Below are 66096 nucleotides of genomic sequence, written 5' to 3'. Positions count from 1 at the left end.
CTTTCCAATTAGCTGTTTACGACTTGGCACCAACACATCAGTATTTTCTCCCTTTCTGTCCATCAATTCAGATAGAAATGTGGATATGATCCTAGAACCCTTGAGTGGGGAAGCCTCTGAATTAGTGGGTATATATAGTGGACAAAATTTTGGCTAACTTTGGAAATTAAACTCATTTTATGATTTCAATTACACTCATTTTGTACATCCTGTGCAAAGGCAGATTCTCTGAGGTGGCTGAATTGACAAAGATGACTTCTACCACCTAATGCCATTCCCTGGAGGGACTGTCTGTCTTTCATCTTCTGGCTTGGACAGCTCATGTATTCAGTCAGTACTCAGGTCAGGTAGAAGAATAGGATTGTAATCTAGAAAAAAAGACTGCATCTATTTGCATGCAGTTTTTTTTAGGTAAAGAAAATAACTTTTTTCAGAATTTTGCAATAACTATTTGATTATATTAGTAAACATTTTATTTCTTGGCCACTAATAAAGGTAAGCTTGATTGAGGAATGTTGATTTCTTTTTTTTTTCCAATTCAAAACATTTTAATAAGATGTCAAATATGCAGTTATTAGGATTATCTAAATATCACTTTTAAAAATTGGTATATCACATTAAATGATTTTATAAAGTAAAAACGCAAATCACATTGACAATAACCCCTGCAGTCCAAGAACACCCTGTATCAATAGTGTAGTTTACAAATACATAAAGGAAAAAAAGATATGAAGACATTTAAGCCAAACTGTGATTACACTAAAAATACATTCATTCATCAGGTAAAATTAATTTAGCATTGCTGCTAATGGTCACTAAGAACACAATTTTAGGTGCAATTTCACATGCTTTCATAAATCGTCCAGTACAGTTCGCATAGTAAAGTGTCTCTGTGCACACCCTTTTCATCTATATGCAAGTGTATCACATATCATACTGAAGACTATTTCACTGTGTAATTAAATTGTTTATATATTGCAAGTGAATGCCAGGCCAAATTTAACTCTAATAATAACAAAAAGATCAAAGAAAAAGCAATCTTTGTCAAACTACATTCCAATTTGTTTAATTGCAGAAATTATCAAAAGAACCAGTAGGAGATTAAATATGAACCTGGACAAAGAGAAAGGCTATGGTTACAGCCTCCCTAAAACATTAACAGTGATTTTAAGTAAAAATTCAATTCTTAGTCAGAAAGTAGCTTCATATTCAGTGCCAAATTTAAAGCACCAGTGATAAAGACAAGTTTGAAATCTAATGTATTTCTACTGAATTGTTACATACAAAAAATAAAAACTGAAGCCCATTTGTCTGTGACTACATAATGGAATGTTTTTCACAGTAACATTATGCTCAACACTACTCTAAATGGACAGTCCAATTAAACCTACCTTTACCAGCAAGTGAAGTAAAAAATTAAGGCTTTCATTATATGATATATAAATACCGCCCAGATTCAAAAGCCAAAAAGAAGTCACAATGCTGTACAACATACTTTCTAACCTCTCTAATATATTGTTAGTTCATCTCAACTTGAGCCTTATCCTTTATTTCTACACAAGCTAAAGTGCTAATTTTCTTTCAATGGCTATTTCTTTACATCTCTAGGTCTCCATCCCACTCTGTTCAGACACAGTGCTGGAAGAGGTACTGTGGTGGGCCAAATAATGCTTCCCACTGAGTTTATAGCCAACAGATATTTTTGAATGAACTAATGAAGAATGCTGACCTCTGAAGGCAATCCTGTCTCTCCAAAGTCTTAACAAATAACTGTTACACCTTTCAATGACAACATCAATAATTAAAACCAAAAAAACTTTTTAGATGACTTTAAGGTTATGAAAACACAGCATGTTATAACAGAAAGGATAGGCAAGGTGACAAATGTTATCAAATCAAGGTTAAAGGCACTGGGTAAGATATTCACATAGCATTGTAAATAATTTTTTTAAAGCAAAGTAAGTTTCAAAGTATAAAAAGCCAAACTGATAACAGGGAACTACTAAAATAGGGGACATAATTCTTCAATTTCACAAACATTTTCTTTCAGCCTATGTCTTTTCCAATACTTTGAATCTTAAAAAAAAAGTTTTCATCTGCATACAGCAAAAAACCCTTGCAAATGAAATATATCTGGAAACTGTTTTCTTAAGTAACATTATACATTTGATAATTAGACTTTAGCTCTGATATAAACAAAGCGGCAGGTAAATCACAAAGTATTAAAATTATATCCAAACTCCTTATTCAACGGAACACAGTCTAGAGCCCCTCGATATCAAACCTGTAGTGTAAAGAGGCATTCTAAGTATAATTCCAGATACATCGAAGATTCAGGAATACAGAGTTCAAACACCACAATCTCCATGATACAGTCATTTAATATACATTTTCATAACTGTTTCTTGAAAAACTATTTAGATAAAATATTAGGATTTATCATTGATTTTAACTTGATCTATGCAATTTTCCTCAATATTAAAATATCAATCAATGTAAATATTTTATTATAAAACTATTGTAAAATTTAACTTTTAATTAGAGAAATGTTTTATTCACAGACACAATTTCTTTTTTTTTTTTTAATTTATTGCGTTGCATTATGTGGTACAGCTTTTTTGGTACTGGAATTTCCCCCTCTCCCCCCAATCCTCCCCTCATGGTGGATTTCTCTACCCCGTTGCATGTCCGTGGTTTGAGTTCAGTTGAGATTCCTTCCCTGTGAGCCTTTACCTAGCATAGAGTGCATCCTCTCGACAGACACCATTTCTTTAAAAATTCTTTTTATGAATGCATTCAAAGAAATACACTAAAATCACTATATTTCCTAGGGTGAAAAAGCTGTAACAATCCCATGACACCAAATGTTACTCTTACTTCACTTCTTAAATGTCTACACATTCAAAATGCACATGTTGAACAGCAATCATTCATCCCCACAGTGGTAAATCTCAGCATAATCAAATGACAAGGACAGTAAAATAGTCACATATAGATTACATAAACTGATACTGTTACATGTAAGCTTACTTAACATAAAATCAGCATTGGATAACAGTGATAAAAAATGTGAACAGGATTAGATGTTAATCCCTTCCCAGAAAAACAAAAGATAAAAATGTTCTTTTTTAAAAAAAACAAAACATGATCTATTGTATAAAAAATGTTAACACGCAGATTTAATAAAACCACATTTCCAAATGCAGATAAATGAAAATTTGGAGCTAAAATGTGCAAAAATATTGATAATACTTAAATTTATTAAATTCATTGTACGTAGACTGACACCATTCCATACAAAAAAGACTCTTGTCATGTTAAGATTGAGGATAGTGTTTATTACTTATGCTTAAGGTTTCCTGAACAATTATCCAAATATCATCAACAACAGAAGTCCATATTGTAATGGAAAAAATAGAACTAAAAATCTTGAAATTCAATCCCACAAAAATCTCTAATCAGTACTCATATGGGCAGCAGAGAAAAAGGTATGAAGTCCACATGAAAAATATTTACATTGATTCTAATAAAAAATGAAAAGACATCAAATTTTACTGTTACAAAATGTATACAAATTTTCAATTAATCTTGGTTTAATAGACTTACTAAGCGTAAAATTTGCAGAGCACTTGGTACTTTTAAAAGCACTCTCAAGACAGACTTGGGAAGGTAAGAAATGTAAAGTTTTGATACTTTCCTCCATAACTTAACATACAAAAATGGTGCTTAGATTTAAATGTAAATTTGTAAAGTTGGGGGGGGGATGGGAGAAAGTAATAACGTACAAGCTCAAGACATATTCCAAGAATATATAAGCAAAACTTTTAACTGTTTAGATTAGTTGGTAGGAAATCAAAGTAAGGGATGACAGAACTGACATCAAATATACCTGCAGGTTGAAAATTTAGATTCTTTGGTGGCAAACACCTAGTGACTTTTTGGGAGGCAGTGGGTGTGAGACAAAGCTGCCTCTCTGTTTCCAGGGAAAGCAGTTTTGCCCTTGACCTCCAGGGAATTAGTTATTTTGTTGAATGCGACATAAAATTGTTTTGAAAGACAAAAATATGGATTGCAATATGCACCAAACTTCATATGATCTGCTAATTTATACATGATCTTTCTCTAACAACTTAAGACTGGATGTTGCCTTTCATTCATCACTTAACACAAATTCTAGGAAACACTACTTGTGGCAACATAAATTCTGTTTTTTTTTAAAGATTTATTTTTATTATTTTTTTCATTGCAAATGCAGTTATACAGAGAGGAGAGACAGAGAGGAAGATCTTCCATCCAATGATTCACCCCAAGTAAGTGCAAGAACCAATGCTATGCCAATTCGAAGCCAGGAGCCTCTTCCGGGTCTCCCACGCGGGTGCAGGGTTCCAAGGCTTTGGGTCGTCCTCGACTGCTTTCCTGGGCCACAGGCAGGGAGCTGGAAGGGAAGTGGGGCTGCCGGAATAGAACTGGCACCCATATGGGATCCCAGGCGTGCAAGGCAAGGACCTTAACCACTGTGCCACCGCGCCGGGCCCGGCAACATAAATTCTTACCATGAACAAGTTAATGCAGCCATGTATGAAGTTTAAAAGTCTGCAAATGTTATTTAAAGGAGAAATAAAGCAAAGTTTTAATCATTCACCTTTTTGGCACTGCAAATACAGAAAAGTAACACGCTGCTTACTACACTTTTCCTCACTGCCATATCATAATTTCATAATGTAATAAATGTATATTCTCATTTTCCCATAAATGAAACATGTATTAAGAAAGTTTCATTTCTTGCAAACAACCTCTCTCCTCCTAATTCCAGTCAGAATATTTAGCACGCTCAATGTCAAGATTTTTATGGTCGTTGTGCATTTCAATTATCTTCTTTAAAGTATTATATTTTAAAATATATCTACAAATGGAAATTAAAGGAAAAATCTGCTTTTGGAATGCAACAATTTTAAGTAATTGCACAAAGAAGCACCTTTTGATATGCTGCTTTGACTTTTAATGTAAAACTGAAACAATGAATGTCCTCAAGCAGAAATTTCTCCAGTTTTAGTCACTCCTTACACAGCAGTCCTAAGGATATCAACCTGTGCTCTCCAGATTTCATAGGTGTCGTAATAGCATAGTAGTTTAGATATGGCTCACTGTCAAAGGTGGGTGGACAGAGACTTCATGATAAATTGGCTACAGAATGTGAAAAAAGCTCTTGATGACTTAAGAATGGTTTCCATGTTGCTTGAGCCAAATAGGTGTTTATGCCGTGTACCACCACATTCCCTGCTTAACGTTCCTAAGTTTCTTTTTCTTCATGGTTTTCTAACAAATTAGTTTTCCTGAGTATGATTGTAAAAATGTTAAGCTTTCTACTAAAGTATAAAGACAAATAGAACGTTGATGCACAATACAAACTCTTCACACAGCATCAGCGGGCAGAAGGAGTGATTACTGCTCTTGTGATCGACCACCCCTCAAAAAGACTGAAGCAAAGGAGTCAATTATCTAACACACTCTGAAGTACATTGATTAGATGCTTGAGCCCTTAAGCGTATCCCTCATCTATGCTGTTGCTAGGAAACACATGAGGAAAATCTATCATTCGCACTTCCACTTCTGAAATCTCTTGACAACCAGTAAGCAGATGGTAGAAAACTTTTTCCAGTTGGGAAAGTACATTTCCATTTCAATGCTCCTGTGATAAGCTCTTCCACCCATTGTCTTGCTCTCTACTTTCAACTTTCAGTGAAGTCTGACTGTGATGCTTTTTTGAATACATTTTTCTGTGCCGAGCATACATCTTGGATCAGCTTTTGCCTATTGAGGACTCTATTTTTCCATTTCCTGGGGAATTTGACAGATGGAAGTTATTGTTGAACTCCAGTACTTCCGTATTTGACAGGGGTCCTTTGGACAAAAACTTTTCTGCCAGAGTTCTGTCATTGGACTTTGTAGTGGCTATCTGAGATGAACCTTCATAAACAAACAGTAATGAACTTGCATAAAAGTTAGGCTGATTCTGGCTTACAAAACCAATGAAGAATTTTCTCAATCTTCTGAATACTGGCAGAAACAGCATCTTTTCTTAATCATAATCCATTATGAAAAGACTTGGAGACTTCATCCTTAATAGTTTCTTTTGTTAAGCTTCTTCCATGGTGCTGGTTCTGTGTCTCATACCTATCAGAATGAACATGATACACCTTCATGCCAAGCACCAGTAACCCAATCTCTTCCATTAGTGGGTACTTGCTGACCTGCTGCTGAATCTTCTCGGACTATGGAAAAGGATCACAGCTTTTTCGTCCAATCTTTACATCCATTGTACAAGGCTTATTAAATTTGTGGGTCACATCTTCCAGTTTCAGATATAAATCATTTGGTGCAGTGGGAGGTGACAAAATGCCAAAATAATTCGGCAAATATTTTCGTAGCTCTAGAAGAACACTGTCATTACAATCAGCAGCATACACCATATTATAGAATTCCAGCTCTCTTGGGCCCCTGGGAAGAGGCTGTAACTGTTTCAAAATTGTGCCATCTGGATGCTGTAGTATGCTCACTTTGTCCTTCCCATACATGTGCCAGGCCACCTGATGCAAGGGGAGCATGCAGCCCTTGAGGAAGCATAGCCTCCCGCCCGCCGGCGGCTGTGGGGTGTCTTTGGGGGCGGCCTTGCTGGCCCCTGGGGTCCGCATTTCTGGGGGGCCGGGCGCCTTGAGCCTAAGGTGGGATGGCGGTTCCATTGCCATATTGGAGCATACAAGCAGCAGCAACAGCCAGAGCAGGGGAAAAAAAAAATGGGGCTGAGGGAGGGGGCGCCAGAGAACCGGGGATCGCTCAGGCTCTGCAAGGAGGCCCGGGGTTCCCGCGGCTGGTGCCTGCTGAGGCCCAGGGAGAGGGTCCATGACGCTATGGAGGCGCCCAGCGCGCCCCTGCCCAACTCCGTGGTCCCTGGACACGGAACCGAGCAGCGCAGCGGCGTCAGGAATGCTGATTTCTACTGGTTCATATTTCTTTCCAAAGAATACCTAATTAGGCAGCTGCATGTCTGAATGGAAAAGTACTTGACTCATGACCCTGGCCTCCATGAGATTTGTTACTGTGGAAGAAGGACAGAAAAAAAAAAAAAAAAAGAAATTTTTTTAAAAACACTGCTTAGTGTACTTTATTTTGCTTTTTTTTTTAAGATTTATTTATTTTTATTACAAAGTCAGATATACAGAGAGGAGGAGAGACAGAGAGAAAGATCTTCCGTCCGATGGTTCACTCCCCAAGTGAGCGCATTGGCAAGTACTGCGCCACTCTGAAGCCAAGAAACAGGAACCTCTTCTGGGTCTCCCACGTGGATGCAGGGTCCCAAAGCTTGGGGTCGTCCTTCCCTGTTTTCCCAGGTCAAAAGCAGGGAGCTGGATTGGAAGTGGGGCTGCTAGGATTAGAAGTGGTGCTCATATGGGATCCTGGCACGGCGCGTTCAAGGCAAGGACTTTAACCACTAGGCCATGCCACCGGGACCAAAAAAAAAGAATAAAAGCATGTGATCCTAAAACACAGAAACCTGTCTCCAGGAGTGTCAGTATCTGAGATTTCTATCTATCTATCTATCTATCTATCTATCTATCTATCTATCTATCTATCTTTTTATCTGTGTCTCTAGCTTGCTAGCTAGCTATCATCTATCTTTCCCCTATCTGTCTATCTATCTTTACAAAGTGAAAGGCTTTACAGTATAAATCTCTACTGCAACAGAAAGTTACAATACACAGCCACAAATCATAAACTTTTCATTGTCATCAAAACTAATTGTGAGGTCAAAATTTGAAATTGTCATCAGAAAATTTGATATCATAATCAATTGGTATGTGATATCCCACCATTCTGATATAATAAACCTAATGGTGTGATTTCAGAGTCATGCAAGAAAACTGGATCTGATCAACCTGTAACTGTCTGATGGCATAACCAATTGCTTTGTCAAAAGCAAGAATTTTGCAGTTATAATGAATTTGAATTTGAATGTCATAAAACACCAATCTATGAATATCAAAACAAGTGAAATCATAATCAATTGGCAAGAGAAAGCCATATTCTGATATCAACCTAACAGTATGATATGATCAACTAGGAAGTCAGAAAATGATAATTGCACAATTATCATTATCATAGAGGCCATAAACCATCCATTAATAAAAAGCATTGCAAAATCTTAATCAATTTGTGTATGATCCTTCACCGTTCTGATGCAATAAAGCTCACCTAGTACTGATATAATCAGTTGTAAGTCATATAACTCTCATGACCATAATGAATTTTGACGTGAAAGCAACCATTGTATTATAATAATAATTTTATATCATAAATCACCATTCTGCTTTCATAAACCAGTTATTGCACCCTCAAAACCAATGTGATGTGTATAAATCAAGAGAGTCTTTTATTCCACAGACATTGAATATGCCTTTTTTATTCATCTACACATGAAACCTTCTCCAGCACTGATCACATTATAGGTCACAAAAGAACTCTCAGTAAACTTTTTCAAATATCAGAATCATCCCATGCATGTTTTTGATTGTATGTCTAATAATCTTACACATATCTTTTTGTCTATTTGTTCTTCAGAGATTATCTGTGTGATATATACACACATTATCCCACTTGTTTTATGTTTTTTTTTTTTCAAAAAAGAATGTGGCTGAAAATACTTTCTACCCATGTTTTTAATGTCATTTGGGAAGTGAATAGTAGCAGGGCATTTTCTGTATCAGCTAAGAAGCCACTTGATATGCATGTATCCTGTCTCAGAGAGCCTGGGATGGAGTTCTAGCTCCACTACCGACTAAAGCTTCCCACTAACATGGTTGGAAATTGAAGTGGCTCAGATAAGAACGTCTCCTGTTCAACTCATATTACAATCTTGCATTTCATTTAAGTCTGGCATTGACCTGGATATATCAGATATTTAGGGAATGAAATAATCATTGATAAATCATTTTCTCTCTATTGAATTAAACAAGCAAGATAATATTTGAAAAAAATTAGTGAGAAAATTATCAGTTTTGAACACATGATTTGAAAGTTACTCAAACTATCCAATTGAAATTTATATATATATGTGTAATAAATACATATGTAGGGATTTATTTTTATGTTAAAGGCAGACTGTGCAGAAGAGAAAAAGAGATAGAAAGAAGACATTCTATTTCCTGGTGCATTCCCCAGGTGAGTTGTAGAAGCCTCTCCTGGGTCTCCCATATGGGTGCAGGGTCCCAAGGACTGGGGCCATCCCCTGCTGCTTTCCCAGGCCACAAGCAGAGAACCAGATTGGAATGGAGCATCCAGCACAGGAACTGTCACCCAGATGGCATAGATGCAAGTGCCACAGGTTGCATGCAGGTCTGCTGAGCCATCAGGTCAGCTTCCAAATATATTTTTAATGTTGTCAGTAATATTCAAACGCATAAATTATACCATAAATGGGATTTGTGTACTTAGTGTCTTCACTTAATGGACTTATACATTGTTGCATGTGAAAACACTTTGGCATGTCAGACACAGCTAATGCTGTGAGCAATCCAAGAGAGTTCCTAACATCGCAGAATTTACCAAGTGTAGTGCAGGATAACCCTCTGTAGGAAAATCCTAAGGCCATGTTCAATGAATCAGGATGACATCCTACAGGACTACACAATTTTGCTTTCTGACTTCCACATAAGAAAAGAAAGCATGCCCAGTTACACATGAAAAACAAGATAGCCAGGTCATCTAAGCCAACAGAAGATTTTGAATATTTCACCAGAAGATGGATAGATGGACAGGGTGAAAAACACTCCTGGACAGGCTTTGCAGCAAGCACCTAGGTCTGTGGACACACATAGGCAGACAAGGACAGCCCATAGACCCAGGAAAGAACTTTCCAACTCCAGTATGAGGAAACCAACAACTTTTCAGGGTAATCAAACCCATTCAAATAACACCCTTGGAATATTGTGTCCATTGGTATATTTTAGAGGAAATATAGGTAACACCAAATGACTAAATCTTTTCCTTAGGATTGATGCAGACTTTCAGCAAGGAGTGGCGCACTCCTTCTGCCCTTCACCATCAGACACAGGAGAAACTGCTGAACCATTTGTCTCACCCAAATTTACCAGTCCGCAGTATTGAGTCACTCCGCATAAATCAGAGGCCCTCAGAGGTCTGCAATCCCCTCATCCATGTAATAAAGATAAAAATAAAACTTTTAAAAGACCAAAAAAATAACCAAAAACATCGACAAAGTAATTTTGTAAAAGATACATTTATTTTCAATGGAAAGGCAGATTCACAGAGAGATGGAGAGACAGAGATCTTCCGTCTGCTATTTGTCTCCCTAAATTGCTGTGATGGCTAAAGCTGAGCAGATGCCAAGACAGGAGCCTGGAGACAAGAGGCTCTTGCAGGTCTCCAACAAGGGTGTAGGGTCCTAAGGCTTTGGGACATTCTCCTCTGCTTTCTCAATATACATCCTCGGAGCTGAATTACAATGGAGCAGCCAGGACATGAACGGAGACCAATGTGGAACCCCTGTGTTGTTGTTGTTGTTGGATTAGCCTGTTGAGTCCATGTCCCAGCCCTTAAAATAAATAAATAACAAAAATGAATGTTTGGAGTACACTTATAATTGAGAAATGCTTCATCCTTGCAACGTTGGCCATGTGTAAATAGTTGCTATGTATGAAAAGCTGAATGAAAAGTTATATTTTACATTATGAATTGTGCTCAGTATTTGGAATTCATGCACAATGGTTAACTGAAGAGTGTTTGAATAATAAAATGAGACAGCATTTTGGGAAGCATCACAATATTTGTGAGAGGTAGGACATGACCCTTCAGAGAGCAGATTGTGAAGACCCTCACCAAATGTGAGAAATAGGATATATCACCTGATGTTGAAGTATAGTGAGTACAGTCTCACAGCCATGATGCCACTTGGAATCCTTGCTGTTCCACTTCTGACCTAGCTCGCTGGCAATGCACAGGGGAAAGCAGCAGAGGGTGGACCAAATGCTTGAGCCCCTGCACACACCCAGGAGATATGGAAGAGACACCTGTCTCCTAGTGTCAGACATGCTCAGCTCAGTTCCTGTGGTTATCTGGGAAAGGAGTAAAAGAGGTTTGAACATCTGCTCTGTCTTTCTATCTCTTTGCCTCTCATTTAAAACATATAAGTTTTGAAAAAACACGTTCTTTAAAAGGAGAGAAAAATGGTAATTTTTCCTCATGAATCGTGAACAACAAATGCTGATTAATTCTTCAGAGTTGCAGTTGATTACCTTCAGAGACACAGTATCTAAAATCACCATGATGCGATTTCACTGCAGCTGTCCATTTCCCATGGAAACCCTGAAGGACCCACAGGAATGAGGGACTGAGGAGTAAGGAGATTGAACCTTTTGAAGAGTTTTCTCTGGACAAGGTTTTTAGCATCAAGCCAGGTATGAATCTCTCCCAGATTGTGTCTACAGACAACCAATCTCCATTCGTTTTTGAAAACAAGATAAACGCTCAGAAAGGAGGTCCAACCATCAGTCCTGCCCACTGGGCCTTTGTGCGCATGCCTCATGACTGGCTGGGGAGAGGCGTGAAGTGCGCATGCGTCTCATGGCGTTGCTTGGCAACACTCATTGTGACTTGAGGTGGGGAATCTGTCAGGGGCCAGACCTGGGGCTCACCTGCAGGGCTGACCTTGTGTTCCCCAGGCTGGGAAAACCGCCAGTAGCACTGTCTGTAAAGGTTCTGCCTCCTATTGAAGACAGACAAGTGTCTACTGAACTCCACCAGGCATGACGATGACAAATGGGATAAACTCCGGGACTGCCTGCTAGACGAAGATCCTGACAAACTCCTCACAGAAGCCATAGAAGGAAGGAAAGTGAAGAACAGCAGCTCCTGCTGCTCAGGACAGAAGGTAGGAACCCCGGGGACCAGACCAGGTAAATGGGGTTGCGGACCACCTTGGGTGCTGGGAAGGTGGCAGAAAGGGCGCCTCCTGAATCAGGCACACGTTCTTGTGACTGGGGACTCCAGGTCTCAGCCCTGGCAGGTTCACCGCACTAGTTACACTTCATATTACTAGGAAAAAGATAAACTGTAGTGGGAAGTTGTGTTGACTAGGTAGGCTTTGGGTCATAAAACTAATGGCTGAATGAGTAACAGTAAAACTTTGGTTCAGCAGTTGTGTTGTAGTGGTTAAAACTGTTGCCTGTGATGCCAGAACCAAATGTTGGCACCACATCATGACCTGTCCACTTCCAGTCCAGCTCCCAGCTAATGATGTGCTTAGTTAGGAAAACCAAACTAAAGTGCTCAAGTGTCTGTGCCCCAGTGACCCAAGTGAGAGATTTGGTTGGAGCGCCTATCAGTTTTTTTTTTTCTCCCTTTCTCATCCTTCTCTTGCTCGTTCTCTGCCAGTCTCTCTTAAATCTTTCAAATAAATAATTAGATCTCTGAAAAATTTAAAACTTTAAAATATACAGTGTAGCAAACGTACTAGCAGAAAACACAAATTTCTATGAATTCTACAGTGGAAATGAAATTACTAAATGCCTGAAGATCACATAATTCTAAATGCTGATTTCTTAAAAATAAAATTAAATCCACCCTGGTGTTGGGTGTCTGGTAGAGCACTTTGTGCACTCTTTGGAATGCCCATAAACCACACAGGATGCTGGGCATGAGTCCTGAGCCCCCTTCCTCCTGTTGCTTTCTAGTCTTGTAGGGAGACTCAGATGGAGTTCTAGGCTCCTGCCTATGACCTGGACCAGCCCTTGCAGTTGTAGTGGAATGATGTAGTGGATGGGATCTCTCTTTTTCCCCACTCTCAAATAAAACACATCTCCTCTGGAAAGCTGCATGGTGAAATGCCATTTGAGGCTCTGGTTTGTTTGTAAGAAGAAATTAATTTTCTTTCTCCTCTGATATTGTATGTTGACCAGAGGTTCCCTCTGTATTTCAGCCAGCTCATTTTCTTGAATTGTGGAATGTTCCCTCTCACTCTTCCCTAGAGAAGGCACCATAATGTGGTTTACCACTCAGGTGAGCTGTTTTCTGCAAAGCATTCTTCCAGGCTCTATGCAATCACTTCCTCAAGATCAACATATTTTCAAATTTTATCAAGCAGAGATATAAACAACCCAGGATGTGTTAGTCTGTGTAGTCTGAGCTGGACACCACATTATGTCCTTAACATTTGTAATTTCTTGTAGTTATCACAACAGTTTTTGAGAAGAATATGTTATTGCAAGTATTATTTACACCTCGGCAGCTGTGATTCAGAAAGGTGTATTAGTTTTTCCTAATTCCGCAGTTAACCAGTATCTGACCCATGATTTGGTGCTCCCCCTGCCTGGCAATCTAAATCCCAATTCTGTTCCTTAGCCTAGATTTATCATGATAGAAACACTGGTATCAGACACCAACTCCATATAACTTCTGAAACTCAGGGCTGGGTTAACTGTGCACTTGTACCATCATCTGCCACCTTCCCAGGCCATCAGCAGGGAGCTAGAATAGCTGGAACTCAAGCCAGTGGTCGTTTGGGCCAGCACTCAAATGGAAGCTTCACAGGCTATGCCACAATGCCAAGCCACCTTTTAATTCAATCCTGATAAATATATGTAGTCAAGGATTTGTTCATTTCAGATTTTCCAATTTGGTGGTGTATAGAATTGTTCAAAGTAGTTTATTATGATGTATTCCTTTTCATCTCTAATTTTACTTGATTTTTTTTGTATAGAGAAATTCTTATTTTGCTCATATTCTTTAAAAATGGCTAGCATTGTTGCAATGTTATTTGTTTTTGTTCCAATTCCATTCATTTTTGCTGTTTTTTAAATCATTTATTGATTCCTGCTAACTTTTGCTTTTGAAAAAAGTCCTTGAAATCATTTACTTGAGATATTTCTATTTTTTGTGCTTATTGTTATAAATGATCCTCTCCATAATGTTTTTGCTGTATTTCAATGGATGTTGAAATTTTGTATTTTAATTTCCTGTCTTCCAAAATGTTTTGTCAATTTTTTCAGAGACACATATGAAATACAGTTGCATAATTTTCTTCAAGAAGGTTTTTTATTTTGCTTTCAATTTCTTCAGTGTCACATTATTCATTCAGTGGCATGTTTAATTTCATTTAGCTTTAGATTTTCCAGTTTTGTTCCTACTGTTTATTTTGTTTTTGGATTTTTCTTAACTGATATTCTTAATTGAGATTAATTTATACGTTGATATATGGTCTCTCTTAAAATGTGCACATGTGGTGATGAGTAAATTGAATAACTTTTACTTCTTTGGTGAAATATTCTGTGAAAATCTGTGTGATTGGTTCTTCTCTGATGTTCTCTGTCAATTTTTCTGTGTGGGTCTTCTGTTGTTTGATGATAGTAAGATGTTAAATTCCCAAACTAGTTTCATATTGGAGTCCATCTTTCACTTTAGGTTGTAGTAAAATCTTTGGCATTTGTCTCTGTAGTTTTCTTTTATAAGGTTTTTCTTTAAAGATTTGTTTTTAATTATCTGAGAGGCAGAGATGGAGAGAAAGAGGGAAGCAAAGAGAGGAGAAGAGAGAGAAACATTTTATCTGTTAGTTACTCTCCGAATATTTGCAGTTGTTAAGGTTGTGATAACTGAAGCCAGGAACAATAGGTTCTTCTTCCAGGTCATTTCCATGTGTACAGGGCACAAGCACGTGGACCATCCTCTACTGCTTTTCTCACACACGAAGCAGATAGCTGGATTGGAAGTGGAATAGCAGGTGTTGCGATCACTTCCCATATGAAATGCCAGTGTTGTAAGCAAGGGATTTATCCTTTACCCCAGATTGGAAACCCCCTTGTTCTTGGGTTAGGTCAGTATTTATTTATGATTATCACATATGCTTTGTAAAATTGATCATTTTATACATATAATGTCCTTCTTTGTCTCTTTTTACAGGTTTGGATTTAAGTTTTTTTTTTTTTTAGTATAATGATCCTCATTTCTTGTTTCTGTTTGCTTGTAGTATCCATTTCCATAGTTTCATTTTCTTTATCTACTAAGTGAGTTCTTGTAGGGAGAATATGGTTGTTCCTTTTTCAAAACCCAGTGAGCAAAGACACAGCTTTTGACTAGGGAATAAAATGCACTGCATTTAACTTTGGTCAATGAGAATTAACTGCTAACATTTTGTTAACTTGTTAATGATTGTGTGTGTTCTCTTAGTGAATATGATACTGTTATGCTTTCGGTAAGGTTACTTCCGGTGTATGACCCACTTCAAATTTTCATAAGGTTGGTCTGGTGGGAAATTCTCTGTCCAGAGAATACTTACTTTCTTCTTCATTCTGAAGGATAGTTTCACTGGATATAATCTTGTTTGAAAATGTCCTTCTCTTTAGACATTGAATACATCATCTCACTATTTCCTAGCCTGTGAGGATTCACTTGAGAATAATTTGGTAATCCATTTTATTTCCATTTACAGGTAAGGTGACATATGTTGATTAGAATATTTATTTCTCTGTCCTAATTATTAACATTTTGGGTCAGGTTTTAAATAAAAATGCAGCTTCTTTGTCTCTTGGCTTTGCTGTAACCTTCCCCAAGACCCTCCACACTACTGATTTACCCACTAGTATTGTAATGGGTAGTCCTACATAAACAGTCATAAGTTTGTCATTCTGCTATTGAAGTGTTTCCCAACATTGTAGGCAAGGAACATGTCAGAGAGTTCAGCATCCTACTGTCAGCATATATTCAACAGTTTCACCAGGAATCCATGTTTGGTCTGGATGCAGTGATGTATGCTGCACTATGTCTCTATATTGTGCCAGCAACACCTGCGTCATTATGTATCCCTACCAGAGCAGAGGCGATAGGGTTGAAAGGAAGACAACACACACTGGGTCATTCATGTAAGTAAAATGCCCTTTATTGAACCTTCCAGGCTGCCAGTGCTTAGTTCCTCTCAGTGTTTTTCCAATGATCAAGCAGCTCCTAAGATCTAAGAGGTGAAAGTGAAATGGTTCCAACTTTGTGCTCTTTATGTGAGTCATGACACTGTTGGCACAGGCAAGAGTGAAGATTCTAAGTTTTTGTTGCCTCACCATATTTAGAAGTTTCATTGGGAGTCTGCCTTCATTTATTAGTAGAGATGCATTCTGTTGATTTTCCTTGATTTCTGGTACTCTGGTCTCCATTACATCCTTCATGTTAGGAGTTCCACATGTGTATTTATTCACCTTCATATATGTTTTTTGTTTACTTTGTGTTTTTAATGGAAGTTATATTAGAGCAAACATATGAAATCTATCCTTTTGGGATTAGTTCATTTCACTTAGCATAATGATCTCTCATTGGGCCAATTTTGAGGCAAACAATAAAATTTCATTCTTTTTTAATAACTGGCTAGTATTATGTAGAGCAGATGTATCAGTTTCTTTAAGCAGTCCTCTTGCATTGGGTATCTAGATTGTTCCCATGATTTTGTGATTGTTGATTGTGCTGTAGTGAATACAGAGGTCCAAGTGTCTTTCTCATGTGTATGTATCAGGTCTTTTGGATATATCCCCAGGAGTGGTATTGCTGGGTCATATGGTGTGTGAGTTGTCAGTTGCCTGATTATTCTCCATACCAACTTCCATAGAGGCTGCACCAGCTTGCAATCCCACCAACAATGGAGGAGGAATCCTTTCCCCCACATCCTCACTAGCAAGTGTTCTTGGTAGTTTTCTGTATGTGGGCCATTCTCACTGGAGTTAAGTGGAACCTCAGTGTTGTTTTTATTTTCATTTCCCTTATTACTAGAGAGCTTGAGCATTTTTTGTATGTCTTATCCATTTGCATGTGTTCCTTTTACAAGTGTCTGCTGATTTCCTTCACCCATCTCTTTTATTTTTCTTTTTAAGAAATTAATTTATTTTTATTGCAAGTTGGACATAGAAAGGAGGAGAAACAGAGAGGAAGATCTTCCATCCAATGATTCACTCCCAAAGTGACCGCAATGGCTGGAGCTGAGGAGATCCAAAGCCAGGAGCTCTTCCAGTTCTCCCAGTGGGTGCAGAGTCCTAAGACTTTGGGCCATCCTCAACTGTTTTCCCAGTCCACAAACATGAAGCAGGATGGGAAGTGGGGCAGCAGAGATTAGAACCCGTGGCCATATGGGATCCCAGGCATTCAAGGCAAGGTCTTTGTCCACTACGCTATTGTGCCGGGCCCCCTTTACCGATTTCTTAGCAGGTTTGTTTGTTGATAGGTTTTTTGTTTGTTTTGGAAACTTTGTATATTCTGGATGTTAGCCCCTTCTATTTAGTGTATAAAGGTTTTCTCTCCCACTCTGCTGTTCACTTTTTTACTTTGTTGATTGTTTTGTGTGCTGTGCAGAAGCTTCTCAGTTTATGCATTCCGATTTGTTCATTTTGTTCTGACTGCCTATGATTTTCATGATTTTTCTACGAAGTCTGCTATGTCTCCATCTTGTAGAGTATTTCCTGCATTTTCTTCTAATAGTTTGATTGTGTCTGAGTGTAAGTTTATCTCCTTTATCTATTTAGATTTGATCTTTCTGTATAGTGAAATATGAGGGTCTTGTTTCTTGCCTCTGTCGGCTGCTATCCAGTTGTCCCCACAGATTTTTTTGAAAAGAACTTTTTTCTTCCCTGGATTGTTTCCTGTTCTCTTGTTGAAGACTAGATGGCTGTGCACATGTGTATTCTTTCCTGATGTTTCTACTCAACTCCATTGAACTTCTCTGTTCCTCTACCAGTACCAGGCTGTTTTGATGAAAACCACCTTATAGTATGTCATGAGATCTGGGATTGTACCCTCCAGCTAAGTTCTTATTCTTTAGGATAATTTTGGATATTCATAGTCTCATGTGTTTTCTGATGAACTTTTGTATCATTTTCTTTGAATTTTTGTATCATTTTCTCCAGTGCTGTGAAGAATGTTCTTAGTATTTTTTGATTGGAATCATGATGAATTTTTATATTGCTTTTTGCATGGGAACATTTTGATTATATTGACTCTGAACATCCAGGAACATGGTTTATTTCTCCACTTTTTAAAGTCTTGTTATTTTTCCTTTTCTAATGTTTTGCAATTTTCCTCATAGAGGACATCGATATGTTTAATTGTGTTTATTCCAATGTGCTTCAGCATCTACTCTGTTCTTTTAAACGATACCAAGTGGATTAGTTCTTTTTCAGCCTTGGAATTGTTTGCATACACTAGGGTCATTGACTTTTATTTGTTCACTTTGTACCTTGCCGCCTTACCATGCCAACTTTCTTCTAAAACCTAGCAGTCTCTTCATTGAGTCTTTTCATTCTCATATGTATAGAATCATGTCATCTGAACACAGAGATAGTTGTCGTCATAGATTATGATTAATTTTCCCTTTTCTGACTTCAGCATGTTTTGGAGTAGCATTCACAGTACTTAGTGTTGGCATATTTCTCTAATTCCTTTTTTTTTTTTTTTTTTAGTTTGGATATATTTTATTTCATTTTCAAACAAAAATAACAGCTTTGCAGGATATGTTATTTGGAGTTGATAGTTTTATGGATTTCAAGGATTTATTTCATGTTATTTTATTATTGTTTTGATAGAAAAGTCAGATATACAAAGAAAAGGAGAGACAGAAAGATCTTCCATTTGATGATTCACTCTACACACAGCTGCAATTGCCGGAGCTGCATTGATCTGAAGCCAGGATCCAGGATCTTCTTCCAAGTCTCTCATGTGGGTGCACGGTCCAAAAGTCCTGAGCTGTCCTAGATGGTTTTCACAGGCCACACGCAGGGAGCTGGATGGGAAGTGGGGCTGTCAGGATTAGGACTGACACGTGTATGGGATCCTGTGCAAGGTGAGAACTCCAGTTGCTAGTTGGACACACTGGTCCAGGGAAGTACTTTTTTATAATTTTATCAGATACACCCTACAATTCTGTTTCTCATTTCACAACTTCAGGAATTCTTGTAATTCTGGTAATTGAGTTTTTTGAATGATGTCATTCTTTTCTAGGTTAGATTTCTCAGTTTTATTCAGATTTTCTTACATGTCTCTGATGTGTGTATGCAAATTGGTTATTTTCCAATTTTGATATTTTTCTGGAGAATTCATTTTATTGTTCAGGCTTTCTGTTGTTTCTTTAGATTAAGTATTTTAGTTCAGACCTATTTCATAGTATCTATCTATGTGGGAAATGTTGTATAATTTCTAACTCTGTTGTGATATATTGTTTATATTTCTTGAACTCTTGACATCATTTCTCAATGTCTCTGAAGATTTATTTATTTATTTTTTGTTATTGTTATATTTCATCAGACAGTTCCAACGGCCCTGGGATGTGCCTTAACTCCTCCTCAAATCTCCTCCACCACACACTGATTTCCCCTAAATTAATACAGTAGCATAATTCTTCATAAATAGTGATAATTTCATCATTTTGTACATGGACAATCGCTGATTGTCCAGCATCCTGTTGTCAACAGATATTTTATAGTTTCATTGCAGTTCAACTTTGAACTGGAAGTATTGAGGCATACTGCTTTGTATCCTCACTTCTGGATATGATAGTTTCCATGCACAGTTACTATACATCCCCTTAACTGAAAAGACAAAAAACAAAATTCACAGCAGGAAGAAAAATAGAAATTTACAATGCCATGAAGCGAAATAGCATGCTGAATGACTGAATGTGTTGCCGAAGAAATGACTAATGTGTTGCTGAAGAAATGAAAAAGAAAATCACGAAGCTTCTTAAAGAACATGAGGCTACTGTATGACTTATGAGTCAGTAAAGAATTTAATGAGGAGCCAGGCGCAGTGGCCTAGCAGCTAAAGTCCTCGTCTTGAATGAGCCGGGATCCCATATGGGCTCCAGTTCTAATCCCGGCAGGTCCACTTCCCATCCAGCTTTTTGCTTTTGTGGCCTGCGAAGGCAATCAAGGACAGCCCAAAACCTTGGGACCTTACACCCACATGGGAGACCCAGAGGAAGTTTCTGGCTCCTGGGTTTGGTTCAGCACAGAGCCCACATTGTGGTCACTTGTGGAGTGAATCATCACATAGAAGATCATCCTCACTGTCCCTCCTCCTGTCTGTATATATGACGTCGCAATAAAAATGAATCATTTTTAAAAAAGAATTTAATGAGAAAAAAAAAAAAAAAACAATGTTGAACTGATTAGACTAAAACCAAAAAGTACCAAAATCCATGAGATATAGTTTCCACCAATCTTTGATGGTGAGATGTGTCTAGTGTAGGCAACAAATAGATGGGCTTAGTTTTAAATCTAATCTACGATTCCATGACATTTGATGGATCGGTTTAAGCCATTTACATTCAGGTTTAATATGAACATTTGGTAATTTTGTCCTGTCATTGTAACCATGGGTGATTCATTGATTTAGTCTACTGTTATTTTACTGGGATGCTCTTCAAATTTGCCTTTAGTTTTGGTGGGCGCTATTCCTCTTCTCTGTCAAGAGAATATCTTTAAATATCATTTGTAGGGCAGGTTTGGAAGAGGCATATTCTTGGAACTTTTCTTTACTATGGAAGAGTTTTTTTTCAGTTTTCCATTTTTAAAATTAATTACATTGCATCATGTGACACAGTTTTATATGTACTGGGAGAACTCAAATAATCCTGTCATATGACCAAGCTGTCCCACTCCTAGGAATATATTCAAAGGAAAAGAAATTTTGTATGAGAAGAGGATATGTAATCTGATATTTACAGCAGCAGAATATACAATCCCTTGGATTTTGATATTTTTGTTTTTATTTTCATTTCTTCCAAATAGTTTATTTTCTCTTTTTAATTCATCACTGGCACATGGATTGCACAGTGGCATTATTTTACCCAAAAGGCTCTTGTGTCTTCTTTCTTGTTTCCTCATTCCTGCTTTGTGCATTCAGTGGCATGGTTTTTGACTCTATGGTGCTGTAAATGTTTTGCTTTAGCTTCATTTCTGTTGTTTGCTTTGTTTTGTGGCTTCTCATCTAAGGCTATGTTTAATGACGATGTAGTAGAGACTACCATATCCAGGTGTGAAGATACAATGCAGTATGCGTCCCTACTTCCAAATCAAAGATGGACTCCCAGTGAAATCATTGGACATATCTGGTCTTTCTGCCGTTTTCTGTCCCTACAATATCAGGACACACTTCAATAACAGACTGATGGACTCATGGCTACTTATGAAGAACTGTACTATGGTAATAATATGGGAAAATCAGTCAAGGAATGGAAATTTGGTAAGATGGTAAAGGAAATTACAGACCCTATGGGGTTGTGCCATAAAATTAAAATCGTTTTATGAAAGAGTATACTGCATGAGTGAAAATAGTTTCAGGGGAAAATGAGGAGGGAAGAATGGGGGAGATCGAAGAAGCCCTATAACTACATAACAGTTATGAGATCAATACTTATATAAATTTAGAATGGAAGAATAAGTAATATTCAATTTAGACATATATTTTCATAACATAAATGTGTTAGATGAAATACTAGTATGAATAAGCTATGATATGACAGCATTGATTAAAGTATGCATGCAATATACCCCTGGGAGGAATGTGTTTAGCTCTGAGATTTGAAAGGAGGTAAATCCAAATTTTAAAATGTCTCATGTTACATTTAAAACAATAAATTTTTCATGTTATTAAACCTATGAACTTCAGTTTTGATCATTTGGAATTAGAATATTAGTCTATAAATATAAAATTTATTTTGAAGTTTAAATAAGATGTGTAAATGCTCACAAGATTGTCTTCAATGCAGCCTTAATATTTTTTCCTAATATGTACTACTGGATTGGAGGAGAGAGTTAGTGTGACTTATTATAATAAGTAATTATAATTTATATAGATAATTTATTTAATTTATACATTCTAAGTGATAGAAAGATAGCAAAAAAGGACAGCATATAGAACAATATGAAATTCTGGATTCTTCGCTTGATCTTAGCCAAAAATTTGAGAAGCGATAAAATGCAGGAGTCTTAGTACATAATTCTACATTTAGCAAACAAATTTTTGCAGCAGCATTTGTTGAAGAGACTGTCCTTTCATTCTGGGTTGATTTTACATTCCTTGCCAAAAGAAGTTGAATGTAAATTGTGTGGAGTTAATTTCTATATTTTCTCTAGTTTTCTGATCAGCTCCTTTTCTCTTGCTATGCCAGTACCAAATGGAACTGATTATAAACTACTCTACTGTAAGTCTTGAGGTCTGGTATTATGATGAACCAGTATTGATTTTGTGCTTTAAGATTGCTTTGATTCTTCTGGTCTCTTGTGTTTCTATATGAATTCTAGCATCATTTATTTCTAGGCATGAGAAGAGTATCATCGGTATTTTGATGGGTATCACATTGCATCTAGGTTACTTTCAGCAGTATAAACAATCCAATATTATTCCTATCAATACATGATTTTTTTGTCCATTTTGTGTTCTACTTTGTTTCTCTAATGTTGTCTTTACAAATCTCTACTAATTAGCCATAGTATTACAGATCATGACTACAAAATTTAAGCCCCTTGGATTAAGCTGAGATAAGCTATGGCAGCCATGGGTGTGCAAGACAGGCTGTGGGCTGGGTTGGCCCATGCCACAGCAGTGCTGGAATGCTGAAAAACCAGAGTTGGGAGCAATTCATGATTTGTAGTATTGGGGGCTCACACCAACTAGGCCATGGTATGAGTAAGGACTAATTCTGACCTGAGCTGTAGCACCTGTCAGGTTACAAGAGATGTGGGAATGAGGTAGAACTGACCAGGCTGCTGCATCCTCTGACATGTGTGCTGGCTGGTGCATGTGATAGACTGAACCTGGCCCTAAAGTGACTGACACACATGAGACAAGTCTAAGTCATCCTAGGCAAAACTTCTAGGGAGACTTCGAACCAGATCACCGGATTCATGAACCTGCAACAGGGAATATCACAAGTTTGGTGGTTGGACCTTGGAGTGCATGTGTGAACCTGCTCAGTCACTGTTGTCTGTGCAGTGGATAGCATGCCCAGAGGAACATGAGGGATACGATGTTCAGCTCCTCTACACCAGCTTCAGAATTTAGATGCTGATCAGAGATGGAAAGTAGAACAGGTAGAATAATTCTGCTGGCAAAGCTTTGCGGCTTGTTCCTGGATCTGTGCATGCACAGAGGCTGACTCTGTCAACCAATAAACCTTGGAATGATTTTCTCACTCATGAACAAAGAAAGCAAAACTTCCCAGAACTTTCAAAACTACTCAAGAAACACCACTGGAATAATCTTCCCCAAATCAGCATCTGTAAGATATCATCAAATGACTTGCCAATCACCAGGTGCTGATATAGTATGACAATAAGGAGCATACTCCTACTCCCTTCTTCACCTGAAGACACAGGTTGGAGGAAAAAAAAAAAAGAAGAAGAACCAACCTTAAAACATTTGCCCCAACCCATTCCTTCCAAAGCTGACCATCCTCATGTTAATCAGATGCACATGGGTTAGCATGCCTTTCAAAATTCAAACAATGTTAAAAACAAAAACAGTGGACTGTGCATGTTTTGAGCTGTGAGCAAATTCACTGAGTTCAGCGCATTGCACTAGTACCTCAGGGAAAGTAATACCGACTTTTGCATCATACCGGTCAAAACAGGTCTGTGTGGTCCTCAGACCTATGGCCAACAGGTTCCACCAACAACCTATAAGTCACCTGGTGTAGGGCCCAGCGGCATGGCCTAGCAGCCAAAGTCCTCGCATTGAATGGGCTGGGATCTCATATGGGAGCTAGTTCTAATCCAGGCAGCTCAACTTCCCACCCAGTGCCCTGCTTGTGGCCTGGAAAAGCAGTCGAGGGTGGTCCAATGCTTTGGATTCCTGCACCCGTGCTGATTGATTATGATAGTACAATTTTGTGACAATACATGTATGTTTATTATTGGCAAGCCAATGTTCATTTTTCCATCAAGTTTCATTATAGTGCATGATGAATCTCTATGACTTAATTGATTACCTCAGTACTGTGAGCTTTATTATGTCAGAGTGGTGATTCATCACATATAAATTATGATGCTGCAATGCTTTTTCAATTAAGTGATTTGTGCAATATTTCGTCTATGACATCTAAATTGATTATAACAAATGGTAGGTTTATATCAAAATGATGACTTTCACCTGACAAGTGATTATGGTTGAAAATATGTTAGTGTCAGTAGATTGGTATTGCATAATGTAAAAAATAGTTACAATAGCAAATTTCTTATTTTTTTGACAATGTAACTGCTTATAATATTACAGTGGAATGTTCATGCTGTTGGATTAAGACTTTGTCATTGCATTTTTATGACATCCTGATTGTTATCTTTTCTTTTTTTTTTTATTGTTGTTAACATTGTAGTATGTGATACAGTTTTATAGGTACTGGGGATTCCCCCCACTCCTCCTGTACCCCTCCCCCCATGGTGGATTCCTCCGCCTTGATGCATAACCACAGTTCAAGTTCAGTTGAGATTCGTTCCTTGCAAACACATATCTAGCATAAAGTCCAGCATCTTATTGTCCAGATAAGTTCAGTGGCCTCTTGCGGAGACCTTCTCTAGTCTGAAGATAGGGCTAACAGAGTAAAGATCCGGTCAGTTAAAAGCCCCAACAAAACCTCAGTATCAATATACAACATTATGGAATTAATTGACATAGTATTGGGTAAACAATATGTTAAAAATAATGCAAGTTCCATTCTTCGAAACATCTGGGATGAGACAGTATCAATGACAGGTTCAAAAAATAACCAACAACCAAACAAAAATTACAAGTTAAATCAAGGCAAACATGTGGTATCTAATCTTTTGGGATTCGCTCATTTCCCTTAGCATTGTAGTTATCTTTTCAATATTGATTCGAAAGCACGTTTGTTTCATTGCATCACAGTAAATTATAATGGCACAATGGTTGGTTTAGGATGTCACAATGAATTTTCTTACTATTCAATTCACTATGATAACAGATTTGGATTTATATTATGATGATCATGTGTAACAAACCAGTGATTTTGACTCCGTAATGATTTCATCAAAGTATAATACTGGTGGCAGAAAAAAAATCATTATACCAGGTTATCAATTTCACAGAAGAATATGTGACTTCACAATTCTATGTTCCATTGCAATGGAAGATTTGAAATATCAGAATGGTGGTTTGTCACAAATCAACTTACCACTTTTAAGAATATATCCAAAAGGCCTGTTACAGGAGCAGGCAGCATGCACCCTTATGTTCATAGCAGAACAATCATTAATCGCAAAAACATGGAAGCAACCAAAATGCCTATCAGCAGAAGACTGGATAAGGAAGCTGTAGTTCATCTACTCTATCAAATACTACTCAGCTATTTTAAAAAGTGAAATACATTTCTTTTTGGCCAGATGGGCCCAACTGGTAACTGTTATGCTAAGGGAAATTAACCAAAAGGTCAGATATCATATGTCTGACTTAATATAACAAGATGTGAAATCTAAAAATAGTACCTGTAAATTCTATATTATCCCACCTCCAAACTGTCTGTGCTACACACAATGATATATTGTGATGTAACCTATGAATCAATAATTAATGAGAGATAGATTGCATATGACCTCCTCAGATTAATAATATCCCTCTTAAAAATTGTTAGTACTACTACCAAGGAGTAAAGATGATCTAGTCTGTATTGTACTCCTATTTGAACTGCACAGGTCATATGCTAGCATTAATTTCTATACTAATATATTGGATAATCTTTTGCACCACCCTATTGTCACATCAATACCTCTGCTAGGAGTTTGACAATACCATGGGGATGAAGGCTCCCTATTTCATTTTACTCATTTTTTTTTTGTTCCTCATTTTTTTCTTTTGTTCCTTCTTTTTCCCCTCTCAACCAGAGAGAGAATGTACCTAAGGGAAGGTGTATTGGAAGCTCAGTGGGAATAAATATGTCCATAGGCAGAAACAGAGAAGTATATCCCTGTACTGGCAATACAAGGATGGACTCACAGTGAAACAACAGGTAAGTCCCTAAGTTGTTGGGATACACCTAAATGGCAGTATATGAGGGCATTCAGAAGAAACCTATTGAAAGCCTGGAGAGGAGAAAAATTGGGGGTAGAGGGAGAGAAACTCCAATGCCTATTAAACCATGTCATAAAATAAAGAAGTTTTTAAAAATGTGCATGTAAAAAAATCAATTGATTCACAGAGGAATGGCAATCAGATTCACTGCTGACCTCTCAGAGGAATCTCTACAGGCCAGAAAAGAATGGACTGAGATACTCCAGAGTTTTTAAGGAATAACTTCCTTTTCTTTCTCTTTGAAAGTGAATAAAATTCTGCCACAATAAAGAAAATTTTAAAGAATAAGCTTCTTCCAGACCTGCCTTACAAATGATACTTAAAGATGTTCTCTTGACAGGGACATACAATAACACCTACAAAACAAAAAGCAAATGATAAAAACATCACAGTAAAATAACAGAAGGCTAAATCAAACAATGAGCAACCCATTGCTAAAGTGACGGGACAAAACTGCTATCTATTGATACTTACCTCTTTTCTTTTTTAATCATCATATTATTATCATTTTATGATACACTTCCATAGGCTCTAGGATTTTCCCTAACCGTCTCCTAATCCCCCAACACACATTTCAATGGCATGATGTTTAACATCATGGCATTGCACATTTCTGTTTTTCTTCCTGTTGTTGGCTTTGTTTTATTGTTTTTCATTTGGGAGGAGTTATAGTGACTGTGTAGTAGAGACTGACATGTCCAGATTTGAGGATACAGTAGAGTGTGCATCTCTACTTCTGGATTGAGGATGGACTCTCAGTGAAACTTCTGAATGTGTCATGAAAATGGGATGCTGGACTTTCTGCCATTGTCCAAATCCACAATGATGGAATTAGGAGTGTGTATGAGGAACTATACTGTTGTAACGATATGGGAATTCAACATATCAAAACTTATGGGACACAGTCAAAGCAGTGTTTAGAGGAAAGTTCATTGCAATCAATGCTTATGTCAAGAAATTAGAAAAGCACCAAGTAAATGAGCTAAGCATATATTTAGAAGCTACAAAAAGAGAAGCAAAGCAATTCAAGGATTAACAGGATAAAGGAAATAATCAAAATAAGGAAGGAAATAGATCAAATAGAGACCAACAGACCAAGACATAATATCAGTTAATCAATAAGCTGGTTCTTTGAGAAAATCAACAAAATAGACATTCTAGTAGCTCAATTCATCAAAGAAGGAGGGAGAAGATGCAATTCATTAAGATCAGGGACAAAGAAGGAAATACAATAACAGGTTCCTTGGACATACCTAGAATGATTATGAAGTATTACAAGCAACTATATGCCAACAAGTCAGAATACCTAGAAGAAATGGATTTTTGAACACATACAATCTGCCAAAATTGAATCATAAAGCAATCAATAGTCTTAATATACACATAGCAATGACTTAGATTTAATCAATAATTAAATGCCTCCCAACCAAGAAAGTTCCTGGACCAGATGGCTTCACTGATGAGTTCATGCAAACTTTTCAAGAAGAACTTACCCCAATTCTCTATTCCAACAATATAAATACATGCAATCTATCCAAAGTTGTTCTTGAATCCAATATCACCTTAATACCAAAGCCAGATAGAGACACAATGGAAAAAGTGACCTACAGACAGATAGCACTAAGGAACATAGATACAAAGATGATACAAAAAATTTCAAGCCAAAAGGATGCAAAAATGAATCATGCAGATCATTTACCTGGAGCATGTTTGATGTATCCCTGGTATGCTGGGACAGTTCACCATTTACAGATCAATAAATGTGATATACCAAATCAATAAATTGGAAAACCATATGATCATCTTAATAGATGCAGAGAAGGCATTTTATAAAATTCAACACCACTCCATGCTAAAAACCTTAAGATACACATAGAAAGAACATTCTGTATCACAATCTGGGTATGCCAGCATCATACCAAAAGGGGAAATATTGGAAGTTTCTCCACTGAGATCTGGAACTAGGCAAGGATATTCACCTTTCCAGAGCTATTAGGCATGAAAAGCTTAAAGGAATTCAAATAGGATCTGAGGAATTGAAATTATCCCTGTTTGCAGATGGCATGATCTTGTTCACAGACAAACCAGAAGATCCAATCAAGAGACTATCAGAACCCATAACAGAATTTGACAGAGTGCCAGCATACAAAATCAATGAACATAAGTTGATGGTATTCTTATATGTAAATAACTCCATGATAGTGATTGGAATTATATGTACAGTCCCTTTAAAATAGTGGAGGGAAATCCTAAATACCTTGGAATTAACCTATTCAAAGATATAGAATATCTCTATGATGAAAATTAAGAACATTAAAAAAGAAATAGAAAAAAAAAAACATTGAAACATGCGGAAACCTGCCTTGTTGCTATATTGGCAGGATCAACATTTTCAGTATGTCCATGTTAGCAAAAATAATATACATATTCAACATGACCTCAATCAAAATCTCCACAACTTTCTTCTAAGGAACAGAAGAAATAATACAAAAGTTCTTCTTGAAACACAGGAGACCACAAATAGCCAAAGCTATCCTGAGGAATAAAAATCAAGCTGGAAGAATCCTAATTCCACACATCAAGACATACTGCAGAGCAGTGGTCATTAAAACAGTCTGCTACTGGTACAGAAACAGAGAGATGATCAATGGAACAGAATACAAACCCCAGAATGGAGCCCACACATGTACAGTCAGCTAATATTTGACAGGAGAACGTAAAACAACCCAGAGAAAAACCCTTGTCTCCAGAAATGCTCTTGGGAGAATCGGATAGCAGCCTGTAGTGTAAGAAGCAAAACAGCTACAGTCACCTTACTGAAAAGAAAATCAGCTCTAAATCAATCAAGAATATAAATATGCATCAAGAAACCATCAAAATATTAGTGTAAAACAGAGGAACAACTCTCCAGGATATAGAAATTCAGAAAGACTTCTTTGAGAAGTTACCAAAAATACAGGCAGTCAAACCTAAAAAAAAAAAAAAAAAAAAATGAGACTACATCAAACTAAAAAGCTTCTGTCCAGCAAAGAAAACAATCAACAAAGAAGCAACCAATGCAATGGGAGAAAATCTTTGCACACTATACACCCAAAAAGGTACTGATATCCATGATTTCCAAAGAGCTTCAGAAACTCAATGACAGCATCTCCCTTAGCACAGGTGTGGACTTGGGTCTGTGGAGTACCAGACTGGGTTTAGACTCCAACACCCAGTGGTAATTGTGAGAGTCAGGGTGGGTGTAGAACAGACTGGGCTATATCTCAGCTCCCACTGATCAATGCAAGAGCTGTGTCTGGGCATGGACCAGGCATAGCTATGCTCTAACACCCAAGAGTAAGCACTGGAAAAAATATGGGTCAGTTGGTCAAGGACACAATTCCTGCCAGGACAAGCTGTGGACAAAGTCAGCCTGGGTCAAGAATTCACTGGTGTGCATAGGATCTGCCACTTGGGGAAGACTGGATAGAGGAGCATGGTGAACTCTTGACAGGTTACAGTTCCTGCAGATGAGTGCAAGAGCAGCCCAGAGCAGGCCAGTTTCCAGTACCCAAAAGCAAACATGTGGGTCAGGTCTGGGTGTGGGCCAGTTCCTAACATCCACTGGCAGATCTGAGAACTAGGAAGAGGTACAAGATGGGCTTGGTTGTATCACATCACCAGCTAGTTTACACTGCTGCCGGGACTGGGGGCTGAAGCACCCACTGGTAGATACCAAGAGGAGACGAGCCATGCCAGTTTGGGGATGTTGGGTGCCAGGCCCATGAGCCCCAGTGATGGAGAACATTTTCAGCCCACCTGTTAAGTGGGTATTGAATCCATGAGCCCCAGTGCTGGGGGATCTGGTGGAACTTGGGTCACCTGCTCCAGGTCAAAGACCCACCTGCATGGTGAATATCAGGTACATGAACTCTAGGGGCGATGGTGTTGGCAGGGCTTGGGTCAAATAATCCAGGACTTTTCACCCACCTACATGGTAGGTGCTGGGCCTGTGAGTTCCAAGGGTTGGGAGTCTGAAGCGGCTGAGTCTCCTGGCTTAGGTCTCTGGGCCAGCCTGCATGGTGCGTGCTGGGTCCGTGAGCCCTGAAGGTGAGAAGTCCAGAATGTTCTGGGTCATATGGTCCAGAGCCTTGTGCCCACCTCAATTGTGGCTGCTGGATCTGTGAGACCTAGGGGTATGGTGTTAGAGAGGTTCTGAGTCTCCTGGCCTAGGTCACTAGGCACACCTGCATTGTGGTTTCTGTGTCTATGAACCCTGCGGGATGGGGGTCCACCACATTCTGATATCCTGGTCCAAGGCATTGGGCCCACCTGCATGGTGGGTGCTGGGTCCATGAGCCTGGGGTTGTGAGTCTGGAGGGGCCTAAGTTGCATGACCAAGCCTGCATGGTGGGTAGTGAATCCATGAACCACATGGTGCAAGGGTGGGGCATTCTGCAGGGCATTGGCCACCTGGCCTAGGTCACTAGGCTCACTTAGGAGAACTGGTCCCTCTCAGTGTAAATAATGGAGTGCTGGACAGCAGACCATGGTGCACGTAGAAGACACGGTAGCCCATTGGGGCCTGCAGAGGACATCCTGTACCATAGCAGAGAATGGAGAACAGAACATATTGAAAAATACCCCAGACAAACAATGACAGCAAATATCTGTGTAGTCACTGGACGCTGGAAGGTATTTCTCGTCTATAGATCCACAACATTGACAGCATTTCAGGACAATCAATCTACCTGTGCAGAACCCTTGGAGCATATGCCACATTGTGACCCTGGGTTCATATCAGGTGGTCTTTCTCCATCCTCTGGTACTGGGAAGGCTGGGAGGCCAGGTATAGCTTCTCTTCCCTTATGTCCCCCTCTCCTTAGATGTAGATAGAAGAAATAGAAAGTTTGTAGACAATGATCACACCCACTTCTCCCTAACCCTAGCTCCTTCTCACCTGGATCAACTATGTAAACACAATAAAAAAAAATAGTAAAAAGAAAGAGAAAGAGCAAGAAAATGAAACTCAATGATAGCAAAACATACAAACTTGTGACTAAATGAGCAAGGGAAATCAACAGACATTTTTCAAAAGAACAATTTTAGATGATTAATATTCATATGAAAAAAATGCTCAGGTTCCATTTCTGTCAGAGAAATAAAAATGAAAACCACATTATATTTCACTTTACTCCAGTGAGACTGGCCTACATTCAAAGCACTACTAACAACACCTACTGCGTGGATGTGTGGAGAAAGGTACCATCCTTCACCATGGGATTTAGTCTAATACAACCACTATGGAATTCAATATGGAGACTGCTAAGATTAATAAAATTTGACCTGCCATATCAGGCAGATACCCTACTCTTGGGAATATTTCAAAAGGAAATGAAATTTGCACATAAGAAAGGGATCTGTAATCCTATATTCACAGCAGCACCATCCACCATAACAACCAAAATGCCCATTGAAAGAGGAGTAGATAAAAAAGCTGTGGTACATTTACTCCATGGAATACTACTCAGCCATGAACAAGAATGATATTTTATCATTTGTAACCAAGAGTTCCAATTAGAGACTACTATGCTCAAAGAAATAAATCAATCCTAAAAGGACAAATATCATTTGTTTTCTCTGATATAAGGCAACCTCCTTGCAAAATATAAAATCAATAGGGCCCAGCAGCATGGCCTAGTGGCTAAAGTCCTCGCCTTGAATGCACTAGGATCCCATACGGGCACTGGTTTTAATCCCGGCAGCTCCACTGCCCATCCAGCTCCCTGCTTGTGGCCTGGGAAAGCAGTCCAGGACGGCCCAGGGGTTTGGGACTCTGCACCTGTGTGGGATACCCGGAAGAAGTCCTGGATCCTGGCTTTGGATCTGCATAGCATTGGCCATTGCACTCACTTGGGGAGTGAATCATCAGATGGAAGATCTTTCCCTCTGTCTCTCCTCATCTCTGTATACCTGACATTCCAATACATAAATAAATCTTTCCGTTCCAAAATCTAAGAAAATGGTGTTATCCAGGACAAAATGGCCTTTGGATAAACATCAAAAGTAAGAGGATAAAAAAATGACTTTGATTTACAACAACTTGAGAGTTACTTTCCATCAGTAAAGACAAGAATTTCAAATGATAACACACCATGCAGGTCTAGACTAAGATGTGGGATCCATGTGAGATATTCAATTTTTTTTTTCCTCATTGTATTTATCAGGGAAGAGATTTTGTATCTACTGTTTCACCCCCAAATGTCTGTCACAGTGTGGGCTGAACTCAATGGATCTCCCACACGGATGGCAGAGATACAGGACTTGAATCTTCATGCTGCTTCCCTGGCTGCTCACAAGCAGGAAGGTGGTGCTGGGACTCAGACTCAGCACTCCTGTGTGGGATCAGCTGTTCCACCATGTGTCTTAGCGGCAGCGCCTAACACCAACCCCAGAAGGTTTTGCGACTTTGGAAAATAGGCCATAATATGCTTCTCTTAGTAACCTCTTTTGGCCTAAAAGTATTGATGAGAATTTGTGTTTTGCCTGAACTTCTTTCATTTTGTGCATTTTAATGTTTTATTCCACCAATAACTTCATTTTTGACAATGAAAACCTACCTAATTTTCTCCAATCAACATATATTTCAGTTATAACTAATTCATGTTTTGTATTAATAATAAAATATAGCCAGTTTCAAGTCTCAGACTTTTACATACTATTCAGTGGTTTCTCAATTTCCTATCAAGTTTCTTAGTTTGTGTTTTCACAAAGCAGTAAGTAAATGGTTACTTTGTGAAACTTGGTAGCACATTTTCTGATTGATAATGATTAATCTTTGTGTAGTACTTCCAACTCTAATCACAAGAGTAAACGGAAATTTGTAAAACCTTGTTATCAATGTTTTGTTAATGTAAAGTGGCTGAACACACAAACAGCTCACACAGAGCCATCTGGGACTGGGCATGAACAGTCACACGAGTGTCTGTCCCGTTTAGCACCCAACCCTGCAGTACTGGCCTGGCTCACAGTCCACATTACCTGGTCTGTTGCCCAGGATTCCCATCTCTTCTTGCAAGCAGGAGGAGCTGTTGCTTCCTGCCTTCCTCCCCTCATTGTCCTCCAGGTGCTTGTTCCTGAGAGCCTCATCTGGGAGACTACCCCCCTCTATGATTTCATCCCATTCGACATCCTCATATCCCATATAATTCTAGACACACTCAACCTCTTAAAAAGAGAGGCAGAACCTTTAAGGCCTAGAATATCAGTGGTTCTCCCAGACTATTGAATCCACAGCCAGACTTGCAGATGAGTTAACGGTCTCACCTGGGCATCCCAACAGAAACCAAGCCACACCCAGCGTTCTCACCTCACAATGACTGTTGCCAAGCAACTCTGTTAAACGCATGCGCACTACTGTGTGTGTAGAAGGTGAGTCCCTGTACTGGCGCAGATCAGTTCTGTGGCCAGGGATAGCTAGTGCTTATTTCTAGGGCTCACCCTTCTGAGTAAGCGAGTGATTTCAAATGATAAGAGTAAGGTTGACTATCGGGGACACCTTTTGAAAGGATTCCCCTGCAATTATGGGAAGCTGAAGCACCTGTCCAGATCTGTTCCATATCCCTTTTAATGTTAGCCGATTACTCTAGGATTTCAAGAACAACCACAAACTGTTTCTCTGGTTCTAGAAACTGCAACCATGCCTTATCAGTTGCAAACTTAAGACAAGAAACAAGTGCACATGTTCGACGGGCTGCAATCATCTGTAGGCTGCCTCCTCCTCTCATTCAGCCCAGTTTCCTTTACATTTGTTTTTGCTATAAACCATTCCCTCCACCTCTTTCCACAGTGAACCGTTGTCAATCCATGCTTCATTTTGAAGCATCATGTAATTTACTCATACTTTCTAAAATGATGGCTATTTGACCTACATGGTTTATTTTTGGCATTATGGTTTGTGTTGAAAACAATGAAATGTGTAATTCTGAGAGATGGAGTTGTATTTGGAGCTCAAGCACATTTTATTAGAACTGGCTTTGCTGTTTCATCTACTCTGGATCTAATGGCCTCTGCTTGAAGTGGTTACTCTGCATATTAACAGGGAATTGAGGGCTTGGTGGGGAAAGTAGGTGGGTTAAAGTTTTTAAAGAGATATAACCTAATTCAGCCCATAGGCACAGCATTTCAGACAGAAAAGGAAGGATACATTCTAAGGCTGAGGATTGCAGAAATATTGAATTTCACCTGAGAGTGTGGCAGCATGTCCATTCTCATGTTGAACAGGGTCCCTTGACAGTCAGACAAGCACCTGCACCATTGCACCTCACCCAGCCATTTTCCACTTGACAGCAGGAGCAGGCCCAACCCAACTAGCATTGTGGCCTACTCTGAACTCATCTTTCTCATGTTGCAGTGATGAGAAGGGAGCAAGACGGATCCAGCAGATGCTACTACCCACTGTTTCCCCACTATTTCCCCCAGTTAGGTCCATTGCTGACCAGTCCCTGTCCCTGCAAACTGCCCTGTCTAGGTTCAGTTCAAGTGCATGCTGGCTGTGGCTCTCTCTACTGTCAGTTTCGATGAGAGTCCACTATTTATTATGGAGTAGAGATGCATACTGCAATGTATCTTCATGTCTGGCATGCTAGTCTCCATTATACAGTTCCTCCAGATAAATGTATGTAAAAAAGATTTGCAACTCATCATCTGCCCTTGTGTGCATATTTTTACCTTATGACGTCACAACTCATGTATTCAACTGAGCCCAGTTGTGTAGGGGAAGAGTATGAATCTATGAACCAATCATTTGTTGTGTAGTTAAGTGTCATCATGAGTAAAACCACAGGTTTATAGAACCTAGTACTCAATTTTAAAGCAACTACATTTTAAAATCATTTTTGATACACTTTAGTTGGCAGTGGTGCCCCCTTCCCCCTCTCCAAATCCTCTCCCATCCTCTCGGTTTCCCCCTCCAGTCTTACAATGGATGCCTTTCCTTTCGTGAAAGAAACTATATTTTATCAGTTACAGTACCAAAACTCCCAAGTCTTTTTTCTTAATGATGTTTATGTAGTTCATTAGAGTGCAAAGAGTTGAGGATTAGGGGAAAGTGAGTGAGGCCATTGTTTCCACATTTTCTTTTTCCTGTATCTGGGAGAGGGTGCAGATAAGGGGAAATGCCTTACCTGGCTTACCAATTTCCACAATACCCAGGGCTGAGGAAGAGCCACCCAATGTCATCCCAGGTTCCCCGATGTGGAGCAATGCTCCATGGGTTTCTCCAATGTTTTCCTGTATTTCTGCATTTTATGTGTATGCATGCACATATGAAATGATTGTTTTATTCAGGAAAACATGACAGTCAATGTAGCTAACATTCCATGGAATAATAGAAAATCCCTATGTATAATATTAAGTTTCAAAAATGTTCACGTGGCTCGCATGGGAATATTTCAATGTCACGGATTACATCATATGGAAAAGCAGTAATGGTAAGATGATACATGAGCTAATTCAATTCAGTTCAATTCAATTCAGTTCAAATGAGGAGCCATAAGGTTCACTTATGTCTCTTACCTGGCTGCAAGGTACCAAGGCCCTGGGCCATCCTCCAGTGCTTTCCAAACCGTAAGCAAGGAGCTGGATGGGTAGTGAAATAACTGGGACACAAATCAGTGCCAGAGTGGGATGCTGGCACTGGTGGTTGAAGATTAACTGGTGGAGCCATTATGTCGGGCTTGAGAATAATATTTAAAGCATTCTACACAATGGGGGTTAATACAGGGTTGCAGGGGCCTGAGAGCTTATGCCACATAATTGGTGTAGGGATTCACACACATATTTGAATGTTGCACAGGATGGGGGATTGAAGAAGGGATCTCCCAGGCTGGCACATTGGCATGATATACTATTTGAACTAGATTTGAGGAATTATGAATGTGCTTTGTGGAGCAGGCAGGTGGGACGGGTACTGTACCTTACCAGCCCATGCACGGGGGGGACATGTTCTAGTGAAGTGGGCAGGACTTGGGTCCTTGGTGGGAGGGTAGATCTTCAGGTCACAGCTACCCAGTTGGAAGACTGGGTGTAGGAACCCATATGCCTATTGGCCCTTAGGAAGTGGATTGTTCAGGGAAGTGGATGTGGGATGTGAGGGAGGAGAGACCACAGAGAGAATACTTTACAGGTGAGGAATGAATTTGGAAGACTTCTACCAACAATGTCACTAAACTTGCAAGTAAACAAGGGGGCTGAGAGCAAGTGGTTCGAAGGGGAAAACTGCAGGGCTTTCCAAGGGTCAAACCAATGCAACTACCCATGTGAGATACCTGAGCTGGACTAGATTGCATCAACCACTGCTGACTACCACTCACATAAAAGCTAGAGCTAGGGTGCATACCAGGTAATACATGAACACAGCACCCACTGTAATGTGTCAGAACAGGGGATGTAGCAAATTAGTTTGGGTTCTGACACTAAGCAGCATATGACAGAACTGGGCATGCAGGCAGATTCTGAGGATAACCTGTGAGCTCCAATGAGGAATAACCTGCAGTATCCACTTGTTTTCTCAAGAGCTGTGGGTGGTGATGGGCTGAGCTAAGTATGACCATGGAATTCACCAACATTCACGGAAACTAGGATTGGGAACAGGCCAAACTAATCCAGCCTGCAGCATCTACAAGCATACCCAACAATAGTGTGTTAGGTCAGATGGGCCACAACATCCAGCATCACACACAAAGGCTGAACCTGGGTGCTGACAATTTTGGGTAAGGGTCTAATACGTGCTGGCATCTGTTAGATCGGAATCTGAGAATGGAGCTGGTGGTGGGGACTTGTGGAACTCCCTTGCTGGGTTGTAGCTCTCAGTGGTAAGCACATGAGTCATGTTTGGGTGTTGGTCATGCTGGGCAAAGCTGTTCCACATGTCGGCAGAGTATAGCTTGGCTCCAAGGTGCTATGGGGATGGGCTGTACAGGGTTGGGTCAAACTGTATCACACTGACATGTTCAGGACCAGGATGGGGCATGGGCTATGCTGAGCTATCACACCTACTAGTTTGTATGAAAGACAGAGCTGGGTGCAAGCTGGGCAGGGCCAGCATATACATTTTTCCCATATGTGTCTTCATTTAAAATTTTTAATTTGACTTTTATTTTACTTTATTTATATTGTTTACATACTTGAGAAGAATGCATACCCTTTTCAGCCAGTGATTAATGTAGGGACAATTATGAAGCATGAAGTTGAATGAAACAAATATCTTTTATTTTTCATTTTTTTTCTTTCTCTCCTGTGCAGAGGATGTGGGAGCAATGAGAATGGGTTACACTTTGCTGCCAAATTACATCAGCATCTTGGGATAGAAAATGACTCAATGTCATAGATTCCCTAATGTAGGAGAAAATGTTCTGAGTGTGTTAATTGCTTGGTTTTGAAAATTCTGAATTGCTGTTTATTTCATCACTCCAGGTTGAGAAAATCTTTCCAAAGTCCACCTAGTGCAATCACACACCCAGACACCTACTGCAAAAGCTAGGTTATGAAAGTTGTTCAACATGCTGCTTTCTATCCTCTAGTGAGGTACTTGTCTTCTGCTGCCATAGATGATTTGGCTGGTATGTCCCATGTGTGCCTCTGCGTACACTGTCCACTGTACACATTAGCTGAAGAGGCCCAATCCCGATAGATGCACTCTAAGGTTGGCTTACATATCTTACGGTATTCCCTATGGCCACAGTTTGTGACCTGTGTCATACCTGGGGAGTCCGCCGAGAAATCTAGCCTACGCTGAATCCAAACCTGGCTCTTGTGTGTGCCAACCAGAGCAGAGTGTGGTTCATTCTGACACCACCCGCATCAGCCTATGCCCAAAATGATGAATTCAGCTGCCTGGTCAGTTCCACCCTCAGTGGAGTCTCCTGTGAAAACTACAGTCTGTCCCTAGCCCTGGTTCCTGCACATGCTTGCTAGGGCAGGATGTTAGTCCAGCTCCTCTCACATCCCATCAGGCTGTCATAAACACCCATGGATGCTATGGCTCAGCTCAGTCATATCCACCTCTCAGCCTGGCACACTTGCACAATGGGCACAATCCAGCCACCCTAGCCCTGGCTCCCATGCACATGAGTGACAGCTGCTGCCTAGCAGAGGAGTCCTCATAATTCTACCAGGCCCATCCCATGCCCTGGATCTTGTGCTTACTAGGGGATACTGATTTGCAGCCTGAAATGACTTGCGCTCAGTCTTGATGGATGCTGCAGCAAAGTCCAGATGGTGCACACTTATATTGGCTCTTTCATGTGCCAGCAGATGCACTGGCTTAGTCTTGGCTAATCCTCCATCAAACCCAAATCATGTTCAGGCTAATGGGTGTTACAGCCCTGCCCAACCTGGTCTGTCCCAAGTCCCAGCTCTCAGGCTCAGCGTTGGGAATAGTGGCCTAGCAAGCTGCTCCTGGCAGTTCACATAAAAGCCAGGGATGGGGTCAGGCTTGGCCAGGCTAGGTTATAGTATTCAGTGAGCAGTGCTCTCCTGTCAGGTTTGCCCCCAGCATGGCATTTTGCACATACTGGTAGATGCTGTGGCCCAGCCTGGAATGGCCCATCTTGCTCATAATTTGTAAGTTCTCAGGGGTCTTCTGTCCAGCAGACCTAGAGACCACTAAATGGGGAAATGACAGTGTTCATCAGCAGAAACTCTGTAGAAAAACTGGTGAAGAATGTCCATTTATTTGAGAGATATCACAAGCCTATGTTGGAGAAGGGGACAGGCAGAAGGGTGGTCCTCACAGTAGTTCCAGGTGACAACAACATTGTGACTGGCTAACAGATATGTCTGTCTCTCTGGACCCTCCATTGAAGTTAAAGGTCAGGAAGCACAGGAAGCTGTGTCCAGGGCAAACGCATTATCTGCTGAAAAGCAGGATGAATGTTACATGTGTCTTCCTAGAGTTGTTTACAAAGTCACACCAAAGTAGAGAAGAAAAACTGGAGTGCAACCCATCGTTCTTGTTGCGTGTCCAGTGAACAGGCCATGTTTGGGCCTCAGTTAGTCAGGAACACAGTGTGCCATGTGCCTATATCCTCCCATATTGGCTAGACAGGCAGAGATCCACAATTAATCTCCCACAGTGAGTGGGTACTATAGCCTGGTTTCATCTTATCTGCTCCAGTCCCAGATCATGCTGGCAAGCTCTGAGTACTAACTCAATTAAAGCATCTCTGAGTGCTAATCCTCATGTGTTTTAGCACAATCTTGTCAGGATTGCAACCTGTCCTGGCTGTTGCACATATCATCAGGGTGCTAGAGACTGGCCCAACTCAGCCTGCCCTAGACCTGGCCCATACTCTGGGCTGTCCCTAGCCTTCATTCTGTTTTGCACTCACCAATGGGAGCTGTCTAAACAGCTCTTAGTTATGGATCTCACACAAACTGGTGGGTGCTCAGCCAAGCCTGACATGGCCCTCCTTTATTCCCAGCTCTCACTATGTGGGTACTACATCCCAGTCCTGCCTGGTCTACTCTCAGACCTGGCTCTCTTGTGGTACTGGCAAGTGCCACAACCTAGCCCAGCCTGTCCTGCACCCACTCTGTTCTTGTGAGTACCAGTTGGTGCTGGGGCCTAGCCCAAAGTAACACTTCCCTGGGCCCAGCTCACACACAGGCTAACGGACACTTGCAGCCTGATCCACACTGGCCCTCCACCTCACCAATTTAAATTGCAGCCTAGCAGGAGAGTTCGCTTCATTTTCCCACCAGACCCAATCCTATCCCTGGATCTTGCATGTGTTGATGGTTGCTCAAATCCAGCCTGTCTTAGCCCACTCTTATTCTTGGCACTGGCCATTGGATCCTGCATCCTAGCCTGGCCTAGCCTGTCCCCAGTCCAAAATGTGCCCAGAAGCAGCTGGAGCTTAGCACTACCCAGCTTCTCCTCATCCCTGGATCTCTTGGATTTCTTTTATTATCTTTTTTTTTTTTTCAAATAAAACTATTGGCATTTCTCTGGTGTATGTTGGGTTTGAGAAGAAGTGTGCAAATGCTCATTTTTTCATGCAAAATTTTGTAAACTCAATATTCAGTGGTTTCAGTCCAAGTCCTGATAGAGGGCTGAAATATAAACAGCACTGCATTTTACTATCAGCCTTCTGGTGTCTGTTTGCTTGAGATTCTGAATTTTGATAATTCTCCAATTTACTATCAATGTAGTGGATAATAGGCTGTCCGCTACTACTGTTATCCACTGAATCTCCAAATCTACGTGTATCAACACCGTCAGCAACACCCGAATATTGCATTGTGTGATTAAAATTTGGTATTGTTTCACTTGTGCAGTTTTTTTGTTATTATTTTATGAGAAGGACTTGGATCTGCTGAACACTAAAAATCTTGATGAAATCATGAGTTTTCCACTTCAGATTTACCTACCATCATTGGAGTGACTTCAAATCATCTCTGCTGATTTTCTGTATATCTGCTTTGGGAGTGGCAAAGCACACAGAGCCTTCAAGTTTCTTCTGTTGAGCTACTCTGTAGAGAATACATTTCATCATTTCAGTGTTCTAGATTTCAACAGAATCAATTCACAAAGGAACAATACATAGAAAAAATTTAAGATTTAGAGGGAAAGATTCAGTTCAAACAGGTGAATGTAACCCATCAGAACATAGCCATGGGTCTGCTGTTGACACTACTCCCCTCGGCAAGTTACTCACACTCAAGTCCACTCCCAGGTGTGATGTCGCTGTTATTTTGATTTATTCTAAACCCCAATGCTATAATTTTTCCTTACATCCATATGGGTATTTGTATAGATATGTAACTTTTCAAGTTTTTCCATTTTTAAAACTTTTAATTTCAACAACAGAATTTGAAAACATGGAATACAAATGGAAATTCTTAACCACTAAACATTTATTTAGGGTTTAATAGGATTTTGTTTTTATTTTTGGTTATAAGAGCTTTTTAAATCCATTTTCTGTCATCATTTCTGTATTTTTGCTTTACATCCTTAAACTCTTCACTTAAACAGAGACAGTTTTGTAAGCGACTAGTTTGAATCTGCATGAATTGATAGTTTGTTCTAGGTTAAGTGTCAGCATGATATAAACATAGGTATTTCAGAACAGAGTACACAACTTCAAAGAAACTACATTGCAAAACCAACATTTCAGTGAGGTTTCCTACCTACCCACTCTTTTCCCCATTAGTATTTATAGATGATTATAATAAACTTTATAGTTATATGTTCAGATATTTAGAGATTACATATAGATGCTTTTTGGTGCATTATTTTATAAGGCTATGTAATTGTATAAAATGATTGTTGAAGAAAAGTTTCTCATTTTTAAATATTGTTTTAAAATTAATTCACACAGCAAAAAATCCAAATTGTACAAAATTTGTAAACTTTGTTGGTAAACCTAGCTTTCACATTAGTGTTCAAAAACACCTGTGACACACATCATTTGTTTGACACTAAATACAATAAATGGTTCACAGAATAAAATTACTACTTGGGGCAGTTTTACTTTTAAAAATTAGCAAATACTTTAGAAGGAAACATCTCAAAGCTGGAATGTAGGGCAATGCAGTAGCATTAAGACTTCCAAAATGACCTCTAGTAAAACCAGTACTAGTTAGCCCAGAATAAAAGACAAACACTTTCCTTTGCCTTTGAAAACGAAGTAAAATTTTTCTTCAGTAAGTAAAGCTCAAAGAATATGCCTATTTCAAACATGCCCTACAAATGATAATTAAAGTTGTTCTTTTGACAGAGAAAAGGAATAGTACCCACCAAAACCAAAGACGTTTTGAAGAATGCCCCCCCAACAAAATACTAACAGAAGACTACATCAAACAATGAACAAATTTCAGGAGCAGATTACAACCTATCTACATTAACCTGCAGTGCAAATTGCTTAAACTGATCAAATAAAAGTCATAGATTAGTGGACTTTGTCAAAAAGCAAACACATCCATTTGTTGCCTACAGGAGACACACACCAACAATCAGTGGAAACTATATCGCAAAGATTTTGCTATTTTTATTTTCATTTATACAAAACTGTGTTTTCATGTTTAATACTTTTTAAAAAGATGTATTTATTTTTTATCAAGAGATATACAGAGAGAAGAAGAGAAAGAATGATCTTCCGTCCATTGGTTCACTCCCCAAGTGACCACAAGGGCTGGAACTGCACCAGCATGAGACACAAAGAAGAAACTCCTGCCTCCTGGCTGATGCAGGATCCCAAAGCTTTGGGCTGTTCTGGACTGCTTTCCCAGGCCACAAACAAGGGGCTGGATGGGAAATGAGGCCACTGGTATACAAACCAGTGCCCACATGGGATCCCAGCATATGCAAGGCAAGGACTTCAGCCACTAGGAAGTTCCAATTGCACTGGGTCTTTATATTTAATCCTTTACTGATTCATATACAGAGGCAACATTATATTCAAGAATGCTATTGGTTTTCATTTCTTCAGTGATATATTAGCCATTCAATAGAATGTAATTTCCCTTCATGGCAATGTAAATTTCTATTTGTTTTCCTATTGTGGATTTTGTTTTGTGGCTTTTGATTTAAGGGGATGCACAGTAACTGTGTAATGAAACTATCATATTCAGATGTGAGGATCTAATGTAATGTGCATCTCTACTTCCAGATCAAAGACGGACTCCCAATAACATGATTAAATATATATTGACAATATATTATCAAGATGCTAGAGTCCGTTATTTTTTGTTCCTATGATGATGGACTTATGATTGTTTATGAAGAGCTATAGTGTTAAAAAACATAGGGAAATTGCAGAAGGGGAGGCATTTAGTGAGAAAGTAAGGGGAATCTCGGAGAGTATGGAACTGTGTCATAAAGTAGTAATAAAAAGAAGTGAAAAAATGCAAAAACAGTTTTATCAAAGATAGCACAGGGCAGCATAAAACGAGTAAACTTAGAAAAACTTACTTGTTGCATAATACAACATGTCTTTGGATATTCAAAAAGTGAATATCAGATAAATTTAGAACACATAGGCTCAAAACCAAAACAGTTCTAGTAAAGAGAAATGCACACCTTTAAAAGACTGACTGAGAGGTTAAACTAAGACAGTGACTTGAGACAGTGATCCTTCCCTGAGTAGTTTATTTGGTAAATATCTGAAGTAACCAGATAGAAAAATAGATGGAAAGTCAGATTTGGACAGAGCAAAGAAGAGTCAGAGAAAAAGGTCTTCAGTCTGCTGGTTCACTCCCCAGATGGCTGCATTGGTCCAGAACTGAGCCAATCTGAAGCCAGCATGCAGGAGATTCTTCCAAGTGCAAGCCCCAAGGCTTTGGGCTGTCCTCTGTTGGTTTACCAGGCCACAGATACTGAGCTGGATGAGAAGTAGCACAGTAAGGGCCTGAATAGGTGCCCATATAGGATCTCAAAGTGTGCAAAGTGAGGACTTTAGTAACTACACTTTAGCATTTTCTCTGCATAATTTTCTATGTATGATTGGTTGGATATGGTTAACGTATATCAGTAGTGGGTACAGTGTGATGATTCCAATGGCTAAAACCTCACATTGTAAATACCAAGATCCCATAGTGGTTCTGGTCCATGTCCTGGTTGTTCCACTGCCCTTCCAAATTCCTGCTTACAGCAAGCAGTGGAGGATAGCATAAAGAAGTGGGAGGCAGCACCCACATACGCAACCCAGAAAACTCTTGGATTGTGGCTTGATAAAAGTTCAATTCCAGTCATTGTGGTCATTGAAGTAGTAAATCAGTGAATAGAACATCTTTCTCTCTCTCTCTCTGTTTCTCTGTAAATCTGATCTTCTTTTCAGAAATATTAAAATACTATATAAAATACTATTATACAGAATATACATATACATATTATATATAATATTTTAAATTTATTCTACATATTACACATATTTAAGTAGAAAATGTTCTTTTCAGAATAAACGTAAATGATTTGTAAATTTATCCATATATATATCAGCAGAGAAATAAAGAGATTATAAAATTTAAAGTAAGTAGTACGACTTCATCAACCTAAAGCTGGTCCTGATGAACATTTTCAGATATTAAAAACACTATAAGCCAAAAAGCTAACTTGAGGAAGTGACCACTTCCGACTCTAGATACTTCTTCCAAGTTGACTTACAAGTCTGGGTGGTGACTGGCAGAGGTAGGATGAGATTACAGTCAAGTCCAAGGAACCTGGACCCTCTGAGACCTGCTCATCATCATGCTGCCTTCTGCTCATTAGTGCACATTCAGTGTAATTAAGAACAGGGTGTTTATGGACTCAACAACGAAGGACTCAGCAAGGGAGAGGGCAGAGCTGGCCCCAGGGACCCAGAGCACCCTGAAGGAGCCAAACTCATCACACTGACATGCTGACATCAGTGACAGCATCAATGAGTGCTGGAACTCAGGCAAGGATAAACAGGCCTGGCTGTGCTGCTCTGCCACAGTTCCAGCCACATCCCTGCAGACTGTTCAGGTGAGTGAGGCTGAGTGTGTGTGTGTTCAGGGGTAGCTGCCTTTGCTCTGGAAGGGAAGCTGTTTCATGTAGGGCTGTTCAAGGCCAGGTAGGGAGTGGGTAGGTTTTCAGCTCCCCTGTTCTCTGTCTGCTGTGGAAGAGGAAGGTGTGAGTACCCAGGGAGAGGGTGGCTATCGCTGCCCAGTGTGTCCAGCAATACCTGCTTGTGTGGCCCTGGAGGGAGACTGTGTGCAGCAGAGGCATTGATGCCCTGAGTCTGAGGCTGCTGCATCTCTCAGGTGTGAGAGAGGCAGTGTGCATCAGGCAGTGCACTCTGAGCCCAGATGGGGAGCTCTTCCTCTCACAGGGCCCTGGCTCTTGTATACCTTCTCTATCAAAACTAAGATTTTTTTTTTTTCTTTCATTTTAGTGTCTCTTCCTTCTGGTGTCCTTCAGTACTTTGTGGCATTTTATGATTGTTTTCTGGCATTTTTTAGACGCAAGACATGACTCAGTAACTAACTATTGAGAATAGATCAAATGTGACAACTAAAATAAGAAAACATAGACAGGTCTGTTTAGGAAATCAGTCTTTTTCATGTTGGGTACTGACATGAGCATTGCATGCATCTACCCATTTAATTCTCTCAGTAAATCTTGGTAATATAAAGCACTGTCTGGTAACAGATGCGAGTTAGAAACTGAGGACGCCAGGTTGCACTTTTAGGGTCATACATGGTAGTTTTCTTTAAGTAGATGGAGAGCAAGGACAAGGTACACAGAAATTAAAAAAAAAAAAAAAACAGAGAAAACAAAGCCATTACAAAACCTTTCTCTGATTTCCACAGAGGTAGAGATCGCATAAGCCTCAGCTTTGCTGCTCCCACTATGGGAAAGGGGCCTTTCTTTCCCTCTCTGTTAGTGACTGGGCCATTTGCTTGAAACGGTCAAGTGCAATTCTTCTGAGATGCTTTCATTCATACTAAAGGTATGTATGATTCATGAGTTTAGATTCTATTAATAGTATATACATATCAGTTGCATCAATTCACAGGCTAGAACATGACATTTCAGTGCTAAATAAAATATGATAAAATCAGAGCCTGATAACTGCTGTGTTTAAATACCTCCCAGTTTGTCATTCCCTGTGTTGGGAATATTTAAAATCCTAAGAGCTGCTCTGAAACATGCATTAATCCTGGTTCATCATGCATATTTTGCTGAGCTATAGAATGTCAAAATTAGTCGTTCTTTTAAGTCTCAACCTTCTGTCCACTGACTTCCATTTCCCTCCTATGCAATTACTTGTGTGTTTGACATTCTGCTATGAAATTTTCACTCCCATAGGTGAGAATATGCAGAATTTCAGTTTCTGTGCATGGTTGGTTTCCCAAAACTTAGTGGAGGTGTAAGAAGTATGCCCATCACATACTAGCACAGACCAGATTCGTAAGTTGCTGAATGTGAGCAGAGAAATGCAAGGACCTAAGGATCGTGATTTAGACCTGATGAAGGGCTGTTGTCACTGAGTCCACATCTGTCTTGTAACAAGCTTCTAGTACATTTGGATGTAATTGCTACACAGAAGGCTTTTGTGAAAAGGCAGGATAATGCACTAATACGGGTTTTAATTTTAAATTGCAGCTCTCACCGTCTTTGTTTCAGCAGAAAGAAGACAAAAAGAAGATACCAAGTAGAGATGAGAGCCTGTGGATGGCATGGCGATTCAACAGGCTGATTCCACACCTGCAGCACCATTATTGTATTTGGTAATTAGTTCTAGCTTTGGTTGCTTCACTTCTGATTCCTCTTGTTTATGGACTGGAAAATCATTAGAAGATGATTCAAAAACATTGGGTACCTGCAGATGTTAGAAACGCTGGACTCCCTCTCTCTTTCTCCTTCTCTCTGCATACCTTCATTTTAAAAAATAAATAAATCCAAAGGAAAGATAAGTTTTATGCTATAGACAAGGAATAAACTATGGACATGTTGCAGCAATACTATTCTTCTCACTAAGTCCAAAGCACATTCACTGATTTGAAACTGTCATGCTCATTTCCTTGTGTTCTGCAAGTTTTCTCTAGGTCATTCCACGAAATCAGAAGATACACAGAGTCACGTCATCCAGAAAATGAGCTTCCTTTCTCTCACAGGGCCTGGAATTTTGGGAAACTTGATTATGCTTTTGAAACATGTACGTATACTAGTCCTGAGTCATGAGAAAAATTCCATAGATCTTATCCTCATTCAATTGGCTATTTCAAACATTGTCATTATTTGTACCACAGGAATCAGAGACATAACCACAGTGGTGTATTTTAGTAACTTCCTACTAGGTGAGACTGTTTGCAAAATCATGGTTTACCTGAGTAGGGTGGCACGGGGCATTTCCATCTGCTCCACCTGCCTCCTCAGTGTAGTCCAGGCCATCACCATCAGTCCCAGGAACACCTTGTGGAGAAAGTTCAAACCACACACTGCATGGCAGGTTCTTCCCCACCTCCTCCTCTTCTGGATCTTTAGCTTTCTCATAAGCTCTAACTTACGGCACTACATCACAGCAGTCAACAACAAGAATGGATCTAATGTTAGAATGTATGTTGGTTATTGCTACATGCTGCCAGCTCCACAAATCATCAGGTGGCTCTTCCTCTGTCTCATGGCTCTTCGAGACCTCACCTTTCAGACTCTCATGGGCTGGAGCAGTGTGTACATGGCTCTCTATCTGTACAAACATCACAAGCGTGTCCTCTACCTCCAGAACTCCAGGTTTGCCAAATATCCCAGCCCAGAGATCAGAGCCACTCAGAGTACTCTCATTCTCATGACCTGCTTCCTGTTCTTTTATTGGACAGATTTCATTTTCTCCTTACACATAGGGATCACATTGTCAGAGGAATCAACCACATTACATGCTAAAATACTTCTAGAAGTTGGTTATTGCAGTCTGAGTCCCTTTGTCCTGATCAGCAGGGGTATTCATATAACTAAATGCTGGAGTGCTCACTGAGAATCTGAAGGAACTGCTTCTGCACAATCCTTCAGGTATGAAAGATTTCTTTCTAGGGATTGCCTTTCCTCGCATTCATCATAATGTTAAATCCATCAAAGTCATGCAAATGGACTTTATTTTAAAAATCAATTTGGTACCAGGCAATCTATGCCTCTTCAGGGCTCCCAGGAAGTGGAAAACACAGATTCCTTCCAGTTTCTCTTTCTCTTTCTGGTATATCGGCATAATGCTTTTATATTCTTGCTTATACAACTAGGACTGTTGTTTAGTTGGCATTCTGACTCTGAAGAAAAAGGAAAATAACAGAAAAAGAGACTCCATGTGTTTGCTGACACACATATAGAAAGTAAGAGAGAGAGAGAGAGAGAAAGAGAGAGAGAGAGAGAGAGCAATCCCAAAATGTTTAGGACAAAAACAAAGAAACAAACAAAGAAAACCCCACATTTTAAAAGAAATTTCTGGGGCACATTTTATATATTCTTAAATTTATAGTCTATGCATCCTCCAAATCTAAGGTGGAATAATCTGCCACACATACTGGCAAGCATAGCAACCAGGGCTGGAGGTGGACCTTGTGGGGATTGTAGAGGGATGCTATGCCTAGGCTTCAGTTTCTACTGGTGTAGAATAGGGACAAAGTCCATTCGGTCCTGCAGAAGACATCTGATACCACAGTGCAGGAACGAAACAAATTGATTAGCCCAGCCATACATTGACAGCAAATATCTAGGCAATGCAGGATCTGGGATGCCCAATGTCTGCAAATGGACCTCGGGAGGATTTCCTCATCCTTGGATCAATGAGATCAACAGTATTTCAGAGGTATCAAAACCACTTGAGTGGAGCCCTTGGAGCAAGCACCACATCAGGGACCCTGGGATAAAATCAGGCAGCCATTCTCCAAATCTAGACGCTGGAACAGATGGCAGGCTGGATAACGCTTCTCCCCTAATTTTAGCTGTTCCAGATACAGGAGGAAGAAAGGGAAAATTTGGAAACAATGGTCTCACCCACTCTCCACTGTTCCTTCACCCTTCCCATGCTGGTCAACTATGTAAACATCAGCAAAAATAAATTTTTAAAAAAGAAGGTGCCCTTTGTTCTCAGCATTGCCTGATTAATATATTGAAGGAGAACATGTTAGTCCCGTAGAATTATGCTCAACTGAACAATAGCTTGATGAAGTAGAGGATGAGAACGACAGAAGAAACAGTTCAGAGTATCAGAAGTAAATTTGGCCAATAGTTTAGAGTATCAGAAGCTCATAATAAGTCTAATAAATAGCATTTATAAATGATTATACAGAACATCAGCTTACTGTTTGAAAATTTAAAAAAAACATGTTTAACATGAATTTTTTTTCTGTCAGTCCAGTATTTATATCAGATGCACACATTGCATGTTTTTGGTTTAATTATACCAGGAAGGTTATTCCATGTTTGTTAGAGGTGAGCTGCCCAATGGTGAAAGTGATCAACCCTTTCTGATGATCCCGGGCCAAGAGTTACATTCACTTAAAGGCATTGGGGAAGAATTAGTGCAACTGGAAAAACATCAAGTCCATAAAGCAAATCTGAAATTGGTCTTAGAAGCAAATGCCAGCAAAGAAAGGTTAGATGATGATGGGAGGATTTGAAGAAGGCTCTGGCACTAAGTCTCAGGGGAAGTGACTTGGGAGATGAAGAGCAAGATATCCACAGGACTGCTCAGTTCAGCATGCAAGGCAGTTCCAGAAAGATGTCTCCAGGTATTCTACAGACATCAAGTACAGACCTCACTTCAGGGGCCCTATGGAACATAAGCCTCACTTAAAATGCAGTTGCATTCATGGAGTAGATGCAGTGTAGTTTCTTTATTCATTCCTGTTTGGAATCCTACTCAGCCAGTAAAAAGAATGAATTTCGACTATTTGCAACCAAATGGTCCCAACTAGAGACCATTATGTTCAGTGAATTAGGTCAATCCCAAAAGGATAAATATCATATATTGTTTCTGATATAAAGCAACCTTCAAGAAAAACTACAAAATCAATAGCCCTTTTAACACGGTTTGTGTTACATCTCAGGAGTTTTGATAAAAAAATATTTTTCTTATTAATTTTCTCACTGACTCATAGGTTACACAGTAGCATCAATTTTTTGATTTTGACTTTTTGATTTTCAATGCTTCAAGCCACTCATTGGTCATTCAGTAGCATGTTATTTAATTTCATGTTGTCAAATTTCTATTTTTTCTTCCTGTTGCTTTTCTTTTATGGCTTTTCATTCAACAAGATGTATAGTAACTGTGTAATAAAGACTATTGTATCCAAATGTGAAGGTCCAATGCAGTATGCATCTATACTTCTGAATCAAACATGGATTCCCAATTACACTGTTATATATCTTGAGAACAGGATACTGGATTCCCTGCCATTGTCCATACCTACAATATCAGGATACACTTAAATAGCAGAATGACAGACTTATGAGTGTTAATGAAAGACTATCATGTTTTAATGACTGTATCAATGAGTGGAGGCATGGGAATTTGGGGAGGAGAAAAGAGAATGCCCAGAGCCTATGAAACCGTATCATAAAATAATAAAATAAATACATTTAACTTTAAAAGTTGAAATGAAGCAATTGTGAGAGGCAGATCCCCCGGGCAGGTTTCCTGTGTGTGTGAAAACTCTTCTGCACATTCTGGCACACTTGGGATTGTTGGAAATGATGTTCTGAGTGTGAAGACACTCTCTGAGCAGCTGTTGCAGTAGTCATTATGTCTAATATGTGAGAGGGCGAGAGGGGCACCATTCCAAACCACGCAAAAACAGTGGGCTTTCCCCCGCTCTCTCTTTTATTTTCCACAACCCCTCACCTACCCTCGCCACCCCCTCCTGCATCTGGAGAAACTGCAGCAGGGAGGTTCGCCAGCATCTTCCCAGGCACAAAGACAGAATTGGTCTCATTCTGACGGCCCCACAGTTTTCCCCACACCCTTTCTCTCCCCTTCTCCTGGCAGAGGTGAGCAGTACTGGTTGTTGTCTTGGCTGTTTCACCATTGTTGTTGGACCAGGGGAGTTCCACGGTGGTGAAGATACAGGGCTTATTTGAGCTCTAGGGTGCTTTTAGCAGTAGACTGCAAGGTGCAAATGCGGCTGGGTTGCCCCTTAGTGAAATGAGATGAGAGTTGCTTCAGCGGGTGGGGAATTAGCTCAGGAGCTGCAGTGCTTGCTTAGCAGGTGAGAGGTGGTGGGATCCATACCCATATTCTCCATGCTCCTCATTATGAAAACAAGAAAAAGAAGCCTCTGTGATTTAATTCAGTGGAACACTTCAAGCATCCACTGTGATTACAGACTACATACCACAGATTGTGCAGAACGTTGTCTCCTTACCTTGCAGGCTTTAGATCCCGAAGGGGCACTGGTTTCCTTCCTGGCTTGTCTACTCTTTTCTTCATGTAAAATGTTATGTTCATTGCACTTTTGGTTAACCCATTCCTGGATCCCTGGGAAAAAATCCCACTTGGTCAGGGTGGGTGATCTTTTGCATGTGCTATTGGATTAGAATTTTATTGAGGAGTTTTGCAGTTTTATTGAGGTCAGGGGTATTGGTCTTGTAAAGGGGTGTGGTTATTGATGGCTCGCACCCGCTTGTCAAGTTAATAGAGTGGACAGGGCGTGGAAATGGAGTTTCTGCACTCCGCACTCCTACGTCTTTTCATACCTCGTTTCCACCTTTCAAGTTAATCGACAGGCACCCCATCCCTCCTGCCTTTCACTCCATTCAGAATAGATGACAGTGCAGAGATTGCTCCAGTGGCTTACACTGGCAGGGTCCCTCCAGGTTCCTATTGTGCCAGGTTAGGTTAATTAAAGTCTGGGCTCTGATAATTCCCTTCCTGTCTAAAACTTTGTTTGTGCAGCATGACTCTCAATCTGATTGGAGGATGAGAACTTGAAAAGCCTTGAAGTTTGCTGCTTGGCACAGTACCTCCTGGAGTGTTGTGGGAGTTGCTGTGGCCAAGTTTGGACAATAAAGAATTCTTCAACTCTACACTTGTGTCCTGCACTATCTCTCTCGCTCTGTACTAAAGTCTGTGATTCTCTTTTGTTGTATCTTCTCTGGCACTCATAAGGACATGTCTGGAAGGGATCCTCCCTTTCAATTGTTTTGATTAGTTGGAGAAACATTCATGCTTTCTTAAAAGCGTGATACATCTTGACAGTGTAGCTATCTGATCCTTGGACCGTTCTTGAGAGGTTCTTTATTACTGATGCAACAGTATCTTGGTTATTGGCTTATTTAGGCTTCCTAAATGCCTCAATGTTAGTAAATGGCATGTCTCCAAGTGTCTGTTCAATTCCTGTTTAGATCCTCTTGGTTAGGATTCCCATCTATGTGAAAGGTCATCTGCATGTTCTGGAGCACCCTACTTGGGTGTGATCTGGATGATGCTGTGCGTGGGGAAGACAAGATTCAAGAAGCTGTGACCATGACTTTAGAAACTGTTCAAAACCACTTGAACACAGAAGAAAGAATATTACAGAGCAAAAGCGATTGGGATTCTCCTGTTTGCCAGCATTATCTTGTGTGGTGACATAATAGGTAAAATGTCAAAGAGAACACATTCAGCACAGCAAATGAGACTTTTGGGTGGTGTGCAAACAAAATACAAAAGAGTGGAAAAAATGTATCTATTGTAGAACTAAACAGTTATTCTCTGCACAGTAGCCAAAGACATGCAGCAATTAAGAACACTTAAAGTAGTTCTTTAGTTGGAGAAAAAATACCAATTTTTATTACTGGAAATGTATATATTCCACCTTCCTCAATGGCCTGTTCCTGCCTGAAGCAGTGAGGGAAGAGGTGGAGGATCAAGATTTTCACTCTGTGAAACAATGCAACCTCCTGGATTCATGCTTCCACTAAGTGACTTTCCTGCCTTTCAACATGAGGTAAGGCATCCCAGACACCAAGAATTCTCATGAGGACGTGAGAATGGATTGTTTCCTCTGCAAACCCATAACTTGATTATGCTGGAGTGCCTACACTTGAATTTAATGATACATTTATCATGTTTTGCACTGCCATGCCAAATTGCGGTGGTTTTCCACATTTCCAGATACCTGCCTATCGCTGTTGACCTCTTACTCAGATTTTTCTTTTCTTTGCCCAGGTTTAATAAGGCACCTTCATTCTGGCACTTAGCTCAAAGTCACTGGATACTGACACTATAGACCTTGCGGTAGCCTTTAAGTTACTCATAGAACTTCCCAATGCCTTGTTTGTGACAATAGTGAGTGCATGATGCTGGCTTATTTGATTGTGAATTATAGGATTCCTACCTGTCTCCTTGAGTTTTTTCTGAGATAGGAGAGGATGTGATGTGCACCTAACCACAATGAAGTTGGAGATGTGTCAGTGACACTAGGTTGTTGGCAAATCAGGCTGTGGCTGAGTGAAAGGAATGTTTTATAGGCCAGAAAAAGCACCATGATCAAAACTTGAAAAGGTTTCTTAAGTCTGAAGTGTTGTGGGCTAAGGAGTTGACTATCACTCATTAAGCCAAGCACTACAGGGAGTGGGTTGGCTCTAGAAGCACCTGGTCTCAGCTATATCCAATATGCGCTAATGAGGGTATGGGGTAAAGAGTAACAAGAAGTATGTGAGAGGTCAAGAGAGGAGGCAATAAAGGAAGGCCTCAAAGATGCTTCAGAGAGACTTCCACCATCACTGGTCTCCTGTAAGTTCTTCATTCCTCAGACCATCGTGGTGTCCATGTTACTGGCGCTGCTGGCCGGAACACTGAAGGGATTTTACAGTTATGGATTTGGAGTAACAGTTTATAAAATTTTAAAAGAAATGAAATTAAGATCCAGGTATTGACAGCTGGTGTTCATTGGGCTGATTCTCCAGCCATCAAGCACAAGCATCCCATATATGCACCTGATAGTCTTCCAGACGCTCCAATTCCAATTCAGCTCTCAGGATGCCCCAACTCCCTGTGTGTCATTCTTGCATGGGGGCCATGCTAATCTTCTCTCTATTGTTTTAATTTTAGTATATGTGCTGCTGTCTATGTTCTTGGGTCCCTGTCCTCATGTGGATGACCCAGAGGAAACACATGCACAGCTCAGCTAAGCTGTGACTATTTGAGGAGCAAATCCATGGATGGAAGACCTGTTTCTCCTTTTCTCTCCTTTTAAATAAAAGTAAGTAAATCTTAAAAAAAGGAAATGAAAAGAAAATCCAATTATGAACCCACTACTTGAATGCTGGCAAAAACGTATTGATCCTGGAGTATCCTGTTACTTATATTTTTATTTAGTTCTTCCATTGGTGTACTTAATTCCTATATGTGGTAGCAACAGAACTGCCTGCAAATGTCTCTTCAGATGGCAACAGCTATATCCTTAAAGGTGACCACATATGGGTAGAGCATGGTGGTCTAGCAGCTAAAGTCCTTGATTTGAACGTGTTAGAATGCCATATGGGTGCTGGATCTAATCCTGGCAGCCCCACTTCACATTCAGGCCCTGCTTATGGCCTGGGAAATCAGTTGAGGACAACACAAAGCTGTGGAATCCTGTATGTGCAGGGGAGACATTAAGGAAATTCTTAGCTCTGGATTTGGATCAGTACAGCACTGGCCCTTGCAGTCACTTGGGGAGTGAATCTCCTCTCTGTATATTTGACTTGCAATAAAAATAAAATGAATCTTTAAAGGAGGGGCCTGGGAAATCAGCAGAGAGAAGAGAGAAAAGCTCAAAGCCTTAGGATCCTGCACCCATGTGGGAGAATTGGAAGAAGCTCATGGCTCCTGGACCCAGACAGGCTCAGCTTTGGACTTTGCAACCACAGGTGAGTGAACGAGTGCATGGAGGAGCTTCTCTCTCTATTTCTCTGCATGGAAGATGCCTGTGTTTCCACTACTTTTCTCTGCCATTCCAAGGAAATTAGATAAATCTCAAAAATTTAGAAAAAAATTGCAATAATTGTTATGTAAAGTGTTTGATTTAGTTTATCAGCTATTATGGTGACATTTACCTCCATTTCACAGATGACTGAAGCTTAGAGAAATTAAGACATTTTTAAAAGGAGTAAAATCAAATGCAAACAATCTGGTTTTTTTTTATTATTATTTTAAAACCTTGTTGGGCCCGGCGTGGTGGCGCAAGTGGTTAAAGGTCCTCGCCTTGCACGCCCGAGATCCCATATGGGCACCGGTTCTAATCCCGACAGCCCCGCTTCCCTTCCAGCTCCCTGCCTGTGGCCTGGGAAAGCAGTCGAGGACGGCCCAAAGCTTTGGGACCCTGCACCCGCGTGGGAGACCCTGAAGAGGCTCCTGGCTTCGGATCAGCATAGTATTGGCCCGTTGCGCTCACTTGGGGAGTGAATCATCGGATGGAAGATCTTCCTCTCTGTCTCTCCTCTCTGTATATCCGCCTTTCCAATGAAAAAATAATAAAAATAAATCTTAAAAAAAAGCAAAAAAATAAAAAACACCAAAAAACAAACAAACAAAAAAAACCTTGTTAATGATCTCACTAAGCATCTAGAACAGGATGCATGGAGGGAAAAATAAAATAGAGGATAGGGAGCAGACAAGGGAAAGGGGAATGTGCAGTCAGCTTTGGATGTATATGGAGCTTCTGCTCTGAATAATGAGAAAGTCCTGGGAATGGATAGAGTGACAGTTGTACAGCATTGTAAATGTACATGATGACACTAAAATGAATACTGAAAAACTTTAAATGACAAGATGTCTTCTGTATATAAATCTATATAAACATCTACTCTTCTTTTAATATCACACAAGGCTTCAGCATGGTTTTCCCCACTCTAGTTTAAGCATTCATTCTGTTATTCTTTTAAGAAATACTTGCAGTTATTGTTCCATTAATCACACATTGATTCACAATCATATGCATACCACCCAGGTCCAGACTTCTCCTGAAAATCTCTGCATTCATATTTTCTTTCTTTCCATTTAAAAAAAAAAGATTTATTTAATTATATTAGAAAAAGAGGTATACAAACAGAAGAGGAAAGAGGAAGATCATACATCCAATGATTCACTCTAAAAATGAATGCAACTGCCAAAGCTGAGCTGATCTGAAGCCAGGAGTCAGCAACCTCTCCTAGGTGTCTCTCATGGATGCAGAGTCCTAAGGCTTTGGGCTTTCTTCCACTGCTTTCCCAGGCCACAAGCAGGGAGCTGGATGGGAAGTAGGGCTTCCAGTATTAGAACTGGTGTCTATATAGGATCCTGGCAACTGCAAGGTGAGCACATTAGGTGCTAGGCTACCATGCTTGGCCCTGCACTCACATTCTCAACGAGAAACATGAGTCTATCCAGCACAGCTCTCTAGAACCTTCTTCTTGTTGCAGGTCCACCTATTGGCAGGTCTAGGAAATGTGTGGAGGATGCCTCCTGCACCAGGGACCTGGTGAGGGCTGCAGATGTTGAAAGATTCCACAGGTCACCTCAGAAGGTTACAGTAATAAGTGTGAACAAATAGGAATCCTTCCATATATTTCTAAAGTTCTTCTTTTGCCTACAATGCCAGTTTCCCATTTCCAAGCTCTTTAACACTAAAAATTAAAAACCTTTTCCTAAAATGTTACCCTCATTATTTAAGCTATCTTTATCAAAATTTGTTTGTGGTCTTCAGTTGTTGTAGTGTTCACACAAATATAACAGCAAATGAGCAGGTTTTTTCATTATTTCCTTCCAAGTGTACTTTACCTGTCCATGTGCCCAGTGCCTACATTATACTTGCACATACACACTCGCCTGCATGCCTGTTGAAACATGCACTTGTAATCACACATGTACACAGGCAGACACACACATGGTACATACACACAGATATATGTAGATGCATCCCGAGGCACACACAGGCACATAAACCTAGTAAGTGCATCATTAGCTAAAAGCGATCAGGTGTTTATTTCCTAAGGTCCTCCTGCAAGCAGGCAGGTTCTTCCCAGTCACTTTTCAGTGGATGTGGGTGCTATTTATTCATGTCAGATTTTGTCTCTTCTTCTTCATGGGTTAATTTCATTTTATTTTGTTTCATGTCATCTTGCTTCATTTTATTTCATGTCTTCTCTCTGTGTTGTTACATAAGGCACCCTACATGAGGGAAACATAGGGAGAAGGCATCTGGTGTGATTTTATTGGTGTAGTGGTCAACAGGCTTGCCTCACTTGTGACAGGTCCCTTACATGAGCGTGAAACAGGTGTTTATCTTCAAGTGCGTGAAGAGAGTCATCAGTTCTCTCCTGGGCAGCTGTTCTATGTCAGCCCACACTTCCATCTGGGGGTTCCTTAGCAGAACCTTGCCTTCTTCTGTCCTGCAATATTCCGAATTTGAAATGTTAGTATTGCCTCAGCTTCCCCATTGTGACTTTCTATCTTTAAATTTTCTCCACTTTTTCATAAAGGTTACAAATCGCCTGTCATCTTGCCCACAGTGTTGAGGAGAACATGAGGTCTAATTATAAAATGCTTAATATCCAGTGTTGAGGCCATGTGTGGTATTGGGAAACACCAATGCTAAGGTGGCGATCAGTTCAGATTAGTTTAGATTTATGGCAGAGACTGTTGCTTCATACACTAGTAAAATATCCGATGTACCATCCAAAATTATTCAGTGTGTAAAGAGAAAATTTGATATTAATTTGCCTGAAGCATCCACAGACACCAATACTTATGGACTGAGATGACACAGATGATAGACCGCCGGTTCTAATCCCGGCAGCCCTGCTTCTCATCCAGCTCCCTGCCTGTGGCCTGGGAAAGCAGTCCATAATGGCCCAAAGCTTTGGGACCCTGCACCCACGTGGGATACCCTGAAGAGGCTCCTGGCTTCGGATTGGCATAGCATCGACCGTTGCGCTCACTTGGGAAGCATGATGATGACTATTTCTCAGAATTATTAACCAGCACAGACTCTTGGGGCTCACAGCAGCAGAACCTTGTAGCCACCGAGGGGATGATGCAATGGTGTTCCTCAGCAACAACTACTGCAGACACTTTATTGCATGACTCAAGCATGTCCATTTATTGCAAAGCAAGCACAATCATTTATAGTCCCACAGAAGGGGAAGGCAGAAGGGCATCTCCCAACAGTCCTCCCAAACAGCAAAGGCAGCATAATACACTAGAAGGCAGCTCTGTCTCTGTGGACCCTCCAATCCTGCTACAGGTCAGTATACCACATATAGGTGGCATGTATGCTGCAGGTGACATGCATTACGTATTGCTGACAGGCAACATAAGACCACACCACCTTCTCAGAATTATGTATCAAGAAATTATCACCATAGTTGATTCCAAGGAGTGAGAAGGAAAACTGGGACACAGCCCACTGTTCTCAACTGAATAGCCAGTGATCAGGTCAGGTTGAGGTCTTGGTGTGCCAATACCATTGCCAAGGACTCACACTGTGTCCTTATGACCTCCCACATAGGCCATGCAGGCAGAGATTCAAGGGTGATCTCTGACAACAGACCTGTCTTCATTTGTAGTTTTCTGTTTAGTTCATTTAGGGGTGTTTTTGAATTGACAAAAAATTGCAGAGTGTGTGTGTAGGTTCAATCTATACAAACATGTTGTGGAATTTTAAAAACCTTCAACATTCATTATTTCACATGCTTTGTGTGGAGCAAAAATGACAGAAAGCAGTTCCCATTTTCTCATTCCTTTGCTAAGTTCCCTTCCTACTTGTATGTAACTCAATTTTTCAAATAAATCTTCAGAAAAATAAGCACGTTGTCTTGAGCGTGAACGTTGTTCTTATGTGTGTCTTCTTGATTCTGTAATCATGGGAGACTCATTAGATTAAGGCAATCATCACACAGATACACAAAAGAGTATTTATTTAGAAGAGAAAAAGGCAAACAGATAAATCTCACATCTGCATTAGAGAGTTGATTGTACTTTATAAAATCGCCTCTTGGATTTGAATTCATTACTAAATGTGTGTGTTCATCTTCTCACATGCACAAAGCAGAACCTTGAGAAGTCCATGGTCTTTTCAATGAGATTTCTGACATTGAGACTTTCCCTGTGCCTGCTTGCTGCACTCAGGTAAGGCAATACAGAGTACCACACACTGAATAACCTTTGCAAGTCCTTTCTTGCCAGCAGTGAGGAAGGGCACCTGCCCTTAGGACGTCTCAACCCTGAACTACAGAACACTTGGGTTTATAAAGACAAAAACCACAAACCAGGAGGGGTTTAGGTGGACTGAGCTAGTGCAGAAGTACCTTAGGGTGAGCACATTTTAAATGTTCACACACTATGTATTTTAAGCTACTTTTAGTATACAAGATGAAGCAATTTAAATGGGTGGCCATGTTTTCATTTAAGGGAATTTTTACTACTGTGTAATAAAAATGTATAGTACTGTGTAATAGAAATTGTAATATGTAGATGTGTGGATATAATGCAGAACGCATCTCCACTTTCACATCAAAGGTGGACCCCAAATGAAATTGTTCGACATATCTAGTCAATAGGATGTTGCGTTGTCTGGCATTGCCCATGCCGGCAATGACAGGATACACTTAAATAGCAGAATGGTGAACTTATGACTGCTTTGGAAGAACTATAATATTGTAACAATACAGGGAAAATCAGTGTGGGGGCAGGACTTTGTGGTGAGGGGGCTAATGTAAGTTTCAGTACCTTTGGAATTGTATCATAAAAAATATAAAAAAAATAATAGAAGAAGCAAAAACCATGTGAAACACACTGTAAAACTTGTGGACATGCCTTTCCTCTCACTCTTTGCGTATTTAGGACTTTACAATCATGATCAACACCATCAAAATGTAGTAGCAGAAAAGTTAAATAGGATATTGGGTGTTAGCTGTGCAGTCAAGTCAGCCTGAGTGATGTTTCTGATACATTTTTTTTTTTCAAAAATAAAATATAAGTGGAAAATTTAAAAAAAAAATTGAGAAAGTGACCACTTCTTATTCCCAGATATTTTCTCCAAGTTGTTTTCTGAGTCTTATTGGTGAGTGGCAGAGGTAGGATGAGATCACAATCAATTTCAAGGAACCTGGACCCTCTGAGATCTGCTCATCATCAAGCTGCTTTCTGCTCATTAGTACACATTCGGTGTAATCAGGATCAAGACATTTCTGGACTTGATATTTAAGAGCACAGCAGGGAGAGGGCAGAGCTGGCCCCAGCGACCCAGAGCACGCTGAATGAGCCAAACTCATCACACTGACATGCTGACATCAGTGACAGTGTCCCTGAGTGCTGGGACTCAGGCAAGGATAAACAGGCTTGGCTATGCTGCTCTGCCACAACTCCTGCCACAGCCCTGCAGACTGCTCAAGTGAGTGAGGCTGCGTGTGTGTGTTCAGGAGGAGCTGACTTTACTTTGGAAGGGAAGCTATTCCAGGTAGGGCTGTTCAGGATCAGGTAGGGAGTGGGTAGGTTTTCAGCTCCCCTGTCCCCTGTCTGCTGTGGAAGAGGAAGGTGTGAGTGTCCAGGGAGAGGGTGGCTATCACTTCCCAGTGCATTCAGCAACACCTGCTTGTGTGGCCCTTTGGGAAATTGTGTGCAACAGAACCACTGACGCCCTGAACCCAAGGTTGCTGCATTTCCCAGGTGTGAGGGAGGATGGAGGCATCAGGCAGAAGTGGGCTAGCAGCTTGGGTGGGGAGGTCCCTTCCTACAGGCTCCTGGCATTATACACCTTCCCTCCCTGCATTGACGGTTTTTGCTTTCTCTTCAGCTTCTCTTCTGTCTGATGTCATTCAGTGCTTTTATTGTGGAATATTATAGGCATTTTTGAAAATTATGATTTTAAATTTTTTGAATTCTCCCTTTTTTAGAAGCACCATATGACACAGTATCTCATACAAGACAATGGATCAAATGTGACATCTGATAAAATAATACATAATAAAACAGACACAAGTGCTTGGCAATCAGCATTTTCTTCTTGCTGGGGACTGATGTGAGCACTCTGTACATCTGCTCAGTTCTCACAGTGAAACTAGATGGCATAAATTGCCATCCTATTTACAAATGACAAACTATGGTCTGGGGAAGGGCAGGTATGTTTGCAGCGTCATGCCTGCCAACGTTCTCTGGGGAGACGCAGGCTAAGTACAATCACACAGGAAAACAAAGCAAATGAAACAGAAAGCCTTCCTTGTTTGCTGCAGAGGTAGATGAGCATGAGCCTCAGCTGCCCCTCCCTCAGGCAAGGAGCTTTCTCTCCCTTGCCCTGCTCCAGACAATCATCTTGGAAGGGGTGAGTTACAGCCTCAGCCTAATGCAATTCTCTGAGAAGCAGCCAATCATATTAAAAGCACGTATGGTTCCTAAGTGCAGTTTTTCTTTATAATTGAACATAGTAATTGCACAAATTGATAGATTTCAAAATGTCATTTTGGTACCTAAATATAATTTGTAAGGAATACAGCATGATATACCTCATGTATTATCATTTGCTTGTATTGGAAACATTCAATTGGCTCTCTACTGGCTATTCTGAAATATGCATTATTTACTGTAGATTGTGCAAATATTGCTGGAGTATAGAATGTTATTCCTCCTAGACATCTTTGCTCTTCTAACTATTAATTTCCTCTTGCATACCTGTGGAATTTGTTACATCCTGAGATGTCACGCCCATGTGTCTTACCGCCCAGCAATAAGACACAGACGCGAGTGAAGTCTTCTGTGGTAAAATTTATTGTGCACAGCAAGATGAGGAGGAAAAGGGCTCCAACCCCGGCAGGCTTTCTGCTCTTATGTGGTGTCTGGCCCCGCCTCCGCTGATGATAGGTCAGCGTCATGATTACGCAGGGTTCTGGGCGACTGGATTCGTCAGTCCCAGTGTTTACGTGCCTGCCGTGCTGCAGCTCACTGCGCATGCGCTAGGCGCCTGCACAGTACAGTGAATGCTACGTGACTCTGCACCAAACACCAAGATGTGGCTTTTCTGGCCGGCGCCATTTTGGGTACGGCATGTAGCCAGTACATACAGATATGGCTGGCAACATCTCCCTCCTTCTTATACAATAGAAAAATAAGCTGGTATGGGCCTGTCTTAGCTTGTAGACTCAAGGCGCATGATCCGTCATAGGGAGGCTGCGTGGCTTGACATAGTCCCTGTCTTAGACCGATAATTGTCTGGGTCTATCTTACCCGTCATGGGCTACAACCGCGGTGGTTGTAAAGAGCAATGTCTCGACAAGTCAGTTATAAGATTGACTACCCTCTCGCGTGCAATGGATAAGTCCTGCGAGGTGCAAGGGCTAGTCAGGTGCATCATGCATCATGCTCGAACTCAGTGCAATGCCATAATGACCTGAGGTGCAGGAGCCATGATGTCCATGCTCTTAACTAAGCCTGTTGAAGCATGCTCAACCATACCATGGGGGAGTCACCATTCTGCATGGCTAGTAGGGCTTGATGTATTGCCACACGATCTCGCTGAGCGCAGCGTCTCAGACGACACAGGCAAAAAAGGCATAAGGCACAGCCTGCACACAAGAGCAGAATCAGCACAACCACTCCCGCCCATTCCTTAATATGGGAAGTGATGTTCCAAATCCAAGTGGCCAGGGTTTCAGCAACAACAGGATCCACCCGTGTAGAATTAATCTGGACAATGGCAATTCTCAACTCAGACTGTAAAATATCAAATTCTCTCGTCCAGTTTCCTAAAAGATAGGAAGAAAGCTGGCAAGAAGGATTAGCAGCCGTTGAAACATTTTGAAAAGGAATAGAAATAACACATAAACCTTGACACTAAAATTCTCAGGAGACGCTTGAAAACAAAGCGCGTCCTGTAGGGGAATAAAAAATTACTCATATTCTCCTTAATATCATCATGAGGGAGAAAAGGCAAATCCAAAGGAGAAAATATCAAGGAAACACTCGGGCTGAGTGGGCGACCAGTAAGGGTCGTGGAAAAACACTCAAAACTCCTCATCGTGGCTCAGCAATCACGATCCTCACCAGCGCCATACAGACCATTAGTTGCACCATCAGCTGTGTTTGCACTGGGTGGGGCACCATTGTCCTGTGGGATTGTAGGAGGAGTTTCTGATTGCGGGGTTGCATGAATCTTCCCCAAGTCAGATCCTCGTGCAAGCGCTCCAGCGGTTGCAGAAACGTCAGAAGGCGGTGATGGACAGGAACGAGTCAATCGAGCTGGAACCCAAACCGGAACTGGGGCGTCCTGTGGAAACACACAAATGGCTCCTCGAGCCTGCCTAATAACTGGGTCTGGGCCCTTCCATTTGGACTCCAGAACATCCTTCCACTTGACCCAAGATTGCTCTTGCGCCGTGTTGAGGGAATGACAATCTGCAGCACTGAGGCCTTGCTCATCCAGCTGTAAAAAATTGATGGTGAAGAGAGCCAGGGCTAGAGTGGCCCAAGGGCTCTGACTGGCGAGGCCAAGTGATTCCCAGGTGGTTTTTTGCTTTTGCAACAATTCCTTAATAGAGCAATGAGCACGTTCGATTATCCCCTGACCTTGTGGATTATAAGGGATGCCAGTCACTAATTTGACACTCATTTTCTGCATTACACGTGCCACAAAATCAACAAAAGGCTCATGTGGCTCCTGTTTAAACTGTGTGATGCCCAATTTCTCTTGCCCTTTAAGTGAAAGGGCCTTCCAAGCCTTTATAGCTGCAGTAGAGATCTGGGTATACACTGGCCATGGATATCTATTTTGATCATCAGAGTATTGGCCTTGTCCGGAAAGCATATTATAAGTCCATGACAAAGCTTCACCGCTGCGCTGTTGATTTGCGCGGGCGGTCTCAGCCAAAAGCTCTTGCCATAGGCCCTTCCAATTTAGATATGATCCCATATTAGGGAGAACAGCCTTCACCACAAATTGCCAATCAGAGGGAGTCATATTCATTCCCCCCATACGTTCTAACAGGGACAAAGTGTAATTGGCGTGAAGACCATATTGCTTTACAGACATGGCCAATTCTCACACTAATGATGCATCTACCTGTCTGTAAACTCTTTCCCTTTCTTCTTCTAAGATGGGGAACATATTTTGAAGTTCCCGGCGCGCGGCTGCATCGATGAAGGAAGAGCCGGCACCATAACTCATGGGCGGGGCAGATGGCGTCACAGGAGGAGGAGCCATTGATGAAATGGCTCCAGAGTCCTGAGGCCATGGGCTGCACGTGGCCGGCGCAGTAGCACCGCCATTATCTTTCTTCTCCTTTTCTAATCCTCGTCTGTTTCCTGCAGGTTTACGTTCTAAGCGCCTATCCCACTTGTACCCTTCCTCAGCGTCGGAAGTCTCCGAACTTGATGAGGAAGATCCCGCTTTAAGTTTCACCTTTATTTTTTGCTTCAAACCGGTTCTCCTCTCCCGCTCTGTTTCTGAGAGACTATCCTGGGCAGACTGAAGGGCTTTGTCACTCTCTCTGACCGCTCCCTTACGGGGGGCATAAACCATCTGCAAAAATTTCACCAGAGAGACCTGTGCGCCCATGTCTATAACCAGAAGCAGCGGCTCATATACCTCCGATTTATGCTCCTTGTCACCCGAAAGTTCTCCCTCTCAGAGCTCCTTACCTGTCTTTTGGCCGCAGTTCTGACTTCGTCCCATTCAAAACGGGAGGCCCCCTCCAAGTCCCGGGTTTCCGGCACCAGTTGTCGCGCCCACGTGTCTTACCACCCAGCAATAAGACGCAGACGCGAGTGAAGTCTTCTGCGGTAAAATTTATTGTGCACAGCAAGATGAGGAGGAAAAGGGCTCCGACCCTGGCAGGCTTTCTGCTCTTATGTGGTGTCTGGCCCTGCCTCCGCCGATGATAGGTCAGCGTCATGATTACGCAGGGTTCTGGGCGACTGGATTCGTCAGTCCCAGTGTTTACGTGCCTGCCGCGCCGCTAGGCGCCTGCGCAGTACTGCGAAATCTACGTGACTCTCCACCAAACACCAAGATGTGGCTTCTCTGGCCGGCGCCATTTTGGGTACGGCATGTGGCCAGTACGTACAGAGGCGGCTGGCAACACTGAGATAACCACTTGTGGGTTGTTCCCTTGTTTGTGATGGAGTTTCCATTCCCACAGATAAGTGAGGACAGGCACTGTTTGTCTTTCTGTTCCTGGCTAAACTCGCAGAGCTTGCTGGAGGGCTGGTACAGAGGATGTGCATGGGGCAGCAGCACAGGCCAGATGGCTAAGGTGCTGAGTGTCAGCAGTGAAAAGGAAGGGCCTCAATATCATGGCTGAGAACTGTTGACTGAGTGTTATCACTTGATGTTTTCTGGGAAAAGTTCTTCAAGTACCTTTGCACCTGATCAATACTTATATGATTCATGTGGAAAGGCACAACACAGATGTCATGTTTCAGTTGTCTCACTGTTACCATCCCTGTTTTAACAGAATCAACCCCAAAAAAGGAGATCAAGTAGGAGGTGACAGAGATTTTTAAAAATGACCAGTGAGGTATTAACGTGTATGTGCATCTCAACCTGTATGTGCATCATCACTGTTGTTGAATAATCAGTGAGGATCCACACACCTGAAATTTGCCATGCTACTTTCTTTGTATTCCTCAAACGGTTTCTCTAGTCCTGTTCCTGAAGTCAGAGGATGACCTGGAGTGTCTTCATCCAGAGAACAGTCGTCCTTTCTCTCTCTGGACCTGGAATGGTGGGAACTTCCTCATAGTTGTGAGACATGCACACATTTTGGTCATGAGTCCTGTGAAAAAATCCATAGACCTTATTCTCATCCATTTGGCTTTTTCAAATATTCTCATCATCTGTACCACGGGAATGAGAGACATAATCACAGTCATTTATATCAGTAACTTCCTAGTAGGTGAGATTATTTGTTAAAATGTGATTTAACTGAACAGGGTGGCTCAAAGACTCTCCATCTGCACCACCTACCTCCTCAGTGTAGTCCAGGCCATCACCATCAGTCCCAGGAACACCTTGTGGAGAAAGCTCAAACCACACACTGCATGGCAGGTTCTTCCCCACCTCCTTCTCTTCTGGGTCTTTAGCTTCCTCATAAGCTCTAACTTTCTCTGTTATATCACAGCAGTTAACAGCATGAATGAGTCTAGTGTTAGAATCTACATTGCTACATGCTGCCAGCTCCACAAATGGTCAGATGGCTCCTCTTCTGCCTCATGGCTCTTCGAAACCTCACGTTTCAGAGTCTCATGGGCTGCAGCAGTCTGTACATGGCTCTCTATCTGTACAAACATCACAAATATGTTTTCTATCTCCAGAGCTCCAGGTTTGCCAAATATCCCAGCCCAGAGATCAGAGCCACTCAGAGTATTCTCATTCTCATTCTCATGACCTGCTTCCTGTTCTTTTATTGGGCTGATTTCATTTTCTTCTTCTACATAGGGTTCACTCTGACATAGATTTTTACAACATCCAATATTAAACTATTTTCAGAATTTGGCTTTGCCACTCTCAGTCCCTGAGATTCACTGGCCAAAAAATCTGCCTTGCTAGATGCTA

The 66096-nt window shown here is 40.6% G+C and overlaps 1 protein-coding gene, 1 non-coding gene and 1 pseudogene across 2 annotated transcripts; 1 reads left to right on the top strand and 2 right to left on the bottom strand.

Moving 5' to 3' along the window:
• Positions 1 to 5491: 5491 nt before the first annotated feature.
• LOC121161980 lies at positions 5492 to 6746 on the bottom strand (annotated as a pseudogene).
• A 162-nt stretch (positions 6747 to 6908) lies between these two features.
• Positions 6909 to 47594, top strand: LOC121161977 (putative vomeronasal receptor-like protein 4). The gene is made up of 3 exons (XM_040988725.1): positions 6909 to 6977; positions 11789 to 11944; positions 46659 to 47594. Exons 1-3 carry the CDS (start codon positions 6909 to 6911, stop codon positions 47592 to 47594), a joined length of 1161 nt encoding a protein of 386 aa, XP_040844659.1.
• A 5968-nt stretch (positions 47595 to 53562) lies between these two features.
• Positions 53563 to 53668, bottom strand: LOC121161981. Its single transcript, XR_005884740.1, has one exon. It is a non-coding gene; the product is annotated as a U6 spliceosomal RNA (small nuclear RNA).
• Positions 53669 to 66096: the final 12428 nt, after the last annotated feature.

This window comes from Ochotona curzoniae, unplaced genomic scaffold (assembly GCF_017591425.1).
Source record: "Ochotona curzoniae isolate NIBS_2020 unplaced genomic scaffold, NIBS_Ocur_1.0 contig_498, whole genome shotgun sequence".
NCBI classification, from domain to species: domain Eukaryota; kingdom Metazoa; phylum Chordata; class Mammalia; order Lagomorpha; family Ochotonidae; genus Ochotona; species Ochotona curzoniae.
The sequence above is the reverse complement of the archived record's forward strand: the minus strand, read 5'-3'. Positions and strand labels throughout refer to the sequence as shown.

What these genes read in the sequence shown, in the direction of transcription:
- LOC121161977 (XM_040988725.1), top strand. Translation starts at nt 6,909, where the DNA reads ATGGAGGCGCCCAGCGCGCCCCTGCCCAACTCCGTGGTCCCTGGACAC. An exon ending in GAACCGAGCAGCGCAGCGGC is followed by an intron (nt 6,978 to 11,788) that starts GTCAGGAATGCT and finishes CTCCTATTGAAG; the next exon opens with ACAGACAAGTGTCTACTGAA. An exon ending in CCTGCTGCTCAGGACAGAAG is followed by an intron (nt 11,945 to 46,658) that starts GTAGGAACCCCG and finishes GTGTTCTGCAAG; the next exon opens with TTTTCTCTAGGTCATTCCAC.